Here is a 72,089-nt window from a genome sequence, read left to right on the forward strand (position 1 = left end):
ACACACAGAAACAAACTAAGCATTAGACAAGTTCCTATGAGAATAACACATATAACATGAATTTGGTATAGATAAGTACCGTGACACGTCTTATAATGTGAATTCACACTTAAAAATAAGAGAAAACAAACGACAAAACGGAAACACAACGTGTAATCCAGTTCACTGTTGTGCTTGAAGATTGTTCGTATAAACTAAACTTGGTGTGTTTTCAGTTGTTCTGATATGACGCTATCCACAGGAAATCTATTGCTTTGTCGTTTTAGTGAAGTTGTCCTAAATTTTCTACCAAAAAGTGTGTGTGTCGATGCTAGGGCTAAGTTCAGATGCTATAAATAAACCCATCATAGATAACAGGATTGAAATTTCATATATACGCCAGGAGTGCGTTTCGTCTACAAAGACTCACCAGTGACGCTCGAATAAAACAAGAATGTGTCCTCAGTACACGAATGCCCCACTCGCACTATCATTTTCTATGTTCAGTGGACCGTGAAATTCGGGTAAAATCTCTAATTTGGCATTACAATTAGAAAAAAAGATCATATCATAAGGAACATGTGTACCAAGTTTGAAGTCAATTTGACTGCAACTTCATCAAAAACTACCTTGACCAAAAACTTTAACCTGAAGCGGGACAGATGGACGGATGAACGAACGGACACACAGACCAGAAAACATAATGCCCCTCTACTATCGTAGGTGGGGCATAAAAATGTTAGAAAGGCTAAATAAAGTACAAAGAAGTTGAAGAGCATTGAGGACCAAAAGTTCCTAAATGTTTTGCCAAATACAGCCAAGGTAATCTATTCAAAATTTTGTTAACAGTTAATTTATAATTATGTCAACACAAACGTGCTGACTACCCGGCTGGTGATGAGAAAAGCTCACTTGGCCCTGTGGGCCAGGTGAGCTAAAAAAGGTACTTGAATAATGATCTCTTAAAATCCTCTTAATGTTCAAGCTTGTATATCTCCACTATTTGAATATTGGACATTTGAAGTTTGCATTGAAAAAAGAGTAACTAACGTTCTTTATTGTTTGTGTTTTCATATATAACAACCACCTAAATAATATTTGTTTCTGTAAAAAACATACACATATAAATAATATCTAACAATATAATACATTAAACAACAGAACCTAACATCAAAATAATTTGTTAAAGTAAACTGGTCAAAGATATTTTTATAAGTTGAGATAATACCTTCATTTTATCAACGTTTAATACAGATAAAAAATAATTAGGAGAACTTTAGACTATATCTTATCTCTGCTAAAAAAAACTACAATAATTACATATAAAAAATAATATTCCAGAAAAATTGACAATCTTTTATCTTTTTATTTGCTATTTATCCTGGCTTTGTTTTTATCATTTACATACAAAATAAAAATTATAGAGTTGAAGTAGGATTTTAACAGTGATAACTGTGATCTAAGGTTAAAGTCAATTTGATTTCAACAGCATAAGAGTTCTTGTAAGATTATGACAGTTGGTCACATGCTAAAAGTCCACTTAAAAAGGGTGTTTTTTCTGTAGATTTAAACAAGAAATTTCAGGCATACATTTATGTTGCTCATTCTCTTCAGGTTTTGGCAGATAATATAAGTCTGGACATAAAGGTTTTTTTTATTTACTTGCAATTGAAAGCATGAAAGGTTTGTCTTTCCAAGCATTAAAGCAAATTCAACAAAGAAAATATAAGTTTAAAAATGTTTGTAAAAGTAACAACATATTCATGCCTCAAAGCAATCACCAATTTATGTACATACCATAAAAAAACACCCCAAACTTTTGCTCTTTTTTTTAACTTATAGAGTGCAAAGTGTGATACATGGCAAATACAATTCAGCTCGTCTCTGCTTAACAAGCCTAAAAACTTTATATCATAAATAACTATTTTGACTAGAGTCATAATTCCAATATCCGTGTGACAATGTTATAATTTTTATTGACAGTTTTTCCTAAATTTATGAGTTATAGTGGTCCCTCAATCAGCAGTTTCTCAAATAAGTTGCATTCATAATTATCCTTCTCCCTATTAAAACGAAAGTTAGGAGAAGTTCTATCTTCCTTAATGTTTTTATAATCTATGTACTTACAATATCATTAGACAATCTTTAGGCAATTTATTTACAAAATCACACAAATTTAATTGTGCTAAATATTCAATGTTGGGATTTACTTGGGAGTCAAGCTTACAAAAGAACAAATATCAAACAATATGCTTAAAAAAATTTAATTATAAATAATGCACAGTCATATTCCTGACAATTAATGTACTTCTGTGACATTTTATACCCCAAAAGCATTGTTTGATTCTATGTTCTTTGTATTTACAGGGCATGTATTTAACATTGTAAGGGCTATTCAATTTAGACCTATAATACTAAATAGAGCTAATTTTTAAGCATTATTATTTCAACTTTATATCAGAAGTTGTATGAAGTTGCCTTACAAATCTATTAATGATTAATAATTGGTTATAACTAAAGATTAAACAAAAAAAATAGATTCAAAGACAAAAAGATTAAAACTCAAAATATTGTTTTAACAATTTTGAATATTCTTTTAAGCCCAGTCTTCTAAGAGGCTAAATCGTACATTTTTTTTCCATTACTAATATATCAAAAACTCTGACAAATTGAATATTGAATGTCTACATGTGGCATGTTAACACAATATTGGTTTACATCTTCTCAAGTTACATGACACGATATATTTTTTTAAACTTAGTAATGAATGGTCTAAATGAAAACAAAAATATGCTTATTCCCTTTGAAACCAATGATGCAATTTAAGCACTTGGCTAAATAATATAATGGTGCAAATATAAAAAGCTATAGCACAATTCAAGATTGTCATCTTATTTCAGTATATAGTACTGTGACTAGAAGTTAAGCAGTTTATCATCATTAAGTGGAAGTGCACATTTTTAAGACTAAAATATTTAAATTTCGAAAAAAGCCACAAAACATATAAAATCAGCTCATTATAATATCTTTGCCATTTCTTAGTCAATTTGTTAAGATTGTTGCTGTAATTTATTTAAAGCTATTTACTAGTCCCCTATAAATATAAATCACATTTGCTTTAGGTAAACAAGAGCTTATTAAAGTGACATAAGGGTTTAAATTCCTTTATATTTGGAGATAAATTAATACAGAACTAATTATGTTTATCTTTGTGTCACCACATATCAACAATTTTGGCATCATTAGACTGATCCTTTTGCAGTCGTTTTATTTTTACCCTTGAAGAGATAATATCCAAAGCAAAGAAAAAAAAGAGATAATATCCAAAAAGCAAAGAAAAAAAGCCTAATAAACAACTGCACTATTTTACATTTATAAAACATTTGGAGATAATACACTCACTTTACACAGTTCAAAAATGTGAAAGTCCATTCATATTATGCAATAGATTTGCAGATCACTTACAAAGAGAAGCATACATGTATATTCCTCCAATTTTATTTTAAAACTAACTACCACGAAAGGTTCTAGTGATATTTATTTTAATGCAAAAACTTAAACAAAGTAACTAATGCATAACATATATATATCAAATTCAACTTATTCTATAGTACATGTACAATAATATTTCAGTTGCAAAGAACAAGTATATGTGTACCTCATAAGGGGTATGCAAATAAAAGATCTTTTATTCCAAAAATGATAATTACTGTAAATGCCTAAATATATCAAGAATATTTCATACAGCTAGGTACATTTATCATACCCTATTTAAAGATCAGGGAAATGTCAGTAACATAAATTTCTTAGCAATGCACCTATACAATACAGTTTTGATCCCATGGTTAATTTCATAAGAAATTTGCATATAAGCTAATTCTTCGCTTAGTCAATTGTTATAGAAAAATATACCTTCATGTGTTACAGTTAGAGATAAATGGGGTTGAAATTTAGACATTTACTTAAAATTTTGGTTTCTTGACCATTTCTATCCTTTGGACAGACATACTAAACTTTTTTTTTATTTCAAAAGATAAAACATGCTTACTTATGTAAAAAAAAAAAGAGAAATAACCTCTTGACAAAATAATGCTTCTAATTTATGTAACTTTTCTTTGTTAATATATATCAATTTAGTTAAATTTCCCAAGATTGTAGGAGGAAAATACAGCTTTTTTTGTTTGTTTCATATTTACCTATTATAAAAAAATATGCATTGATGATTTTTTTCATAAAAATTGGAACAAATAATCTTAATACAGTTTCAAGTCAAATGTCAGTTTAAAAAGGGGTAAATGTGTTCTTCTGAAGAAGATTTTAAGAATCAGTTGAAAATGCATTTGTTCTAACGATATGTTGCAGTTAAACATCCATAAAAGTAACATTTTACATTAGCAACATCATTACCTCCCCTTGGCCAGTAACTGATAGTTTTTCTCTGTATCATATGCCCTTTAATAAAAATATGTAGTTGACAATGCCTCTAAATATTCCATAATACTGAATTAAATATAAGAGGTAATGAAATTATTTGAGAATAAAACCTAAACAAGATTTTTTTTTTATAAAAATCACTCAAGTATAACATGTATGTTCAATTATCCTTAGTTTAAAGCATATGTTTGGAACTGCATAATATGCTGAGATATCATTGGTATGTCATTGTGTGTTATTTAGAAATAGCTCATTAAGAAGACCCCAACAAAAGTGGAGGGACCTATGGATAAGGTTAACACTATTTCACTTCCAATTTTTGGATTTTTCTACATTATATTATTGTCAATGAGTTCCTATGTTTATCCTATATAAGATTGTTTTCCATTGATTAAAAAAAAATCCTATTAACCATTAGTTTTAGTTTTGTCTGTTTAAGTTCTTATAAAGTAGTCTCATTACTGATTATTCCACATATCTTTTAATCAATAAGATAGGTATTTCTTCTTTCATTATTGATCCGTGAAAGCACAGATTATTTTCAAATTACCAGTTCTAGATAGATTTTTAACTATCTATAAAAGACAAACTAAAATGTAGGATTCATATGACCATAAGCCACAAAAACTTCCACTGTACATATCATCATGTTCATCATCCTTGGTTTTTAATATTGATATATCTTCATGCAGTTTAAAATATTTATTTACTAAGACTTAGATATAAATACGGAAATGTCCACTTATACACTTTGTAGCACCCATAAGATAAAACTCCTATAAAAGTCAATCTGAAGCTCCAAACAAAAAGTTTTCCTACAATAGATCCTTTTGGTATGCTGAAAAAAAAGATAAAATTAAATTAAACTCACTTCCTAAATATCTTTTTGGCCGCAGGTAAATTATTGTTTCAACAATAAAAATAATATTTTATAACTATACATACTTTTCATTCAAATGTAACTCTTTGACTTATTAAAAATATTTTCCAAATTTTAAAATGAATTACAAAACTGAAAAATAAAAACATTCTCTCCTAGTGTTTCCAAAAAACAATTAAATACTGTAAATTCAGAAATTATTGCGATGTTTTTATTCTTGCAAAAAATGCAACAGGGTTATAATGGCAATAGTTTAAACTCGCATTTTCATTTTTTTTATATGAATCAAACAGGATTTTTCTGAATTTCGCAAAAATAAAGATCACATTTTAGTCTCAAATTACAAATTCGCAATAATAAATGCATTCAACAATTTCTGAATTTACAATACTTTTAATATTTTTTCCATATTTGGGATACACATTGAATGGTAAATATCTTTCTGGGTTTATGTTAGTGCTCAAATTTCACAATCAATGGCAATACTACAATACATACTACCACTAAATTTTATAATTTTACCTATAAAATCCTGACAAAACTCAAGAGCAGTTCAGTTAGGTTTGAATTACTCAGTTTTTAGCTTTCTTTGTTATGTTTTTTTATGTCTTTTGGAATTATTTTTGTATGCCATTATGTTGTCAATTTGTTTTGGATAGATGTCAAGTGTTGTAATAAAATTGAGAAAGGAAATGGGGAATGTGTCAAAGGGACAACAACCCAACCATAGAGCAGACAACAGCCGAAGGTCACCAATGGGTCTTCAATGTAGCGAGAATTCCTGTACCCGTAAGTGTCCTTCAGCTGGCCCCTAAATATAAAATATATCTTTGGAATTTGGCTCTCTTTTTCACTAAGCAAAAAGAATGGCAGACATTTATCTATAATATTAATACCTAGTAATTTCTCTAAGATCATGTTTTTCTTTCGGCCAGTTTTGGATAATACCAGGCATATGTCCTATTCCAACTACCCCTACAACTGTTGTTGGCTGTAACTCTGTAAAGTATAAAGAAAGAAAGATAACTCAATTTTAATTCAGAATTATTTAATATATATATGTATCATTTTAAAATGAAATAACCTTGAGCTTGATTGAAAATCACATGGCATACAGAATAAAGGTTCTGGTTCAAAATCATATTTAAAACAAGTTTAATTTAGAGCGTAAAAATTCTGAGAACCTGTATTTTTAGTGACGTCATGAATCAAACTCTCTGGAAACAAATTAACAACTTCAAAGAAAAGGTGATATACACAATGAATATATGGTCAATGCAATTTGACTGCACAAATAGCACAGCTGCAGTATGTCACTGTAAATAAAGAACTGAACAAATAGATTTTATTGATCTGTAACTATTAATTGATACTACAAATATCAGAATTCTTCATGTAATTATGTCTCAATAATGATAGCCTAGCATTTTTACACCATCTATGGTATTCTTTCTTACTGATAAACACGTATATGTCAATAGTTTTACAATCAAAAAGTTTTTGACTTATTTTGGCATGTACTGATTTAGAAAAAGAATAATTTGACAATTATATAAGAATAATCATACCAATTAATAATTTTTAAGGTTTAAAATTAAATGTAAAACAGAAACAGTTTCTTCAACAAGCATGTGTCCATAGTACATGTACATTGATGGCTCACTCACACTATCATTTCCTACATTTAGTGAACTGTGAAATTGTGATCAAAACTCTAATTTGGCTTTCAATTTAGAAAGATGATATTTTAGAGAACATGTGTATCTAGTTTCAAATTGATTTGACTTCAACTTAATCAAGAACAATCTTGACCAATAAATTAACCTGAAGCAGGACAGACAGATGGACCAACCAACATAGGGACACACAGACCAAAACATAATGCCTCTATATGAGGCATGAAAAGCAACATGAAATAGAATCATTGTTATTCTGATTTTGGCAATTTGTTTTCTGGAAATGAACCTTCACATGATAAAATAACCCATCTTTTTTAAGGTAAGAAAATTCAAAGACCCAAGTTAAAAGTAAAATTAAAAAATCAAACAAGAATGTGTCCCTAGTACATGGATGCCAAATCTGCACTATCATTTTCTATGTTTAATGGAATGTGTACATGGGGGATAATCTCTAATTTGGCATTAAGTTAGAAAGATCATATCATAGGGAACATGTGAACTAAGTTTCAAGTTGATTGGACTTCGACCTTATCAAAAACTACCCTGACCAAAAATTTAAACCTGAAGCGGATGGACACATGGACAAAGGAACGAACAGACAAACAGACGCACAGACCAGAAAACATAATGCCCATAAATGAGGCAATAAAAGGTACTGTGCTTCATTATTAATAGTATTCCTACTTACCATGTGGTTCTTCTGTAGATCTCAAAGGCAAAGCGGCATTTTTTAGAGAGTGGGTCAAAAATACATCTCTTTCTGAAACAAAAACTTCTGACAAGGCAGGGAATTCCCCTGTCATTTCTTTCAACATTTGTTCTAACAGATCTTTCTGCTTACATTTCTCTACTTCTTCTTTACTGAAATATAAATAATATAATGCTCTACAATAAATCAACTATAAAATCCACAAATGTTTTAGGATTTACGATTCTTTATTGTGCATGTAAAGTGGAAATATTAATTTTCATAAAAATTCAAATGTAACAGTTCTTTTTAAATGAGTCTTAAATATTGTGGTGTTTGATTTTGTTGTCTGCTCTAATCAAAACCATTCCAACAAGTTGTACATGAATTATTTCCCTTGAGAGACTGTACATATAATATTTCAAGAGTTCTCACAGGAATGTTAAAAGGAACCAGATGCTCCGCAGGGCGTAGCTTTATACTACCGCAGAGGTTGAACCCTGAACGGTTGGGGCAAGTATGGACACAACATTCAAGCTGGATTCCGCTCTAAATTTGGATTGTGATTAAATAGTTGACACAGCATAGGTTTCTGACACAGAATGAATGTATTCAAATGAACTTAAAATTTTTGTTTTCTCTTAGAGCAATTCACTATGCTGTTGAATATTAATCCTCTCAAAAAAATGTTTGAAGAAATTTTCTTTCAAATGAGAAAAATTGAACCCAATTTTTTAATCACATCCCCCTTTCCCTTATTCCAAAACTAATTTCAATTAAAATATTCTAATGGAGTTTGCAACAATTACTACTCATTTAAATACATCATAAAATATTAAGATGTAAAAAAACTGCTTGTTATCACTGAATGGTAAAGATTATTTAAATTTATCAGTTGGTAGTGAAAAGTGAATATACATTGTATATTGTATATAACAAAGATTTAAGTTGATTCTGGACAAAGAAAGATAACTCCAATTAAAAAAAATTCTTGCAGATATTTCTTGCTTACTATACTGGACAAAGAAAGATAACTCTTAATTAAAAAAAAAATTTGCTATTTCACAATATTGTGAAATTAGATATTTCTTGCCATTGCACAATACTGTGCAATTGAAAAGACTTGCTATTGCACAATACTTAATATAATAATTTTAGATCCTAATTTGGACCAACTTGAAAACTGGGCCCATAATCAAAAATCTAAGTACATGTTTAGATTCAGCATATCAAAGAGGCCCAAGAATTTAATTTTTGTTAAAATCAAACTTAGTTTAATTTTGGACCCTTTGCACTTTAATTTAGACCAATTTTAAAACTGGACCAAAAATTAAGAATCAACATACACAGTTAGATTTGGCATATCAAAGAACCCCAATTATTCAATTTTTGATGAAATCAAACAATGTTTAATTTTGGACCTCGATTTGGGCCAACTTGAAAACTGGGCCAATAATCAAAAATCTAAGTACATTTTTAGATTCAGCATATCAAAGAACCCAAAGGTTTCAATTTTTGTTAAAATCAAACTAAGTTTAATTTTGGACCCTTTGGACCTTAATGTAGACCAATTTGAAAACGGGACCAAAAATTAAGAATCTACATACACAGTTAGATTCGGCATATTAAAGAACCCCAATTATTCAATTTTGATGAAATCAAACAAAATTTAATTTTGGACCCTTTGGGCCCCTTTTTCCTTAACTGTTGGGACCAAAACTCCCAAAATCAATACCAACCTTCCTTTAATAGTCATAAACCTTGTGTATAAATTTCATAGATTTCTATTTACTTATACTAACGCTATGGTGCGAAAACCAAGAAAAATGCTTATTTGGGTCCCTTTTTGGCCCCTAATTCCTAAACTGTTGGGACCGAAACTCCCAAAATCAATACCAACCTTCCTTTTGTGGTCATAAACATTGTGTTTAAATTTCATTGATTTCTATTTACTTTAACTAAAGTTATTGTGCGAAAACCAAGAATAATGCTTATTTGGGCCCTTTTTTGGCCCCTTATTCCTAAACTGTTGAAACCAAAACTCCCAAAATCAATCCCAACCTTTCTTTTGTGGTCATAAACCTTGTGTCAAAATTTCATAGATTTCTATTAACTTAAACTAAAGTTATAGTGCGAAAACCAAGAAAATGCTTATTTGGGCCCTTTTTGGCCCCTAATTCCTAAAATGTTGGGACCAAAACTCCCAAAATCAATACCAGCCTTCCTTTTATGGTCATAAACCTTGTGTTAAAATTTCATAGATTTCTATTCACTTTTACTAAAGTTAGAGTGCGAAAACTAAAAGTATTCGGACGACGACGACGACGACGCCAACGTGATAGCAATATACGACGAAATTTTTTTCAAAATTTGCGGTCGTATAAAAAGGCGATAAATTTCATAAAAACTAATCATTTAATGTTTTGTGAATGAAATAAAATGAACATCATTAACATTGCCTGTCCCTGCATATATCATGAGAACTGTTTATAGAATCAGTCTATAGATAGATTTTAATGCAGTGGGATTTTCTTTAGCAAATAAATCTTATCATGGAAATGATTGTTATTTAAATATATGTATCAGTATTTTTCAAATCTTAACATTTATTCCCCCCATGTGAATATTAAACAGACCAAACAGACACGCCTGTTAAACAAGTAACAAGATGAACTATATGTATCAAGCATAGTTACTTAGAATTAATATTTTCTAAGTTGGCAAATTTTATTGCTGTCAACTGAATAAGCTAAATTCTTTATGAGAGTCTGTACATGTAGTCATCCAAAGACAGTTAAAATAAGTATATAAGTAATTATAGAGGATAGTCATCCACATACTAATGTTGTGTGTTGTCTTACATGTCTTACTTCATTGGTCAGGGCAACCCAAAATTGTTTACATGCATTTACCAATTTGATGATGTCATAAGAATGAATTCTTACACATGCAAAAAAATTTCCACTGGACCGAACAGATGACGATAGATAAAATGTACACTAAACGGACATGCAAATGATAAGGACGGACGTCTAACGGATAAGAACAAACGTCTAATGAACATGAACAGATTCAAAAAAAATATCTATTAGGCATCGGTTCCAGCTATCCGTTAAGGTGTGACCGAGGCTTAACAAACTTAACACAAAGCCAGTTTTCACATCAATAAACTTCTTGTCAATAACCTCAAGCACTAACTGATTTATAAATTCTATCATTTTTGTGTATACCTGATTGGATCTTTGGATGTGATAAGATACCATGCTAATCTCAATTTCTGCCACACTGATAGTGAAGCTAATGCCCTTTTAAGAGTAATCTGTATTGGTCTGTCTCCTAAATATAATCTACAACCTGGGATCAATTTAGCCTGAAGTCAATAAAACAATAACTATTAGTAACAAGCAAGTATTTCAATTTCTATTGACAATAACCTCTTCATTTGAAATTAAAGTAGAGATAAAAAAATCAAATTAAATCAGTAATTTTCTTACTCTAGATATTACAAGTCAAGTAAAGTTAACATTTTGTGTGCTGTAAGACTGACAATGTATTTTTTGGCCAAGTTTTCTTTTGTCAATCCTTTATTATCTAGAAGTTAGTTATGGCAAAATGCTATTGTGTAAACCTTAAACAGAAATATCAACTGTAAATAATAAATATCTTTACTAGAAATTTTAAAGCACTTAAAAGTAATCAAAGTTTATGATATCAAATTGTGTGAAAAAATATATTCCTAGACAAATGTTAAAGCATTTGTATACAATTTAATAACAAGTGGACAATTTTATCTTTTTATTTCTTAAACCTTATATATTTTAAATGAGTTAAGCATCTTCCACATTAAAAATTGAAAAAAATGTACACTACCACCTATATATACATTTTCTTTTGAAAAAGACCTAATTTATGTAAATGTTGATATTTTGAATTTTCATCAGAGACCATTCTTACTTTAATCTAAACTTACTTCATTAAAAGCTCTTCTAAATTCTCCACCAGGAGCCATTCCCAGTTCTTTGGTTAAATGAGCAGACATGCTTAGCAGTAACAAATGCATTACTCCTTGAACTAATCCACTCTACAATTTATCAAAATTCCAGTTTAACACATTTCTCAGTTAAAATCAAGAGTTATTTCCCTTAGACTATTAGTAACAACTGTCTCAAGATTGTTAAACTACAAGTATGTACCACAGATACTAGAAAAGATTGATGTCTATTACATGTAATTTTTTTATGAAATACCCTGCGTCTGAAAAAAATTAGGAATGTGGAAATGAAAGCTGGGACAATTTAAACCATCTAAATGTTCAAAAGTTATGTTATCCGAAAAATCATTGTGTTATAATCTTAATAAAATTGAGAATGGGAATGGGGAATGTGCCAAAGAGACAACAACCCAACCATAGAGCAGACAACAGCAGACGGTCACCAACAGGTCTTCAATGCAACGAGAAATTCCCGCACCCGGAGCTGTCCTTCAGCTGGCCCCTAAACAGATATATTCTAGTTCAGTGATAATGAACCCCATACTAAACTCCAAATTGTACAACTAAAAGTTAAAAAAATACCTGACTAACAAAGGCCAGAGACTTGGGACAGGTACAAAAAGGTGGCGGGGTTGACATTTTGTGAGATCTCAACCCTCCCCCTATACCTCTAGCCAATGCAGAAAAAAATGCATAACAATACGCACATTAAAATTCAGTTCAAGAGAATTTAATCCCTATAAAAACAAACAAATATGAGACAATTAAGATTTTCCTGTGTATCCTGTTTGATGAATTGAATGAAAAAGCCATTACATATCAAATGATACTGTTCAAAACAATAATGAAATAAAGATATTCCAGACGTTAATATGGTAATCGGTCTACAAGAAGTATGACAACCACTCCTCACCTGCTGTATGGATAATCTGATTTTTTCAAAGTTAATGTTTTTGGCTTCTTCTAACAAAGTTTCTTCATCTAAATGTAATATATTAACTCTACTGTTACATAATTCTACCATAACTACATTTGGTTGGACTCTCTGTATCACCTGAAAGAAAAGGAAAACAGATTTTAAACACATTTTGTAGGAGATATTTTTTTATTAAACTGGTTTTCAATTCAGCAAAGGATGGTTGGCTGTTCAAAGAGCAAAAAAAAGTAGTCCTTTAAATGTACTTTTCTTACAGTGGTGATACTAACAATTCTGTGGTTGGGCCTTGGTGGTTAACTTTTGAGCATTTATTGCCTGCAATATTTCAATTACTTTTTTTTCCTAATTGTTGTGTAAATAGACAACTTGTATAACGTAAAATAAAGAAAAACATATCTGTGCTTAAAATATTTTTTTTTCGTAAAGTCGAATTAAATTTCAATCAGTTCTTAAGTTTGTTTCAAATACTGGGGATTTATATTTGCAATCATATTAACCATTTTCAACTAATCAAGAACACATTATTTTTGTGGATAAATGATATCCTTGTTTTTACAATTTTGCATACAAAAAGCTATAAAAAGTTAATACTTCTTTGAACCCTTGAACTAGTGCTCTATCTGCACCCAATAAAATCGACACAAAAGATTAATAAATATTTTTTTAATGCATTTGTATTTTTTTAAATTTCAATGACTTTGGCTACATCATGATGACCAGTTTTTATAGGTGGAGGAAGACAGTGCACTTTTAGAATCCACCAACATTATGCAAGAAAAAATGGCAATCCATGTCAATTTAGATCAGGCTCAATCAAAACTCACCACCTTGTCATGATTTAACTTCAAACAAACCAAACTCAAAGCTGATAGGCTAGTGAATTGAGTCGAAGAACAACAGAGGCTCTATGAACAATAATGAATTTCAACTAAATTATCATTCATAAACATACTAACTTTTGATACATCATTTTGGCTTTCCTCACTAAAATGAGCAGTTCCTATAAGAAATACTTTACTGCCCCAACCAGTATCTAATACAGTGACTGTGGATGGAAGATCTGGGTCAGCCTTTTGGCACACTGTAAATTGTGGTTCTAAATTATCTTCAATGTCTGTTTCCTCTCCATCATTACTGCCATCTTCTCCATCATCATCTTCAAAATCATCACTGTAGTCATAGTTACCTGCTAAAAACAATTACATTTTATTCAAAAATAATAAGTCAATTTGGGATTGTGTCCATAGATAATTAATGATAAGATTCCATTTACATATCATAAAAGTTATAACAGGACATTACTGAAGAACAGTAAAAGTAACACCACCAAAATTAATCTGTTTTTGTGGTTAAAAGCATTTTGTATTAGTTTCATAACTTTTGGTAGAGGCAAACTAAAGTGAAGAGAACTGAAACCTACTTTAAAATGTATGGATGTTACATCAGACGGACAAGGATATAACTTAATACCCCCTCCTATGCAGTAGGGGGCATAAAAATACTGCCAACATAACAAAATTATATATATGGGACGGTAAGGTAAGTGGACAAATACATGTAGTGTATATTTGTGTCAATTCAACTTTTTCACATAGGAAAATAATAAATTTTAGGAAGTCCCAAATAACTTTTGCAAGATTACAACTATATATTTTAACAATTTTATAAGGTGGTATGACAAATTTTGAAATTGCAATTCACAAAAAAGAAAAAATATCTGTGTTACATTTTCTAATAGTCATGACAGTTAAACCCTTCAATTTCACCAAAATTTATTCATATTGCCGTTTAAATAACCAGATGCTCCGCAGGGCGCAGCTTTATACGACAGCAGAGGTCAAATCCTGTGCGGTTGGGGTAAGTATGGACACAGCATTCAAGCTGGATTCAGCTCTGAATTTGGATTGTGATTAAATAGTTGACACAGCATAGGTTTGGGACACAGAATGAATGTGGTCTAATGAACTTTAAAAAATGTTTTTGCTTTAGAGCAATTCACTATGCTGTTTAATATTAGTCCCAAGCTTCCTTTTGTAGTTATAAAAATTGTGATAAAAATTTATTGATTTCTATTTAGTTATACTAAATTTATTATGCTGAAACCATCCGTCTTTGGAAGAGGCCGACAGCAACGACGATGTGATACCAATATATGACCACAAAAATATAAAAACATTTTAAAAATTCCAGTTACTATTCATGGTGATCCCTGAAAATATGGTGTATATTTCACCTATCATAAAATTTCAATTCTAGTATCACACTTGTTTTGGATTGAAAAAAGACTCAAGTGATGCAAATTTGTCTTATGGGCAATCATAGCACATCTTATTTGTACAAGATGTTCACCAATATCTAAAACAGTCAACTAGAGACTGTAATAATTGACTAAAACTTGTGTTCTCTTTCATCTTGAAAAGGTAACTTCCAAAAATTTCTCAATAAACTGTCACAAAATAAGTCACTGGCAAGGAACGAAGTTTATTCAAATTGTTTTGTAACAGTTTACTATATAGAATATGGTGTAGTGAAGTCATATTAAGATATCTGAATTCTAGAGCTTCATTAACACCGTAGACAAATCTGATTAACCCAAAACTTCAGCATCACTGCACGCAGCTGCAAAGAAGGCTATCTTTTCACTTGCAAACAAAAGGTGCATGTGACTAAAAAGGATCTTGTACAACCATGGCGCGCAAATGCGAAAATAGTTATGTTACTGTGAGGAGGTTAATGTCACCATAAGCCTACATTTTGTACATGCAAGAATGTAATAGGCGATGATAATAAACTTTGGCATCAATATTTAATTTTAGCGTAGCCTTTAAATTAATATATTGTCAAGTAACCATCATTGTTTTTTTAGATAAAGTTTATTGCATTATTGAATCTTTTTTGAATGCATATTTGAAAAAAATACCTATATGGTCAAAATACTCCTATGGTCCGGCACATTAATAACTATATGAGTATACACATATGGTCATGACCATCACCTACAATGTATGGTCCAAACACTCATATATGGTCCGGAACATAACTATTAAACAGTCAATGCAAAAATCTTCAGAATAAAAAGCATAAAGGTATATTTTCAAAAACATATGTATTACATAATCCTATTGAAAATTTGGTTCAAACATTGTTTCACAGTTAAATGAATTCAGAAATACAGCTTGGCAGTTTGTACTTTATAAGCCTACCTTCATCATCAGACACATCAGGTCCTTCAATGATGACTGTACTTTCTGTTATGGCTGTGCTGTCTGTTAAACTATCAATGCCTGAAGGTTGTGGATCATTAACACTGTGATCTCCTGAACCATCTAATAGGCCTTCATTTTCAGTCATATCTCCTCCTAAAAAAAAAAAAACAGAATGTAAATTTATTCCACATTTAATCAAACTAACATGCTTTCATATTTAGCCATACATTGTATCTATCTCCAGCTTTAATGATCATGATTTTATGTATACAAAATGTTTATCAGTATAACATTTGTACAAGCAATGACATGCTACCTACCATTTTATATTTCTATCTCATGCACTGGATCAATAATATACATGTTAGTGTCTTCTGTAATTCAAAGGCAGTAAATACAGCTGTATTAGCTGAATTGGGAATGTACCCTATTGGTATACAGGCCCTTAAGTCTTCTATAGGATTTTGGTTACATATTTTAAAGTCAAATGAAAATGAGTCTTTATTATATAATGTTTATAAAGCTAACAAGCAGTTAAATGATGGATTTGCTTCAAAAGTTAAAATGCTACTTTCAAAATTAAATTTCACTCATGTTTGGGAAAATCAATGTACCTTCTCTAAAAAACGATTACTATTAGCCGTCGTGAAGAAGCTCAATGAAAATTACATTATATTTTGGAAAAATTGTCTCTTTAATGATGAAAATTCAATAAATGGAAATAAACTAAGAACCTACAGAAAATTTAAAGTTAAGTATGAACTAGAAAAGTACCTTTTATTGAATTTAGATAAAAATGTTACAAAAAATTATGCTAAAATAAGAATAAGTAATAGTATGTTGGCTGTTGAACGTGGAAGATACAACAAAACAGCTCTAGAAAATAGAATATGTCCTTTATGCCATAAAGAGTTGGAAGATGAATTTCATTTCATCATTACATGTTCAGAAATTAATAAAACTAGGATCAAAATGTTTAATGAAATTTCTAATATTGTCCCCTGTTTTAATTCCATGAGTGAAGAAAATAAATTTGATTTTATATTTTCCTGCGAAGAATGTGATATTTTACTTATCATTGTTAACTACATAAGTGAAATGTATAATGAGAGAAACAATTATAATGTCAATATATGAACTGTGTAATGTATATTATAACATATTTTTTGATACATAAGCATAATATTTTAATACATAACTTTAAAGAGGAGGCATGCTGTCAAAAATAGTATTATAATTAATACTATTGATCTATGTTTTTGTTTTTCTTTCAATGTAACTGTTTATTGACTATCGTTTTGTAATTTTAATATGCCTGTTTGTTTGTTTTTTTGTTGTGTATTTTAGTAACAATCCTATTGTTTGGATTTCAAACTAATAAAATTCTTATTCTTATTCTTATTCTTATTCTTATTCTTATTCTGTAATGTTATGCTAGATTTATTCAACTTTTTATCATTTTGGGTTTTAGATCTATGCAAGCTGACAAAAAAAAATAATAATGAATAACACATGAATAAAGTACAAACAAAAAAATCATTATTTTGATGGCATTATTCACCATTTTACACTGAACATGCATGACATGTAGGATAAAAATATGGTATTTCTTCTATTTCTTATTCTAATTTCAAATGGATTGCCAAATGTGTTTTTCTTTTATTGTGCTTCAGTGTATCATACAGAAGGAGGACTGCAATTTTATAGTTTTTTTTATAATATCTTGATCATGAAACATCTGGACAGGAGGTTGAAAAATCAAAATTGGATTGTTTTATTTCACGTCTTTCTGTAACATGTGTAATATCATAACACTGTTTTAGGCAGTGTTCTCCCCAGGCCATTTTAGCACAGTGCTTTTCAGCGCAATTGCAATTCCCCACTGTCCTATTGCACTGACCGCAGCGCTATCCAACACAACTGTGTTGCTATATTTTTATTCGCATTTTTCAAACTTTTCAAAATTTCCGCGGGACCAGTCTAATAAATTTTACAAAATGGCGTCTTTGACAGATCAAAATAAACAAAGATTTCAACATTGACATCTATTTTTTTTATTTAAAGAATAAAGAGGCATATATGAAGGGAATGAGATGAAATGAATTAACCGCATTTCCCGACGTCACTCACAAACTTGTTTTACTTACTTTGAACAAACGATGAATTTAAAAACGATCAAACACAGGGGTTTGTTACTAATTATTTGCCGGGTTTACTATCCAAACAAACCCCGAAAATGAGCAAGTCTTTTAAGAAATTAAGACTAAGTACTAATCATCCCCTATTATTATTGTACTTTTGGGGCTGGTGATACCCTCAAGGAATAAAAATTCAAACAGCAATGACATCAACCCAGTAGTTGACTTTGCATGAGAATTTACTGTTTTATGAAACGTTAAGCAGATTTCTCCTCAAGATTCTTCACTATTGGAGTAAATAATAATTTTCCACCAAACTGAATTCCAGATAATATAATACAAATATGCAAATATTCCAGAAATACATGTATCATGTGTATGGGTTCATCAAATTTTACTAAGTTTGGTGGAAACTTTATATTCTATATGTTCTATACTCAATAAAAGTAAAATCCGCTTAAACTTTTTAAAAAAGCAGTAGATTATTGCTTGCCTTAAGCTTGGATATAATTAGACCATAATTTGGTATTCGGCCTTTGGTTTCTTTTTGTATCCTTTTTTTATAAGTTCTAAAATTTTAACTTTTATTTTGTGGGTTGTGTTGGTGTTAGAATAGTATGAATGGAACAATTGAGTTTTTCGAGAAAAAATTAATACATTTTGATTCACCGTTTACGTGACATGAAACCAAACAGGAAACCAATCTTTATTTTCATTATTTTGCACAATATAATTCAAAAGGCATAAATAAACCCCATTACTAGTGTTACTTGCTTCATGTTAATATTTAAACTCTATTTTCAATGTTATATTAAAGTTTTTTTTAAACCTGACAGGAAACCATAAGAAACCGAAAGCATTTTTTTAGTTTTATTTTATTGCAAAATCTGCTTAAAATAATCTGAACAGTATACTTTTTCTTAAAATCCATCTTAAATGTAACAGTATTATAAAACTCCTAAATATGTGCTTGTTTTGAAAACAATTAGTACAATTTATTCAGAATTTTCCATATTTTTTCCATTGATACAGGATACCATAATCGTTGTATCTTGATGTTTAAGCAAAAAAAAATGTATTTATATTTGGTTTTGATATTCCAGTTATATACAATTTATTCCGAATCATTGGCAATGTAACATTCTTTAAATCCAGTAAAGAAAAAAACTTTTAACTTGGAATTAAAATCTTTAAAATAGGCACAATGTAATACTTGTGACCTGTACACCATCTACATGGTTTCCACATTTTAACCTACTTTAGTGGGCTAAAATCAATAAAGTACTTCCTTTCAAGTCATGCATGGTAAAAGTTTACTTCTCCTTTGACAAGTTTATTGCGTTTCTGATAAGTGTTTGCAGAACATGAATAAAAAATATTAATTAAAAACTGTGACAGGATTCTAACTTTGTACATTCTAAGTGTAACGGTATATTACATGTAACATGTATTTGTTATTAAATTATATTTATTCACCTAAAATATCAAGTAATATTTACTGCTGAAATTAAATCAATCCAACGAGCATTGGTAAAATGATAAGTGACGTAATTTCGATTGATTTTTCCAAGGACTCTTCACGTCATTATCGGGAAACGAAGTGTGTTCTAACGTCTGTCAAATATGAAATCGATTTTGTCAAGTCATTGGGCATTTATTTTCACACAGGATCGTATGTAACATTATGCACATAGAAAAAATAACAGACCACCGGCGCAATCTCTTTGACAATTGTATTTTCCTCTTTTAAACAAGACGAAACAAGTCTACAGATTATGTTTGCTAACATCCCGTTGGAAACAAAAACAATGTTTAGACCTAGTACTTCGTACATCCGGCCGTAATGGCGTTATCACATGTTAGTCACATGTTTCACGTATGACCGGAAATCATGGAAATGGTTAGAACTTAAGGACAAAAACAATTTTAATAAATAACTGGACTTCTGTTTCGTGTGAAATGTAACGCATAACGACAACGTAGTTTTCTTACTTAATTATTACGAAGATCAAAACAAGAATGTAAATCATCTCGGATTTACCTGTTTGAACATCTCGCGAGAGTTCATATTTGCATATTGTTTTTAAGAATTCTATTACAAGAAAGCAGATAACATCATCTAAAAATTGCGTTACGAAATCGGACACAAACATCACGCCACTGTTCTTACATCTGCTACATAAATACTTATAGTTCTCGGCATTTTCTTCTCACTATTCTTATTGGTCGATGTTCTTTGTTATTTGAAAGCAAAATTTACGAATTTGCCGGTGACGATTATCTATAAATCAGTCAGCGTTATGCTCTTCGGAAGCAATAAATAAGGCGAGAAACGACACAAAAATACGGTTGTAGAATCTTTGAAATTCGTATATTTTATTTTTTTTCTAGGGAAGAGTAGCATACACTTGTATGTTGATAAAAATAATGGCATCTTTAGATGAAGTTGCAACTTTTCTTACAGTAATTCACATTTTATCACTTTTCTATAGTTATAGGAAACGGAGCCAAATAGCAAATTATGGTCCAATTGTAACTTATTCTATCATTACAAATGTACTTTGGGATATTATTGACAAGTTTTGCTCAAGCTTTCTAGTCTTTAATGCAAATTTCATGGCCAAATAAAATCTGAAAGTTGAGAGAGAAATTCCGTCTCAAAGTCTAACACACAAAAATATGGTTCTTGTTTTATAAGGTAACAGGAAGGTGTAAAAACAAAAAAATTAAATAGTCACAATTATTTGGACAAATGACAAGCTATGCACTGGCTCAAATCAATGAAATTTTTATAACATGTATAATAATCTCAACCTGAAAGTTACGAATAACAGTGAAAATTCTGATGAAATGATGTTATTGGTAAAAATGTTTTTGAGTGTATGATGAGGGAGGGTAGGAGGGGTCCTGATCCCAGATTCCTGGGCTTAAAAACACAAAATCCCGAAATCCCGGACTTAAAAAAACACGAAATCCCAAGGTCCTGAAATTTAAAGAATGAATTCCCTAATCCCTAAAGCATCAATCCTAAAATCCCGAGCTTAAAAACACCCGATCCTGGAGTCCCCATAAAGGTCCTATCCCCCCTCTTTGATGAAAAAATGTACACTTTTTTTAGACGATAAAAAAAGTCAACTGGTTTTGACAATTCATGTTAAATTTTTTCCAAAAAACACAGTCACAACATTTATTGGTGATATCTGACGATTTGTGAAAAGGATATTTTGATGAATCATGGGAACATATTAAAAGGATGCTGATGACACAAAGCTTCAAAAGTACAGCAGTATGGTGATGTCTGAAGTGCTGTTTTCACCTTCAAATGATGGCAATCACACCAAATTTATGATAGAAGTTGATGTTACAGACATAACATCCAAGTTTATGAGAAAAAAACCGGAACCATCGTGTTGTTACCTTGCAACTTTAAGTTCTACATATTTTTTTTACAGTGCAGTAGCCAGTGCACGTATGGACACATTTAGTTACAAAATTATGCATGTTACAGTGCAATTCAATATTATCTTGGGTAGACATGTGTGCAAATAAAATTCTCAAAAATTTTCAATGTCGTGTCACTGCATTTCTAGCAGAATTTGCAATATTTATGGATATTTTACTTTTTCTTTGGAGGTCTTCTTCCATCACGTATACTTCCGGTTGTGTACGTCTAATTTATGACGTTTCACACAATTATAATAGTAATATCCCTGTCTATTTCGGATGCTTTTCCGTACTACGTGTGTATTGAAAACAAGAGGCTCTCAAGAGCCTGAATCGCTCACCTTAATTTTTTTGGTTAATTCTCTCATCAATGATTATTTTGGCTTTTCAATTTATTTAAATGTTCTTTGAATCGTCCTATTTTCTTCAAAAGCAAATAAAAAAAAATCATTTTCTCCTATGTTCTATTGTAGCCATAGGAGCTATGTTTACCTGTAAGATACCTGTAAGATCGTTGTGGGGCTCATATGGAAGGATCCTATCCTTTTTAGCCCACCATATTTTGGTACACTTTCAAAAACTGATACAATCATCAATCCTGCATGATTTGGTGCATTATTTCACACAATTAAAAGTTATATATAAAACTATTAATTTGTGTCCTCATCAATTTCCTAACTGATACATGACTGACTCCCAATGACGGTCTATACTAATTTTAAAGGCTTCCACAGTTATAGATGAAATAACTTCAACTGGTAGGTTATTCCAATCATTAATAATACGTTGTGAGAAATGTCTTAATCGAAAAGAAGTGTTACATCTAGGTTTTGCTAATTTCCAATTATGCCCACGGGTATTAGTACTGATGACAGTAAAAAATCTTTCATAAGATATATCTTCGATTCCTTTTAATATTTTGAACGCTTGTATCATATCACCTCTTCGCCTTCTGTGAGTTAGGGAGGGTAGTTTAAGTACTTTTAATCTGTCTTCATAGCTTAAATGTCGTATATCAGGAATTAATTTAGTTGCTCTCATCTGCACTTTTTCTACAGCATTAATATCTTTCTTTAAATGCGGATACCATATTGTATTTCCATATTCCACATGTGGTCGTACCAACGCAACGTATAGTCTTAAAAATGTATATTGATCTTTAAAGTTAAAAGTTCTGTTAATCAGCCCAAGCATACTATTGGCTTTATTTATTTTACTTGATATTTTTGTTTCTTGACACAAATGAGTTCTCAACTAAAATTTGTAATTCTCATATGCTAAAAGAGAATTTTTTGACAATTTTTGAACTTTTAAGGTAAAATTATGTTGTATTCTACTAAATATTACAATGTCCAGAGAAAATGTTACGGCCATGTTCCATATTTGGAATATTTCTACTATATTGCATTTGTTTTAGTATCAACATATGCTCATTTTACAAAAAAATCATACTGATTCATTCATTTCTAGGAATAGTAGATGCTGCATTATAGATTTTATTGGTTCTCAAAGATTATGGATGCTCTCTCGATTATATTAGAAGCTTTTGTAGTTGTGAAATTGTTTTGTATAAAAAGCACTTCTTATTTCTGTATATGGCATATTTAAGAAAAGTGTCTGCGGATAATGAAGAACAAAATTAAAATTGCATCTCCACCTTTGATAGATGCTGATGTAATTCTTTTAATCGCATATTGAAGTCTATTGAATACCTCAACGTTTGGATGCTGGCTTCCAATTATTTAAAGATTCTGGCATACCAACATATACGGAAACTGACATCCCAACATATCTGGATGCTGGCATCCCAAAATATTCGGAAGCTGGCATCCCAATATATCCGGATGCTGGCATCCCAAAATATTCGGATGCTGGCATCCCAATATATCTGGATGCTGGTATCCCAATATATCCGGATGATGGCATCCCAATTTATCTTGATGCTGGCATCTCAAAATATCCGGATGCTGGCATCCCAATTTATCTTGATGCTGGCATCTCAAAATATCCGGATGCTGGCATCCCAATATATCTGGATGCTGGCATCCCAAAATATTCGGAAGCTGGCATCCCAATATATCCGGATGTTGGCATCCCAAAATATTCGGATGCTGGCATCCCAATATATCTGGATGCTGGTATCCCAATATATCCGGATGCTGGCATCCCAATTTATCTTGATGCTGGCATCTCAAAATATCCGGATGCTGGCATCCCAATTTATCTTGATGCTGGCATCTCAAAATATCCGGATGCTGGCATCCCAATATATCTGGATGCTGGCATCCCAAAATATCCGGATGCTGGCATCCCAAAATATCCGGATGCTGGCATCCCAATTTATCTTGATGCTGGCATCTCAAAATATCCGGATGCTGGCATCCCAATTTATCTTGATGCTGGCATCCCAAAATATCCGGATGCTGGCATCCCAATATATCTGGATGCTGGCATCCCAAAATATCCGGATGCTGGCATCCCAATATATCTGGATGCTGGCATCCCAAAATCTCCGGATGCTGGCATCCCAAAATATCCGGATGCTGGCATCCCAATATATCTGCATGCTGGCATCCCAACATATCGGGATGCTGGCATCTCAACATATCGGGATGCTTGCATCCCAATATATCTGGATGCTGGCATCCCAAAATATAGGGATTTTGGCATCACAACCATGCAGACATGTACCATTTTTCATTATGAAATACGAATTTAAATGCTGCTTCTTAATCAATTGATTTTAGTATTAAGCCACCAATATAACACCCATAACATTTCCTAAGGTTTTGATGTGTGTTGAATGCATATTAAAACAATCAAGTAAACATAAAAAAAAAAGCTACTGATGAATGCCGGGAAGATTATATTTTTTGTCTTTGTTCATGTCCAGTAGCCAGTTTAATGCATATTGAGAATGTGACATCAAAGGTCAGAGTGTGAAATGTATACTTGACCAACAAACTGAGTCTGAGTTGTAAAGTGCTAGTTTACCATGTGAATGCCGATGTTTACAATTTGATATTTATAAGACTATTTCAATGTACTACCGGTAAGTTTCCAATAATAAGCCAATTTTAATGTTATTTTTCTGACTTTGAATACCATTATGAAAGACATGATGTATACATTTTATTGACTACATGTATAATGGTCTCGAGACAATACATTTATATATGACATCAGGACTACAATTTTCAAATCTGCTCATGTTTCGAATGTTCGTAGAATATTTTTTTTTAAAATAAGCTTAATGACGTCGCGTACGGTGTTGGTGATAATACAGGTTTTGCTTTCCAGTTCGCCTTAATTGCATTTGTTATAAGTTTCAGAATTGATAACTATATAAATGTATATATCAAAATGTGCGTAATTAAAAGTAGCAATGGAATATGCCTTAAAATCAATACTTTTATTAGTTTTGTTACTCGAATGATCCCTAATAACACTGATATTGAGCGTGTAGACAAGTAACACCGCGACATATGATCAGCGTTGCTTTGAAGTTATTTTTGTCATTTTTTAAACTTATTAAAAAAAAGTTGTACTCCTAGCAAGAGTAGTCTTTGGTGTTAATGGTGTATGTTTTATTTATGACGTCATCGTTAACTGGACGCGTCTGACCAGGACTAAAAGTTCACTTTGATTTGTGGTCAAGCCGAAAATAGAAAAAAAAATATGGATAGGAGTGAAGTAAAGAGTGATTTTAAAAGGTAATTCAAATAGATTATTCCGAAAATGATATATCTTTTTATTCCATATATATAATAAGGAAAAAAAATAAAAAAAAGTTTTGTTACAACAGTTTAAAAGATCGTGGCAGAATTAATGATTTTTTGAAATTTGTGTTTCTGTCACAAAACCCAAATCTCGCATATTTTTTGGAGCTCTTCAAAATTCGAACGAATACTGCAGATCAAAATCACAATTTACATATCCACCCTTCCTGTGTCAAAATTATACAATAAATATACAACTTTCTATGTCTTCAATTAGTAAGTATTGTTTAAATTATGTCCTAAATTGTTCATTTTATTAAATCCGTTAAAAGGTCACACTCGCCGTTTTCTGACGTTTTGGCGTATTTGTTAAGCGTCTTCTGAAAAGTAATAGGCAGTTGCAGTCTTTTCTACGATATGAAATTTTATTCAAACGTGAAAACTTTTTTTTTCAGTGTATGAAAAAAAATTGTGTCGAAGTTTTAAGAGAAAATATTGAAAAAATAATAAATGCGATCTTTTTGTTTTTGTCTAGTCAAAATGTCACAAAACGCCGTTTTTTCACATTTTTGTTACAAGTATGATAAGTCATATTATACAGTTTTGGAAGGGGAAAATATGAAATTATAATAGCACAAAAACTACTATATAACATTAAAATCTACTGTTCAGGGATTTTTTTTAACCCATTTTCGATCACATGTCGGAAGTATTAACGACACAGTCAGCGACTACTTTTGTCTAGTCATAATGTCACACCATGCTTTTTTACTTGTTTTGACGTAACGTTCTGTAAAACTTGACATGTAGTGCCTAACGTCGCAAATTACGGAAGCCTTTACCTGCTATGCTAATTAACTTTTTCCAATTTGATATAACGAATTATGAATTTGATATAACAAATTATGAATTTGATATAACAAATTATGAATTTGATATAACAAATTATGAATTTGATATAACAAATTATGAATTTGATATAACAAATTATGAATTTGATATAACAAATTATCAATTTGATATAACAGATTATCAATTTGGTATAACAAATTATCAATTTGATATAACAGATTATCAATTTCATATAACAAATTATCAATTAGAAATAACAAATTGTCAATTTGATATAAAAAATTGTGAATTTATCTACCAATAGTATGATTTAATTATAACAATGAGATTGATTGAAATATTGCGTAACCCAAATTGGAGCATTTTTTGTGTATTGATTCATTGTTTATCTGACGTCCAGCGACAAATATGTCATTGAATGCTTATTGAATGAATGCAAAACTTTCTTAACAGGTTTAATGTTTCTGAAACCCTCTCCCTTTCCTTTTATCTGTTATTTGAGACAGTTTGGGGGACTAGTTTGAACGTTCTCTATTCAGTACATGGAACCAGATGTCTTAGAACGAACGATTATAGTAGAAAAAGGATCAATTTATATTGAACATTTTCAAATCAGAAAGAATGTAAAGTGTGTTTCTAGGGACATAGGAACATGCAAGGATAAAAAATGCTTCCCCTTCCTCAAAATACTGGCATGCTTCTTTATCAATTTCGATGGGCACATACAAGGATTAATAAAACATCCTTAAGTTCATCCTTGCATTTTTCTTTATATATTTGGGCCTCAAAGACTTCTGTAGCAAATAAATTATCATGCAAAACCATAACTTTTTTTATAAGTTTTTTTTGGATACAATATCTTAACAGATTTTTATCGAATCTTATTAACATTAATATCTGTATCTTTTTCGGTGGGGGACATTTTAGCGCATTGATAAGACATTTTAGAGAAAAATATCTAACGTTTAAGCGCCAAAGAAAGCCCATTTTAGCCCAAGTTTTTTTTAAACCCAGTCGAGCAAAAATGGATATTATCAATGCCCATTTTAGAGCAATGCTTTAATCCATTTTATGATTAATGATTAATGATCAATATTTTTTTAAATAGAAGCAAGACAGCACAATTGAAAAAAATATCATATCCATTAAAATATAACACAAAAATTTTAAAATCAAATTTTAAAAGCCCGTTCTAGTCTGGAATTTATATTCTAGAGAACGTACGTAATGGGTTCTGGGTATACCCCCTGTACAATAATGTTTATAAAGTTGCAGCGGAACTGATTTTTCTCTTTATCTTGTCTAGATTGTGGTGCACATTCGTCTATACATTGTATTTTTATATCTGTTGTTGTTTGCAATTTGATGATAGTATCAAGAAAAACGTAAATAGCTGAGTGACAACTATAGATCCGAATTACTTTTATTTCCATGATGCACCAAAGTGAACATATATATATGTACATACAACTTTAATATTAAGCCAGCATAAATTAATGCTCGTGGTTTAAGTATTACTAGAACACACCCGCGAAATCGCGGGCATATACAGTTTGTAAACTGTTGTAGGATGATTTTTTACAAAAGATATTTTGACTGGAGAATTTCATATAAGGTATCAAAAAGCCCTCCGTTATGTGTTTCCTTTTCTGTTAAATTCGATTATTTTTTTGTGTTTTTGGCCTTATGCCACAATTATTCTTCCTCTTTGGTATAATGCATTTTTTGATAAAAGTCAAATTAAATTAAAAATTTGCACCGCTTCAATCATGAAACAAATTAAGCTGCTTACATACCATTATTATTAGATAATAAAATGTGCTTGTAGAACAACCCATCAGTGCTTTTCCATTTGAAAGCCCTATTAACATGCCAATGGTACGATTCGAATCTCGTATAAATGACTAACGCTCATTTGAGGGGTGGTCTGAGGGGCCCTTATTCTGAAATCCCGGGCTTAAAAACATGAAATCCCGAGATGCGTATTTTAACGAAATTCATATCCCGACATCCCGATATAAAAAAAAATATTCCCGCATCCCGTAAAAATCAGTTCCGAAATCCCGAGCTTAAAAGAACCAGATCCCGACGTTCCTAATAAGTCTTGCCTCCCGCTAATCTCTACCCTACTTTCATTTTGATCAAATCACTACTTTCACTTTCAACAATAAATTTGTATGCGTTCCTCCGTTCGTTTGTAAGTCCGTCCTTCTGTCCGGGTTCAGGTTAACGTTTTTACTTTCAACAATAAATTTTCATGCCCCATTTATGGGAATTATATTTTCTAGTTTGTTCTTCCGTCTGTCCCGCTTCAGGTTAAAGTTTTTGTCGAGGTAGTTTTTGATGAAGTTGAAGTTCAATCAAATCGAAACTTAGTAAATATGCTAGGATGAAATTTTAAAAAAATTAGGCAGGACAGGAGTTTTGAGTAAAAAAAAAGGCAGGATGAGACACTTGCAAAAAAAAAAAGTCAGGACGATAATTTAGGTAAAAAAAGTCAGGATAAAAAAAAAAAAAGGCAGGACCGAACAGAGTGAAAAATAAAAAGGCAGGACAGAGATTACAGCTAAAAAAAAATACAGGACAACATTTTTCATCCTAGCCACCCCCCCCCCCCCCATAAAAATCAAATGGTAGCTCCCTAATGTCAATTTACAAAACTTCTGGGAAAATAAACGGAAGAGGAAGTTGTCTATGAATAAAAGCCGGGGTGATGACGGACAAATATCCGGACTTCTTTTTTTCCGTTTTTCTCCCAAAATAACCGAAACTGAATAATCATAAGAATGGATGACGAATGCGACTATGCATGGTACCTATTGGACATACATTTACAATGATCAATTTACTGAGGAAGGAGGAGAAGCGACACCCAAAATGAGGTCTTCTCGTTTAATAGTATAGATTCAACTAGGAAAGTTTTCGCTAGAATGGGCTATCGAAAATACAGCTGAACGGATTAATCCTGCGCTAAAATGGGCTCTAATGTCTGCGCTAAAATGTCCCCTAGTAGTTTTTCGCTAAAATTATCTGCGCCCATCAGTTTTCTTGTTCATATTATAGTTGAAATTAAATTTCCTTTTGTTTATGAAATTGGCAAATTTGATTAGATTAATTTTATTGTGGTTAATTTTAAATTTGCTTTCAACTGTTGATTCTTTTAACATTTAATACAGGCGATGAAACAAACGATTCAACTAATAATTTTTTTATTCAGAAATTATCAAAAGCGGATAAAAGAATAAGCCCTTGACACCATTTGCGAGTATTGTTGCGAAAGTACGCAATTATAAAGACACTGGACTTTAATTTTGACATTGTGTATATAAAATTACATTGTTATTTTAATTATAGTAAATGAATCATACTAGAATATTCTAGATGGATAGTGAAAGTACTTGTATATATATTTATGTTTAAGAAAGCTTTGGCAATTTCCGGAATTTACCCTGTTACTAAAAATAGATTATTTCCCATTTCTCTAGTTAATTGTAGTTTGTTCAAGATTTAGAATGTTCTTATGATTTTAGTATATAAGATAATTAAGGGTTTTTATGGATAATGGTCATTGTTAAAATAGTAGTAATAGAAGTAAAGAAGTAATATCAGTTGAACTAGAAAGAAAAAGACGGATTATATCAATGTGGTATTTATTAACGTTTACAAACTGTACATACTGTAAATAACTGTTAGTTATTTGGATTAAAGATATAAAAGGATTCCGTGTTAGTCTGATTTCGCCACATTGTATGGTGCCGGAACCCGGGAATAACAGAAAAAGAAATTTATAAAGAACACGGAAAAGAAGTTACCACAGAAAAGATGGCAGTCTCATATTTGAAAGGACTCTGTACAAGGTACAATAATTTGTTAGCTAAAGAATTAGATAAAAGTGGAGATATAATAGCACAAGGGATTCAAGATAAAAGTGTGACAACACAATTAAGGCAAGTTTTATCAGCAGAGAGACGATTAGAGGATTTTGCAGCAAAACTTGAAGAAAGTATGAAAGAAATTTCACTTATATTAGAGGAGAGAGAAGATAACTTTATTTGAAAAGCACTTTACGCCCATATGGACCAATGGCTTAAAACATTATACATAATATACAGTTTACATAAAACAATGAAAATAAACAATGGACACACTTTGAACTATAATTTGTCTTTTTTTTTTTAAATCAATATATATATATATAAGAGATTCAAATTATATCAAGGACTCCCTGCCCTCAGTCTTAGTGACTTTTTTAAAAAGGAGCCTAATTTGCAAGTGTCCTGTTTTGTTTCAGGATTGAGAATATGTTTTAATTTATCTATATCATTTAAGTTATTATATTTATTTTCATTTAAAAATTCTTTTCTTAATTGCTCATTTATTTTACATTTAAAAAAGAAATGAAACTCATCATCTAGTACATCACAATGTGTACATATATATATAGTCTTAAATCTCTGGGAATTTTCCTGTATCTTCCAGTTTCTATTAATAAGCAGTGGTCACTTATTCGAAATTTAGAAATTAGTTGTCTATATTCAAAGTTTTGAGAAAGTAGGTATGGTTAAAAGTTATAGCTTTTCTTTATTTTTTTAAAAAGTTGGAGTTTGCTATTCTCTTGTAAATTTAATATTTTATCATTATATAAATTTTCATAGGAGTTTTCTAGATTTTGTTTGTATATTAGCCTATTATTTTTATCCTTATTTTGGTTAACAATTTCTAAATCATTTTGACTTCTGACATGATTTACATAGGAGTACCAAGAATAAATACCTGCATTATGTAAAGTTTTTGCCAAATTTAGTGTCTCTTTTAGTAAGGGACTAGTTTCTTCCCTTAATAGTCTATCATGAAAAAGAAGAGTTTGTCTTTTTATAAAGCAATCAATAGGGTAGCTGCCTAATTCAGATCGAGCAGCTATATTGCAAGAGCATTTTTTTACTCCTAAAGTTAACTTATTAAATTTATTTAGTACTTTATCAGGTGGACTTTTGTCAATGAAATTTAGAGTATCTACTTTTTTGTTATTTTTATCTCCTTTAATTGAAGCTTTATAAAAGGATGAGTATGCATCCATATACCATATTTCACTGTTATAAGTTAATATTGGTCTGACGAGAGAGTTAAATAAATGGTTTGACAAATTTACAGGAGTCTGATGAATCGAATTACAATATGTTTTTATAGAATACATTACTTTCATAGATTTTTTGGCTAATTCTTGTGCTGAATGAATAAGATTTCCATTCTGACTAATAATATTACCAAGAAATTTAAACTTTTCCATTTGCTCTAATTTATCACCATTATAATTAAAAGAATGGTTAAGATTTTTCCTATTGTTACTTGTGCTTAAAATCATAGTTTTAGTTTTTTTACAATTTACAGTTAACTGCCATTTATCACAGTATTGAGACAAATGGTTTAAACTTGACTGAAGACCCTCTTTAGTTTCAGACATTATCAAAATATCATCAGCAAATAGGAGGCTTCCAATATTTGTCTGTTCTATTTTCAAGGGATCACAGTCATCCTGTTTAAAAATTTGAGGTAGATCATTTATGAAAATATTGAATAGGGTGGGACTTAAAGAATCCCCTTGTCTTACCCCTCTAGTTACTTCAAACCAGTTAGTGAGTTTATTATTAATCTTTATTGAAGATTTAGTGGTTGAATACATATTTTTTATTACTTGATACATTTTACTGCCGATACCCTGGGACAAAATTTTATATAATAAAGCTGTTCTCCAAATGGAGTCAAATGCTTTACGTAAGTCAACAAAACAAATATATAATGGTTTCTTTTTTAAATTTAAATATTTATTAATCAAAGTTTTAAATACAAATAGACTATCTGTAGTTCTTAATTTAGGAAGAAATCCAAATTGTTCCTGGCTAAATTTGTTTTCCATATATTTAATTATTCTGTTATTTAAAATTGAGCTAAATATTTTGGCAATACCATTTATAAGAGATATTCCTCTGTAGTTATTTGGGTCTTTGGAATCTCCCGACTTAAATATTGGCACTAATAGAGAATATTGCCATGTTTCAGGGGAACATCCTGAATCAAGAACAAGGTTATATAATTTTGTGTAGCATTTAATAGTTACTGGACTACAATATTTAATCACCTCATTTACAATGGAGTCTGGTCCAGGGGATTTTTTCATTTTAAGGGATTTTATAACTTTATTTACTTCTGATATAGTTATTGGGCTATCAGTTATTTCATTAAATCTATTTTCACTCTCTTTGTTTTTCAAAAAAAGGTTTATCTCATCTTCTGCTTTCTCGCAAGGTTTGTTCCAAAGACCTTGCTTTTGAAAATGGTTTGTTAGGTTATCTGATTTCATATTAATTTCTGTGGTATTCATATTATTTCTTAGAGATTTAAGTAGTTTCCAAAATTGTTGAGGGTCTTTAGTTTGAAGATTTGATAGTTTTTCAATCATTTGTTGTTGATATTGGATTTTTTTCTTTTTACTTGCTTTTTTTAAATATTTTGCAGTTTCAAAAAATTGCTGTTTTAAATTTCTATCAAATGGTTTATGTTTTAGTTTTTTACCTAAATTATTGATTTTACTTTTTAAATCTTTTAATTCATTGTCTGACCAAGGGTTCTTTTTTATTTTACTTTTCTTTTGCTTTATTGGAACTTTTATTATACATGTTTTAGAGGCTACATTATCTAGAATTTCTGTTAATGATTTTGAAGCTTCATTTATGCCTTTTTCATTTCTTACAAAGTGGGTGATTTCAAAATTTAAAATCTTATTTTTCACTTCATCAGAGTTTAATGCTTCATACATCTTACCATGTGACACATCAGTCCATCTGTATGTTGTGAATTTTTTCATATTATTATTATTAAAGTCCTTTTTATTTATATATTGTTTTATATCACATTTTAGTTTAAATGAGATCTGTACATGGTCCGATAAAAAATTCAGATCAGAGGTACAAAAATATTCTACTGAGGGCAGGAGATCCTTGCTCAATATTGCATAGTCAACTGTGCTACAGCCATTTTTAGAAAAATATGTGTGATAACCCAACGAATCTCCTAAATATCTACCATTTAAGATCCTAAGTCTTGAGGATAAACACATGTTCAGTAAATTATTACCTTGTTGGTTTAAAATATCTAAATTATTTCTTTTAATAGGAGAATCTAGATCATAGTCTTGGGGTAACATATCCTGTAAAAATTGGATACTATTATTTTCATTTTCAATGTAGTCAGCTTGTTCCCCAGTTCTGGCATTAAAGTCCCCAATTAGGGCTATATCCCCATATTTTGAATAATTTGCTATCTCAGCCTCTAAATTAAGTAAATCATCTGCAGTGTGTGTTGAATTTAATGGGGGGATGTACACCGCACAGAGATAGATATGTGTTCCTGTCCCAAAAAATGTTTTATTCAGTTTAAGCCACATTCTATTTGGTGACTGAGAGCCATCCTTTAGATATTCTATTCCTGGATATATTTGTTTTTTTATATAAACTATAATGCCCCCGCTATGTCTCTTAGACCTTTTATTTTTTTTCCTAGATTTTGAGATTGATACAAATCCATTTATTTGTGTATCTGCACTTTCTCCTTTCCATGTTTCAAGAATTACATTTATATCAGATTTAATATTTTCAATAAAACTAGGGTCCATGTATTTATCCCCAAGACCATGAATATTCCAAGACGCTACTGATAAATGCTTTTGTTGAAAAGTCATAATTACAAAAAAAGTGAAACAAGTTTTAAATTCTGGTGGGATAGTTCCAAGAGTTTTACTAAAGTATAACAGTTATCTCCCTTTGTACATGATGTGAATATATTACACGCTTAATGTTATTCAATAGTATACATACAAGTGAAAAATATTTTCATTTAAATATATATGTCAATTATATATAAATATTCTTAAAGTTTCAGAAAAAATTTCAAGCTGTAACTATTTTCAATTAAAACTTTCTAGATGTACTTGTACATTCAAATGTATTATTTAAATTTTAGTGTAAATATTGTTCTCTAAGTGCTTAGCTTATATATATCTATGTAAACCGAACAATGTAAATAAATTCTTATAAAATACAGCAAATGTATTTCTTTGTCCTTATGAACCATAAAATATGAATAATTTGAAAGGGATCATATTGATCCTATATACATGTAGATGAAGGAATTACTACTATTAGCTACCAATATCAAGATAATACAAATGTATTGTCTTTGTTTTCTTTTTGTTTCAACAAACATATAAGCATAGGTCAAGCAAAACATATTGTACTTCCTGTACTACTAAAATAAACAATTCAAAAATAATTAAATCTTATGTTTTCTTTCTTTCTTTTTTTTTTTTTTTTTTCTGTAAAGAAAGTTAAAATATTAGAAGCCTTCAGCACCTCATCGAATCTTTCGACATCAAGTTATCATTAATTCTGAACAAAAATTTAAACAGTACCTTTCAAAATTTGATAAACTGTACATGATAAATACAAAACAATAAATTGTTACAAAGCAAATTTAATTTTCAGAGTTATTCATGTTGTTTATGATTTTGCAAAAATATCTAATTAAAAGACAATTTTCTTAATAGTTGTTTCATCAGTATTTCCATGTTGTCATTTTCATGATTCACATTGTTTCTCTCCTCTGATTGGTACGGGTAGTTTTGATCCGTTTGAATGTGTCTATTTTGGTATTCCCTCTCATTTGGGTATCTTTGATATTCTTGTCTCAGATGTTCCCTCTCATTTTGGTAACTTGGGTATTCCCTCCCATTTTGATATTGGTTATCATTATAGTTTGCATATTGGTGTCCATTAGAGTATGACTGATGACGGTTTTGTATTCCATATTGGTGATTATATCCTCGGTTGTACTGGACTCTTTCTCTCCTTTGTTGATTGTTCCCGGAACTGATTCCTAATATTGGGTTCAAAATTTCCTTTAAATTTCTGACATACGTAGGGACCCCCTTTTCCAATGACAGATGTATTCCATCCCTGAAGTCATTTCGTGTCATGTTTTTCTGTCTAATGATTGTAAATCCATATTCTTCAGTGTGATTTTCAAGGATTTTATTAAATAACGAAGGTGACATCGCAAAATTTACAAAGGCGAGTGAAACATATTTTGAATTGCTTGACGGTGTAACACAGCGCTTAGACGAATTAAAAATATTCGAGGAAGAAATTCAGGATAAAATAACAGATATTAAGAAAACAGAATCAGCCACGGACCACAAGGTGGAGCATTTAATACAATTACAGACACAAATGCAAGAACAGATAGTACAGTTTCAACAGTTACAACTCCAAGAATTACAGAGGAAAAGTCAACCTTCAACAGTAAGTGCAGTTAAACTTCCTAAATTAGACCTAGTTTCGTACAATGGAGAAAAGTTAAAATGGACAGAATTTTGGGATTCATTTGAAGCTGCAGTGCACACAAATCAAAGCTTGACAAAAATAGAGAAATTGAATTACTTGAAAAGCAAACTTTTTGGAACAGCTAATTCTGCTATATCTGGCTTACCGCTCTCCCATGAAAATTACGATGTAGCAATTTCAATACTAAAGGAAAGATTTGGAAATGTTCAATCTGTTGTCAACAAGCACTATTCAGATTTAATAAACCTTCAGTCAGCTTCAAATCAAACTACACATCTACGTAGACTTTATGATGACTTGGAACGACACTTACGTAGTTTGGACGCAATGCATCAAGATGTAACCCAAGATGTATTCATCTCGATGATAACATCTAAGCTACCAAAGGAAGTTCTTATTCAACTTGAAATACAGAAAGGTAACAGTGAAAGATGGACTGTAGGGAAGTTGAGACAGTTTCTCAATACTTACATAACTGCCAGGGAAGCTGCAGAAAGTCAGTCTAAGGAAACACATACTGGTCCCAGTTCTGAAGAAAAACAGCAGTCTAAAATCCAGTAAACAACAGTAATTTTCAACCAAGAAAACACTTATCTGCAGAAGCTCTGATGACAATAAAGCCATTTGGAAAAAACTCAGGCAGTGGAAATTCAATGGTATGCAGATATTGTGATGGACACCACTGGAGTGATGAGTGCAGAAAGCTCAGTACAATTGAAGACAGAAAGCAGAAAATCAAGGATAGTTGCTATACCTGCCTGAAGCCAGGACATGTTAGTAGAGACTGTAAATTTGAAAAGGCATGCTATCATTGCAAACAGAAAAAGGGACACAATAGAAGTCTATGCCCGAAGAAAATTCCCTCTCAACATAAAGAAGTTTCACATCTAGCTGATGAAATGTGTGAAATAGCTTCACGTGAAGAGAACGTACCAGAGAATAGCTTGTTGTCCTCCGGGGATATAGTTTTGATGCAGACAGCTCAAACAACTGTGTCAAATATAGAAGTTAATGAAACAGAAGTAGTAAGACTATTAATGGACTCCGGATCTCAGCGAACATATATAACAGAAAATTTGGCCAAGAGATTAAACTTGAAGAAGAAGGCTACAGAGGAGATAACTCTTGTAACATTTGGTGCAGATAAGCCAAAAACATTAAGAACACAAAAGGTGTCATTAAAGATCAGACTAAAAGATGGAGTTTGTATGCTTATTGATGCTAATGTTGTTCCTAAGATAACAGGATCAATACTAAGAAGACCTCTACAAATGGATGTATGTGAAAATGTGAAATACTTATGTAACAATCTGCAACTTGCTGACACACTGCCTAGTAGCTTAGAAAGTTCAACAATAGAGATTCTTATCGGAAATGATTATTATTTAGATATCATATTGCCACAGAAAATAGAAATTCAACAAGGGCTTTATCTACTTGGCTCTAAGCTAGGATGGATCCTTACAGGAAGGTCACAATTAAGTGATGAAGAAAGTGAGAACAAAATGTCCATGACAGTAAATGGCTTATTAACTTTAACAGAATGCTGTCTTCACTCTACAATTGACACATGTCTTCAAATCAAGCCTCCCATTGAAGATTTCTGGAAATTGGAAACTATTGGAATACAAGATTGTCCATATGCATCAGACTCAATACTTTGAGTAACTTTGTCACCTCACTCAAAATGGAAAATGGAAGATATCAAGTAGCCTGGCCATGGAAAGAAAAATTACCGGAACTTCCTGAAAATAGGGAACTCGCATACGGAAGACTAAAGTCACTTTTTCAGAAAATGAAGAACAATCCTGACCTATTAAACAATGAGATTATTCAAGACCAGTGCAAAAAGGGCATCATAGAAAAAGTGTCTAACCAATGTAGTAAGGATACCGGAATCAAACATTACATACCACATCATGCTGTAGTTGACCCAACCAAACCTACAACTAAAGTAAGGATAGTTTATGATGCATCTGCCAAATCAAAACCTGAGAATAAAAGTTTGAATGATTGCCTGCACAGAGGACCAGTAATGTTACAAGATTTATGTGGACTCTTGTTGCGTTTTCGAATGAACAAAATTGCAGTAGTTGCTGATATTGAAAAGGCATTTCTCCAAATTGAACTACAAAAAAATGACAGAGATGCAACCAGATTTTTTTGGCTAAGAAACATTAATCATCCAACTGTAGAAAATAATGTACAAGTTTACAGATTTTGCAGAGTGCCATTTGGAGTTATATCAAGTCCTTTCCTACTTGCAGCAACTTTGGACTATCACCTTGACACATACAAAAATGCAACAGCAGCAAATATTAGAGAAAACATTAATGTGGATAATGTAATTACTGGAGTAGATTCGACAGAGAATGCAGTTACATTATATAAAGAGGCAAAACAAATATTCAGTGATGCATCAATGAACTTAAGAGAATGGGCATCAAATTCACAGCAATTTTTAAAATGCATTCCCAAGGAAGACCAGGCAAATAGAGAAAAATTAAAGGTTCTTGGATTAACTTGGACAATAAAAGATGATACATTGACGGTGAACAGTGCAAGAAATGATAACATGTTTCCAATCACCAAAAGAGAAGTATTACAGAGAGTGGCTTCTGTGTTTGATCCACTTGGATTTTTTACACCAGTGACTTTAAGAACCAAGCTTTTCCTCCAAATGTTGTGGAACAAGAAAATGGAATGGGATGAACAACTGACAGAGGAAGATATTCAGCAATGGAAAGAAATCTCTTTTGATTAAGATGAGATTCAGGAATATCATATTCCTAGAGCTATTGGGCTACCAGGTACAGTTACGTTCAGATTACTATGCTTTTGCGATGCTTCAACCAAAGCATATGCTTCTGCTGTTTATCTACATCAACTCAGGGAAGACAACTTATGTAAAATTGATTTACTGTTTTCCAAGACACGCCTGGTTCCAAATAAGAAAATAACTTTACCACGACTTGAGTTATTAGCAGTTGTCATTGGTGTCCGTTGCATTGACTTTGTTAAGAAGCAATTACAACTTCCTATCTGTGAGACGATTTTGTGGACAGATTCTCAATGTGTTTTACACTGGATAGGATCGAAAAAACCTCTAGCAACATTTGTTGATAATAGAATAAAGGAGATTAGGCAGCAACAAGACATTCAATTTCAGTACGTCTATACGAAGGAAAATCCAGCTGATATTGCAAGCAGAGGCACAACAGTATCACTGTTAAAAGAAAACAGCCAATGGTGGCATGGTCCCTCTTGGTTAACAAAACACAGAACTGAGTGGCCTAGATGGGATCCTCACAATATAAGTGTTGACAATCAAAATTCGATTGAAGCAGAATACAAGGTATCTAAAGTATTACATGAAGCAAAATTGCTTGCTGGAGAGGGTCCTAACGGAGAAACAAACAGTGTTAGAAATTCGAAATCTAGTGTTGGGTATCTGTTAGACATTGATTGTAGCAGATTTTCCTCATTTATCCGCTTGATCAGAGTATCAGCTTGGGTATTGAGATTTATTAAACGGTTAAATAAAGAGACGATATCTGGTCCTCTAACAGCTGCAGAGCTAGAACACGCAAAGTTATTGTGGATACAATCTGTTCAAAAACAATGTTTTGGTGAAGTGATGCTAGCAATTAAAGAAAATAAAAGACACAACTTAGTAAGTCAGTTAGGACTCATTTTAGACCAGGAAAATGTGATCAGGTGTATTGGTAGATTAGGAGCTGTTCAACTGTCAGAAGGGGCAAAACACCAATATTACTTCCAAAGAAAAACAAAGTTACTGAACTGTTAATTGAAAGCATGCACAGAAAAAACTTTCATGTTGGTGTCTCACAAACTTTATCAGCGATGCGTCAAACATACTGGATTCCACAAGGACGTTCAGAAGTAAAAAGAGTTTTGAGAAAATGTACAATCTGCAAACGGTGTGAAGGCGGACCATATAAAATGCCATTAATGCCTCCACTTCCAAAGAAACGAGTAAACGAGTCAGCCCATTTTACATATACAGGAGTAGACTATTTTGGACCAATTTTTGTGAAATCAGACACTGGAAGCAAAAAAGTATGGGTTTGCTTATATACATGTCTAGTGGTTAGAGCCATACATATGGAATTAATGCAAGACATGTCAGCAGAGGAGTTCTTACTAGGCTTTCGAAGGTTCATTGCTCGCTGGGGTAACCCAAAACAAATTATTTCAGATAACGGATCCCAGTTCAAGTTAGCTAGCAATACCTTAGAAGAAGCATGGAATGGTGTAACAGTGAATTCAGATGTGCAAACATACATGGCAAATGAAGGAATTCAGTGGCAATTCATTGTTGAGTTAGCACCTTGGATGGGTGGATTTTATGAAAGATTAATTGGTATTGTAAAAAGATGTTTACGGAAAACAATTGGAAAGTTATGTCTAACAAATGAACAATTTAGAACTCTCTTAGCTGAATCTGAAGCAGTGGTGAATTCAAGACCACTGGTATATATTGGAGATGACATAAATTCTAATATTATTCTTACACCAGCACACTTTCTAACTCTGAACCCTAAAACAGGATTTCCAGATCAAAACGAAGAAGATTCTACAGATCCAGAATACTTACCGCAAATCAGTAGTGCTAAAAAAATTGCTATTGACATGGAAGAAAGGACAGAAACATCTAAATATGTTTTGGAAAACATGGAGAGATGAGTATCTCCTTAGTCTACGTGAAAGAACTGCCAACAAACTAAGGAGTGGAAGAATTCAGAGCAAAACTCCAGCTAACTTAAAGGTTGGTGATATAGTGTTAATTAAGGAAAACCTTCCACGAGGAAGTTGGAAAATTGGCCGTATATGTCAATTAGTAGTCAGTCGAGATGGACAAATAAGATCTGGAAAAGTTATGCTACCTAATAAAAAGACATTAAACAGAGCTCTGAATATGCTTTATCCTATAGAATGTGAAGAGTTAGATGAGGGCTTAAAAAACTCAGTTACGGAAAAGGATACTGAGTTGATAAATGACAAAACTAAAACTACACGAGAAAGAACACAAAGACAAGCAGCCCGAACAGCAATGAAGAAGATACAAGAACAGTTGGAATCATGATAAACTTTCTTTGGCCTCTGGAGTGTTGCGAAAGTACGCAATTATAAAGACACTGGACTTTAATTTTGACATTGTGTATATAAAATTACATTGTTATTTTAATTATAGTAAATGAATCATACTAGCATATTCTAGATGGATAGTGAAAGTACTTGTATATATTTATGTTTAAGAAAGCTTTGGCAATTTCCGGAATTTACCCTGTTACTAAAAATAGATTATTTCCCATTTCTCTAGTTAACTGTAGTTTGTTCAAGATTTAGAATGTTCTTATGATTTTAGTATATAAGATAAGGGTTTTTATGGATAATGGTCATTGTTAAAATAGTAGTAATAGAAGTAAAGAAGTAATATCAGTTGAACTAGAAAGAAAAAGACGGATTATATCAATGTGGTATTTATTAACGTTTACAAACTGTACATACTGTAAATAACTGTTAGTTATTTGGATTAAAGATATAAAAGGATTCCGTGTTAGTCTGATTTCGCCACAAGTATGATGGTCTTGTGAAACAATGATAGTCCGTCGGAAGGGGGCGATAAATGACTGACCCGTGCTAAGAGAGAGCAATATCTCTTGCACGTAAAAGTCACCCTTTTAGATTTCGAAAAGAGCAGGCTAAGGCTACAAGGAAGCACTCACACCCTCAAAGTGGAAACGGATTAATAATCCACTATAAATAAATATGTTTAAACTAAAAGAAAAAGCAGCAGAAAAGACTGGTTTAAACTTTTTTTAAAGTATCCTGTTTCAATCAAAAGAAAGAGAAAATAGCTATGCTCCAAGGGGATACTAAATGTTTTAATTTAACTGTAATTAAAAATTTGTGCCGCTTTTGCATTTCGGTTCTATACGTAGCAAGTAAAGCAAACCGCTCATACAAATTATGCTGTATGATTGAGCTGCACGAAATGAAAAAAAGTACGACGTTATTTATACAATGCATGAAAAATAACGTCAAACTAACGTTACCAAAACTGACACCAACACCGTACGCGACGTCAATGCAGTTGCCTAATGACCATCAACCTTTGGAATGTCTGATTAACAAAGTCATCCAGGACATACACTCTAAAAAACAGATTAGAGACTGTACCTTTATGAAGATGATAAATATGAGGTGCATTTAATGTATGAAGTAAGGATATTTGTTTTCCGCACTATTGTCTGTATACCATAAAACATGTACCACAATGCAATATTTAAAAAAAATCTATTATCGATACTGGTTGGTGCAGTGCCTTTGATCTGTACGAACTTGATATTTTCAGTATATCTGGACTTGTTGTATACATCTTCCAATGTGTCAGTACATTATGTCAGCATCTTTTAGTACTGGAGTCTTTCATTTCATTAACAAAACTTTTTTTTTTATTACAATCATTATTAAACTTGTATCTTTTTTTCTGTATTTTGATATTTCAATATTTGTTAATCATTTAATCAAATCAGTTACACGAACTGGAACTTTCAAACTTTCTATTATCATGTATTGCTAGTAATCTGAAATCAGCTGGAATCACAAATGATCTGGTGCTGTTAAGATGATTCGTCGTCTGAGTTTAACCTATCCAATAACTATAAAGTGTTGCGATACATTAATACACAACACATGAATAGTAACCAGAAAGGTGAAGCCACTTCTTTACTCTTTATAAATGCTGAAAAGAGAAATAATAATTATATGAAAGATTATCAAAAATAATTTTTCGTTGTAACATCACAACACTAGGTAACAGAAAGTAAATATTCATGTATGATGTCATAATGATGTAGAATTAAATTTAAAGATTGCTTTTTCACTCGTGGTTGATATTAAAAATAAAATACTTGCACACCCCCTTCCCTACGAGAAAACGCATTATTATTCGAAGAAAATCTTCATTTAAACTTCTTTTAAATTAAGTTTCCACACCAATATATGCCTGTTGTTTCTGCATAGTCGTTAAAACCTATTCAAAACACATATGAACCACTATATTTCAATTGAAATTTTATGGAACAACATCCAGGTCTATACTGTACATTATGAAAGGGAGAAAAGTGTTCAATTTCATCGAAGTTTTTACATGTATTTAGTGACTTTCGTGAAAAAAAATTTCCCATCTAAGATAGTATTTGGTTAACACATTAATTTGTGTGGTTTTTTTTTAATTTTAGCCTAGTCTTTGAACACAAAACTCTTGTAGCGATATTTACATTTTGTTCATTGTTGGAGACCATATGCTGACATTAAAATTGTTAACTGCTTAGTCATGTTAGTGCTATATCATTTGGTCTCAGTCCGGTGGAGAGTTGTCTCATTAGCAATCATACCATTACTCAGATATTGCTCACACTTCAAACGGCTGTTTTGCAAGACAAGCTAGGCCCATGAGCGTAGGAAGTCAAGACTCAAAGTAATCTCGGACGGGCACAAGATAATTAGTTTTAGACCCTTGCAAAAAAGAGGCAAACAACACATTCAATTTTCTAGATCGAAAATCAATCTTAATTAAGTTTTTCATACTTTATTTTTCTTGAACTCATACTCTTACCAGTGATGCCTTTGAATGGTTTTCCTATAGGTTGTCTAGGGGTAAACAAATCAATTTTGCAGACCCAATATTTTTACTGGCCATGGCCATATACACCTTATCGCTATTAGCCTACTCGGCCGGCCGACCCGGCCGCTTGACCTTTTGACGCATACAACAACCACTTTTCCATTGTGCCGTCAGATATTGTTTTATGACATCAAAATTTTACGGGAACCTGTGTGATATCCAGTAATAGCGGACAAATATCGATAAGATGTATTGATGGTGGTTAATCGTCTCAGTGGGGTTTATGTCGATCATATTTTTGTCAAAACTATTCATAACTTCATGAAAAAGGACATACTTCAATAAGGAAAAATAAAAAGAATATAAAATTATGTGTATTCCCTATGTTTGTCTAGGAGGCTCATCGCTACCATAGGCGGATCCATCCCTCCTCCTTTTTCGTGTGAAAAAGAATGGTTTATTATACAGGTAGACATTAAAAGAAGACTTTAGCGGGGCCCTCTGTTATCGCAGTCAGTGACCCCCCAAATCCAATTTATAGAAAGTGCATCCCTCCCCAACGACATCGCCATCGGAGAATCTGGCGACTGACATTCATGAATCATTGTTGCCTAACCATTTGTGCCTGTAATTTTCCCTCTGGAAGTAATCAGAATTATATTATCCGGCTGGCGTATCAAGTCACTGAAATGCGTCCGAGATTACTCGGACTTCAAACAGCTGTTTTGCATCACAAGCTAGGCCCATGAGCGTAGGACGTCAGAGACAGAGACAGAGTAATCTCGGACGGGCACAGGTCAAATCGTCTCCTTTAGAAAAATTCGACATCTCTTCTTCTTCTTCCTTATAATCTGATAATGTCGATAATATATACATATGAAACCATTACAGACATACATGATACAGTTGTCGAGTTGAGTAGAACATTCCTTATGCCATGAATGAGGGGGGGGGGGGGGGGGGGGTGTTCATGAATGGCCAAATCTGAGAAATCTCGGACTACGAAGTGCATGTAAAATATAAGCAAATCTACTTACCTGTATGAATAGCGTTCTATTGCGAAAATGTTATTGTTATATCAAAATGATGATAAATTGCGGCATACTGGCCAAAGAAGTGTTTTCGTCCTTCCCCTTGCAACCATGTCCACTTCGCCGATTTTAAACATTCTTTTTACATGACGTCATGCGGGTGGGATTTACCGCAATTAGCGTAAAAAAATAGTGCAAGCGCTTTCAGTATTAAACATAAGAAAAACTAATATATAAGAGAATATTAAAAGGGTTATCTGTTTTAATTACTTTTCAAAAAATATTTATATCGGTATAAGTGATTCTTGAGAATTGATTTCTTTTCATGTTTACTGTGTCGGCACGAATCTCTACGCATGATGGTAAACCACCTATTACGTCATAATATCCCTGACGTCATTAGATAAAGTGTTGGGAAGAAACAACAACATGCAAAAGGATTTTTGTTGTTGTTTTATTTTTTGCATTACACAAAATTATGCATTGGAGTACATCTATAGAAATTCGGCCAACGGTATATCAAACAGAACTTGAAGGATTACTGCATTTTGGATATTTTGCGATATCTGCACTCCTACAGTTTCGGGATGCCAGCATCTCAATAAAACGGGATGCGAGCATTCCAAAAAAAAAGGATGCCAGGATCCCAATAAAACGGGATGCCAGCATCCCAATAAAACGGGATGCCAGCATCCCAATATAACGGGATGCCAGCATCCCAATATAACGGGATGCCAGCATCCCAATATAACGGGATGCCAGCATCCCAATATAACGGGATGCCGGCCAGCATCCCAATATAACGGGATGCCAGCATCCCAATATAACGGGATGCCAGCATCCCAAAATAACGGGATGCCAGCATCTAAATAAAACGGGATGCCAGCATCCCAAAAAAAACGGGATGCCAGCATCCCAATATAACGGGATGCCATCCCAATATAACGGGATGCCAGCATCCCAATATAACGGGATGCCAGCATCCCAAAATAACGGGATGCCAGCATCTCAATAAAACGGGATGCCAGCATCCCAAAAAAAAAACGGGATGCCAGCATCCCAATATGACTGGATGCCAGCATTTCAATATATAGGAAATCCAGCATCCCAAAAAAATAAAAAAAATAGTTTTACAAAATATATGCAAAACTAGCATCCCAGTAATAGTAAGATGCGCCAGTACATTATTATTTTAACAACAGCATCTACATCAAATTTTAATGCCAGAAGCATATAAAATAAAACACACAGCATACGTACTATAAAAAGATGCTACCTTATGCAAAATATGAAAGCAATTAAAAAATTGAGAAATACTTAGAAAAATTATTCAAAATTAGCATCTTTTCATTGAAATATGCTATCTCCTAATTATTTCACGGAATATATGAAAAAAACTGTACATGAGAATTTGAAATTTTAGTTGAGAACTCATTCACACAAGGAAATAAAATATAAAATTCATACTGGATACTCTGAAACTTATTTAGCCTAAGTTTGGCTGAAATTGATACTGCAGTTTCAAAGGAGAAGATTTTTCAAAGAAAGTCAACATGATGAACAAATTGTGAGAAAAAAAAATCTTTAAAGGGCAATAACTCCTTAAGGGATCAATTGACAATTTCGGTCAAATGGACTTATTTGTAGATCTTACTTTGTTTAACATTTTTGCTGTTCACAGTTTATCTGTATCTATAATAATATTCAAGATAATGACCAAAAACTGCAAAATTTCCTTAAAATTACCAATTAAGCGGCAGCAACCCAACAATGGATTGTTTGATTCATCTGAAAATTTCAGGGCTGATATATTTTGACCTAAGGAACATTTTTACCACGTGTCAGATTTGCTCTAAATGCTTTCGTTTTTGAGATACAAGCCAAAAACTGCATTTGACCCCTATGTTCTATTTTTAGCAATGGCGACCATGTTCGTTGATAGATCAAAACTTCGGTTACAATTTATAAACTAGATACCCCAAGGAACATTCAGTTAAAGTTTGGAAGTATTTGGTTTAGTAGTTTCAGAGGAAAAGATTCTTGAAATAGTTTACGACGACGACGACAGACGACGGACGACGACGGACGCCAAGTGATGGCATAAGCTCACTTGGCCCTTCGGGCCAGGTGAGCTAAAAAAGGGTAGAAAAGAAAGTATTATATGCTACCTTTGTCGGCTCTGATTAAAATCATTTTTAAGCCGGAAAAAAAGTAAAAAATGGTTATTTCAAAGGAATAAAATCATTGTCTAAAAAAAAAATATGTCCCGCTCCCGAGATTTAAGTTTTTACAGTTTTGACACTTTCCCCCTAATATACCTTTATATGTGTTATTGTAAGGCTAGCCTTGGGTCCTGGCTAATGATTAGCTCCGCTACATGTTCGACGCAGTATGATTTGGTCAGGCTTTCCAGGCTATTGTAAGGCAAAAGTCTCATGCTGGAAATTTAAAAAAAAACTTTTATAAATATTGAATTGTTTTTACGGCGAGAGTCTAGACTTTTGCTTCTTTATTGTGCTACTTAATGACTATAGTCTAAATGCTAGTTTTGAAATTTAAATTTAATTTTTAGATGATGATCAGATCTAGTAATTTTCTTTTTAACTTGAGTTTTCTTATACTGAACTGAGACTAGTACTATCTCAGTACTGATGAAGGACCTCCGTCTCATTTTAAAAACTACATTAAATTGTAATAATTTAATATCTTAAACCAACTCTGATTCGCTGTTATAAATATAAATCAATCAACCATTCTTACTGTCTAATGCTTCACTTTGATCATTGTATATGACAGATTACAATGGTGATGATATTGATTTTTAACAATATTTATTTATACATGTTATAGTAGATTGGTGTCCTTGGGGAAACAAGTCTTGGCAACTTTAATATATTAATCCCTTTCCAATGTATGGGTAATATTTGTTAATAAATGTGATATAAGACAATAATTACCGGGGCTTGAGCAGGTCCAGATTTTAATATTTTATCTCCTTGCAAATTTTTTAAAACGGTTTGAAAGCAGCAAAGAGTTTTTGAAGATGTAATTGCAAAATTGGCTGAAGACTGGTTCTTTGAAAAGAAAAGAAGTCAATGGGCTCAATGGTAAGTATAGGAGTGCCACACCGGCCTGTTCGAATTTATCCTCATTTTCCAGTGGCAGTCCAAATTCATCCGACAATCATCCCAACATCCCTAACGGCCATTATTATGGCAAGACCTACCTATTGTATTTATTGTTAACTTGTTCTCGTCATGAATATGCATAACATATTTGCCACTGGACGTTAAGCAATCAATAATACAATCATTCAATCCCTCGGTTCCTATAATTTGAATAAATCAACAACCTCCATCAATTTCTAGTGAACAAAATAAAATTGGTTATTCTGCATTAGTTTTTGAAATTAACGGGTGTCGGCAGTACAAAACGTTGTTTCTACGCATTTATTTAAAAATAAACCAATCTAGAGAATATTTTAGAACAAGCATTTCTGATATACCGCCCAATTTTCACCTGGCCCAATATCCCTTTGTACTATCATTTAGTGACGACGAAAACCTTGATTTATAGAAACTTGACGCTTGCTTGTGTAAGCATCGCATTGATAATAAACAAGAATGTGCCCATAGTACACGGATGCCCCACTCGCACTATCATTTTCTATGTTTATTTGACCATGAAATTGGGGTCAAAACTTTACTAAGTGTACTAAGTTTCAAGTTAATGTAACTTTAACTTCACCAAAAACTACCTTGACCAAAAACTTTAACCTGAACTTCGCGCGATCATTTTTCTATGTTCAGTGGACCATGAAATTGGGGTCAAAACTATAATTTGGCATTAAAATTAGAAAGATCATATCATTGGGAACATGTGTACTAAGTTTCAAGTTGATTGGACTTCAACTTCTTCAAAAACTACCTTGACCAAAAACTTTAACCTGAAGCGAACGGACGCACAGACGGACGAACGAACGAACGGAGGCACAGACCAGAAAACATAATGCTCCTCTACTATCGTAGGTAGGGCATACAAATAATCGAAACACCATAGTCGGAATTGCCAGTAATGACAGTACTTACAGGTGTTTGAATAAAAAAGTGGGTTTTATGTCAAAGAGAAAACAAGGCAAATACTTTGGTTGTTGTCGTTTTATAAAATTATAACACAGGGCCGAATTGGGCGTATATAGACTAATGAAATTTCAAAAATGGACGGGGTGTGAATTAATAAAAAATCTTGATCCGCCGTGCCTGCTCATATCTTAGTTGAGTCAGAGATGCATTTCTTCTTTTAGCGCATATGGTATGATAACATACCGCATACACACGTCTCAATCACACTACATTTATTCTATCTAGGCATAACTCATATAGAATTTTTTTTATGTGCAGGAAAGGTTTTTTTTTTTCTTTTGCAGATTCATCGACTCCTTCCCAAAAAATGTGGCATTGGGAACAATTCAGTATCCAACCCCTGGTCCACCAACATCTGATTTTTCCCCCAGGAATCGACCGAAATTAGTCTAAGTAACACTTATTTGGTAAAATGGACTGTGACAAATGAAAATAAATCGTCAGATTCTATGACGAATTGAAGTTAGTCGTCTGGTTCTCTTGACCCAACACATTTTAAGCATAAATTTACTGACAGATGCAGATAAACTAGTCTTCCTTTCTTCTAAAACTGATACAAAACCTGTGAAATACTATCATCAAAAAGGAGGGAGACGCTATTTACCTTCACGGGAGTCTAAATATACTTGGCTCCGATACTCAGAATCGGAAGATGCCGAATATTGTGAATTTGGCATGGCATTTTCTGATAATGCTTCGTTATCTGCTAAGAAAGGATTCAGTGATTGGAAGAACGCAGGAGGCGTAAAACGCTCTTCTCTGAAAGGTCACGAGGAAAGTGATGCTCACATGTATGCCGCCGAAGCAGCAAAAGCTTTCATTGCAATTTGTCAGGGAAGTAAACCGGACTTTTACTCTTCGTTCAGCAAAAGTTATGAAAATAGGGTTGCTAAAAATAGGGCGATATTGATTTCTATCATAGACACAATTGTTGTTCTTTGCCAACGAAATATTGCTTTACGGGGAAATTGGGACAAGGAATTGAAAGAAGAGGACGGAAATTTCCAATTTTTTAATGACTTGAAATCAACATATGATCTTACTCTGAAAGAGCATCTTGAGACGCCAAGTAAATCATTGCGTTATTTATCACCCAACGTACAAAATAAACTTATTCAATGCTGTGAGGTAGAAATTAGAGAACGCATGATAGATTATTGCAAGAAAAGTAAATTATTCGCGGTGTGTGCTGATGAAACAACAGACGTATCCGTTAAAGAGCAATTATCAATATGCGTGCGGTACGTAGATTCCGACACTAAGGATATACGTGAAGACTTCTAAGGCTTTGTTGAGGTCAAGTTAGTGCTGAACATATATCTAAAGCAAATTTTGAGAATTAACATAATTGGGGATTAACCTGGGTTAATCTTCGTGGACACGGTTAACGACGGTGCTAGTGTAATGAGTGGCATGAATGGTGTAGTTTCGGGTGTTCAACAACGTATAAAAGAGCAGTGTCCGAACGCTATGTTCACTGTAAATCGCATAATTTAAATTTAGTAGTCACATAGAGCTGAAAAAATGTCAACAGGTCCGAAATCTAATGGCATCTGTTGGCCAAATGACTTGGTTTCGATGTGCATCTTACAAACGGAAAGAAATTCGAAAGTCTTTTACTGGAGATAAAGATTAATCAAATAAGCTCCTCGAAGGTGTAGACTATGCATGATGGTGATGATATAGATGTATCACTACTGAAAAAAGATGGAGATTCAACTGTTGCCAAACTTTGTGAAACCAGATGGCCCGCCAGAGTTGATGCCGTATCTTCACTAATGACACAGTATCAGTCGGTGCATTCAGCCATAAGCAAAGTTGAAACCGTGAGTACGGCAGATGCCAGAACTAATGCAGCTGGATTCAGGAGACTTATTGGAAGATTGTTTACAGCAATAGTTGTTGCTCAGTTTGTTTTGAGCCTTCTTAAACCTTTAACACGTTTCTTTGCAGAAAACTGACTGCAGTATGGTTATCGCTTTCGGTGAGGCTAACAGTTTAATAAAAAATACTTTAGGAAAACTCAATGATGATCAATTTAATCAGTTGTTCAGTAGAGCTGAAAAAAATTGCTGATAGGCTAGAGGTAGATTTAAGACCGAAGCAACGTGTTGGGCGTCAGGTTCATCGAGAAAATGCAGCTTTATCCAGTTACCCAACATCTCATTGACGCATTAACCTTTTCTTTCCTTTCATTGACCATGTCACATCGGAATTAAAACGAAGATTTCCAAACGATTTAAAAATTCAGATGATGAGATAATATCTTATACCAAAGCATCTGCACAAGCTTGACCCCTGATATCATTACAACAATTTGCAGGTTTGTCAAACAAGAACGATTTCATTGCTTGAATTATCATTCTCTCGAGGAAATGTCTCAGCCCAAAGAAGTAAAACTTTCTGATACATAAATAAATGCAATGAGAGAATGGAAAGTAGAAAATGGACAGTGTGTTCGCCAGTTAACGGTAAAAAACATGAGCACCAAAGACCACCCAGGAACTCTTCCTTTGGATTGTTATTTAAGGAAATTCCAGATATTAACGAGCTAGATTTTTCAAAATTAAAAGTAGATGTACAAGAAACAGTTAATATCCAGGATTAAACCAACAATGTAATTTATTGCAAAGGATCAACAGTATGTGTTTTTAAACGTGGTATCAAAGGTCTATCATATATTCCTTTTTACATTGTCATCGTATTGCTATAAAATGCCTAATGACGCCAAATTTGTTTCGTTAAAGTGGTTTGCTCAGGAAAAAATCAACCCTTTTGATTTCGTTGAGTGTACACCAGAACCACCAGAAGCATTTATAGTAGAGAGTACGTGTTCATGTAACTTTACTATTAGATCACTTTCAAGCTAGAGACAATGTGATAGTAATTTCTGAAGATCCCCATTATAACTGCATGGCAAAAGTGTGTAAAGCTTTGAATATAGGTAGCATTGGCACAAATATCGATTTTGTCATCAGCAAAATCATCAGCAAGTCGGGAATGACAGTTCTTGTCCATTCGTTTACGATGCGTTTTGATATTTGATTTTGCCATGTGATTATGGACTTTCCTAAATGATTTTCCTCTAAGTTTAGTATTTTTGTGATTTTTATTTTTAAAACATAACTAAATTTGTATTCTTTTCAAACGGTTTTTGGGATGTATAAATACACATTCACGTTAATTTTTAATATAGACATTACTCTATCTATATATAATATTATACATATTTAACAAAAGGTTAACTCCCAACTATCCTTCTGCCTGTCGATACTTTTATTTTGGCTTTGCACAAGTCATGTCTTCTTTGACTGTACTTGACGTTAAAACGCTAAATCCCTGGGATGTGTTTTAGTTGATTTGTCTCTGATGCCTGATTTTTTATTATTATTTTTGTGTGGCTTTAACTAGCTTTCAGTAACTGTGTGTACTCACAAATCATACTTTCGCTTTAATTTGACTTGTTGGTACAATTTGTAATGCATTTTTGTTATATAATGTTAACTCAATAGTGTTATATCTCGTCTCACAATTAAGATATTATACCACCTTGAAAAGTGTTCAGAATGACGATAAATTTTCACCTCTAGTATCGTACTATGAACAAAAAAATTATTTATTTTGTAAAAAAAAATATGTCCGTAGTCCATGTATACCTTTACTTATTTCTGATATTGTTTTACATCTAACACCCTTGTTTTTCTTAATTTTGATTTTACATTGTGTCATAGATAAAATTTATTCGTTCAATGCATGTTCACTTGTTTTTGTTAATATATTTTTTGATTGAGTTAGGCCATTTCAATTGATATCGTATAGTGTGTCTTTCTATGCTGTGATTATACACAAGTGTTTCAGGGTAGGGTGAAAGTTTGCGGCTGTGAAAACGTTTAAACCCGCTGCACTTGTTTGCACCTATCCTAAGCCAGGAACGTGGTGATTAGAGGCTGTCGTCATTTTGGGGCTCTTTATAGCTTGCTGTTCGGTGTGTCATTGGCACTCATACCACATCTTATATCTATAAAGAACCAAATATGCATGATGTCGTATTACTACAAGAAGAGGTAGAGATGGATTTAGAGAAGGAATTTGCAACCAACGTTGCCCGTTTACCCACGATAGTAAAAAGAGGAAGCGAAAACCTCATTCATACACTGACTTCATGTTTTAGTGAGTTAGTGGTTTCGTGGTAATTACTTTTAAATAACATGCTTATCACTACAGTAATTTTTTATTTATCCACTGACGTTACAAACGCTTAATTATATATTGGTTATTCCAAAGACATGTAGATTAAAATTTAAAGGTCTCTGGTTAATTCTGAATTTCTCTGTGAAAAAGCCAACATCCTTACTACAACGCATACAACATGTATTTACAAATATTGTATACAACAAGAATGTGTCCAAAATACATGGATGCCACTCTCGCATAATCATTTTCCATGATCAATGGACCGTTAAATTGGATAAAAAATCTTGTTTGGCTGTAATATTAGAAAGATCGTATTATAAGGAACATGTGTACTCAGTTTCAAGTGGATTTGACTTCAGCTTCATCAAAAAATACCTTGACTAAAAACTTTAACCTGAAACTCGCACTTTTATTTACTTTAATCAGTGGACCGTGAAATTGGGGTCAGAAGTCTAGTATGGCTTGAAAATTAGAAAGATCATATCACAAGGAACATGTGTATTAAGTTTCAAGTTGATTGGACTTCAGCTTCATTAAAAACTACCTTGACCAAAAACTTTAACCTGAAACTTGTACTATCATTTCCTATGTTCAGTGGACCGTAAAATTGGGGTCAAAAGTCTAATTTGGCTTTAAAATTAGAAATATTATATCATAAGGAACATGTGTATTAAGTTTCAAGTTGACTGGACTTCAGCTTCATCAAAAACTTTAACCTGCAACTCGCACTTTCATTTTAATTGTTCAGTGGATTGTGAAATTGGGGTCAACAGTCTAGTTTGGCTTTAAAATTAGAAAGATCATGTCATAAGGAACATGTGTACCAAGTTTCACGTTGATTGGACTTCAGTTTCATTAAAAACTATCTTGACCAAAAACTTTAACCTGAAGCTGGACGAACGGACAGACCAGAAAACATAATGCCCCTCTACTGTTGTAGGTTGTGCATAAAAAAATTGGGTTTGGGAATGAATTAATGATTTTTTGGGGATATTTCAAGTTTTTAATAGTTTTAGGGATACGGGATATTTGTAAAACATATTTAATAGGATATAAGGGTAAAAGTAATAAGGATATGGGATATCGGAACAAAAACTTAATGGGATATCGGATATTGCCCCCACCCCCCCCCCCCCCCCCCCCCCCCCCCAAAAAAAAAAAACACAACCCTAAACAAGCCTCAGTCCAATCAACTTGAAACTTTGCTAGCCTATAATATGATCTTTCTAATTCTAATGCCAAATCAGAGTTTTGACCCCAGTTTTATGGTATACTAAACATAGAAAATGATAGTGCGAGTAGGGTATCCGTGTACTATAGACACATTCAAATATTCCGCATATTAAAAGCAATTATAACAAATTAGGTCAGGCCTCAACAATCGAACATACAGTCGGGTTGTTAGCTTAGACCTGTCATTTTTATTATTAAAAATTCGATTTATCAATAATAAACAAGAATGAAACAGTACACGGATGCCCCACTCGCACTATCATTTTCTATGTTTACTGGACCGTGAAATTGGAATAAATTCTCTAATTTGGCATTAAAATTAGAATGATTTTATCAAAGGGAACATGTATACTAAGTTTCAAGTTGATTTGACTTCAACTTCATCAAAAACTACCTTGACCATCAACTTTAACCTGAAGTGTAACAGACGGACGCACAGACCAGAAAACATAATGCCCCTCTACTATTGTAGGTTGGGCATAAAACTGTTTTTGGAATGATTAAAACAAATTTTTTTACTGTTATTATTGCTAGTGATCGGCTCGAAACAGGTGTAATAGCTCGCTAAAAGCTCGCATACACCTTGTTTCATAGCCTTGTACAAATACAGCTGATATTTAAAGACACTAAACACGCCTCCGGGTGCGGGAATTTCTCGCTACATTGAAGACCTGTTGGTGACCTTCTGCTGTTTTATTTGGTCGGGTTGTTGTCTCTTTGACACATTCCCCATTTCCATTCTCAATTTTATTGTCTATGTACTCGGACTGAATGATATTCAAAACTGCTAATATTTTTATTCTGTAAACTCTTTCATCCACAATGACTCCTAAAGATGCCCCCTCCCCTCACCCCATATTAACGCATTTTGACGTCTGTGTTTGCTAACTCATTTATAGAAACGCTTTGCTCTCGAGTAATCAGTGTCAAGCTTTGTTAAATTTGTATCAACAATAAAAAGCATGAACTATGCTAGTGAAAATTCGTTAATTTTCTTGATGAAACAATTGTTTATCATCTTGAATTCTTATTTACAACATTTTTGTTTTGTTTTGTTATTTAACACCATTCGGTCTAACTTTAATACTAAAATGACGGAACACCAAATCGATTTTATTTCCCAACTAAAACTAGGAATAAATTGAGATAAAGTAAACACTTGAATTAAAATAGGATGCTAATTAACACATATCAGATATCCAATAAAGAATTGAAACAGAATGGCTGCTAACAGTGAATTATAATTTTACTATATCATTTTTATAAATGATTTAACAACAACAAAAAAGATTTTTTTTTATATCTCGAAGCTAATGCTTATAACAGTTCATTCCAGTTCTTAACCTACATAACGTTATCTTATCTTTTAAGGTAATAAGTCTAAATATTCTTCAAATTCAAAATACTTTAAAAAGTTAAAACATAATGCTTTGAGAGAATTTTCCATTTTTGATTTCCATGTCTGCTGAAGTTGGTCAAAAATTATCTGTATAATGCTCAACTTAAACCATTTTGGATTAAAACTAAAGTTACTCTGATTTAACCAAATATTTGAAAGACCTTATTTATTAAAGATATTTTTTATACAAATCTAGTTAGTATTACACAGCTAAAACAATGTTATATTACGGTCAGGTGATCAAAAGTTATGGTTGTTTTAGCAGTCAGTAAATAGGTGTAAAAATTCATTTTAAAATTAGTAATTACTGGTAATAACTGGGCCGTTTCAGGAATTACTTGTATTTACTAAGTGCATCGGGAATTACCTGTAATTCCTAAATTTTAGTAATTACATGTACTTCCTAATTTCACCTATTTACTGTAACATATATATATATAGTCGATGCCATACCATTTTGTTTACTCACATTTTTGACAAGAAATGTAAAACGAAAATTCTTGGGAAATTAAATCTCTTTCCAGACTTCTGCTGAATACGCATCAAATAGTCATAAAGTGGATGGGAACTGAGAACCCTTATTAAATAAATAAATTTGGTGTATTTACTGTTTTCTGATGGGTTAAAAGTATTAGTTTTATTTTCAATATTCATACGTCAAAACATGTACGTTGTTATTGTTAATAAAAATAATATAAAATGTTCCTTGAGCCTTTTTTTTTTGGATAGAAATGAATGGCAATAATTTATTTTGAATTTATGAAAACATAAAAAATATTTTTTGACTCCTCACATTTTGAGCGGATTATGTGAAATGTGAAGAGTCAATTTTTTTTTATGGTTTCCATAAATTTAAAATAAATAAAAGCCATGCATAAGTATAATAAAAAAAAACTTGTATCGCAATTTATAAGTGATATATTTACGAAAATTGTGGATTAAACCTGGTTCTATAGCGCTGACCCTCTCACTTTTATGACAGTCTCGGCAAATTCCTTTATATTTACATTGATGCGTTAAATAAACAAACACAATAAATAAAATAGTCGAAATATGGGTACATCAGTCATCGTCGTATAACAATTTTAAAAGGAACAATTTAACAGAACACAAAAACATCTATCTACGAACACATTGATTAATTTGAGTGTCTGACGTCAGAATATTTTTTATACGTCACATAAATTTGTCGTTCAATGTGCATACAAACAATATTAAAATTTACATAGGCAATGTCAGCATACAGGGTTAAAAAAAATTAAAGTACGTAAGAATAATCTTCAGAAATAACCCGAGATTTAAACTAGTCCAAAAATTATATAGAATTTATAAGAATCCAAAAATAGTTAATTCCAATACGCGATTGAATGATTTTGACGTTTGTAGTTCAACGTATATAGTAATTCACAATAGAAATATATCATAATGAACAATATCATACTGACGGGATCTATTAAAGTACAGAGTCAAGTTATAAGAACAAAAGAAATACAAAAAGTCGCATATACAAAACAAACCACCAACACATGAAAGCCAATACCAATACATTGACGAGATGTATAAGTACCGAGCCACGTCAAACGGATATAACATACAACCATTCAACAGTAAAAGTAATATTAATAATAGAACAAAGATAAATGAAAGAACAATAAAACACGTTGTTAAGATGATAAACAACATCAGTACGCAGAATCTATACATCAAGACCATCGTGTATTATTTGAGAAGTTGATACGGAATATTTATCAACAAGTTCTTGGTACCTTCCGATGGACTTTTCTTTAGAAAAAGGACGAGACGTTCTTTGACATACCCCTTGTTCATCAACTTTCTACTCGGACACTGATGACGTTTTACATAGTCTGAGTAGGAGCTGCAAGCTCTTGGATATCGAGTTGGGAAATATATATCCCATATGCAGGTGGAGTTGATGAAGTTGGTATATTGCTACTAAGGTGGAAGAAATTTATAATTTCAAAATTAAAATCGTCTCGTTTGTCATAGATTCTGGTACTGAGATGACTAAGTTTCGAGATATAAGTCTAAAAATGAGGCGGAGGAAGCCGTGTCTGTTGTTTCTTTAATATCTAGTTCTGGGGGATATATTAATGGAACCCAATCAGAAAAGTTCGGATTGTTTATGGAAAGAACATCATCAATATATCTGAAAGTGAAATTAAATTATCTGGCTTCTTTGATCCTCTTGTTTTTGACAAGTGTATTGAGGAACTCTGATTCATATGAAAATAATAAAAGGTCGGCAAGAAGAGGCGCAGTTTGTTCCCATAGGAATGCCGACAATTTGTTGGGAAAAGTCTACCTCCAAACTCAACAAATATGTTGTCGATAAGAAACTCTAGCATACTGACCACTTGTTCTTCTGTATAGCATGTTTTACCTTATTGTTTGTCACTATTAACGAAATATGACTTATGAAATCCCAAAGTAATAAATTTATAGCATATGCTACAATTTTTATGTTGAAAGGCATTGTGGATTATTTCTTTTAGGCGATTTTTCAATTTCACATAGGGAATGGTGGTATACATGGTTGAAAAATCAAGTTTTGATGGAACTAATTTCAGAAAAAGACCAAGATTTAAAATTGTCTAGAAGTTCTCTAGAATTTTAAAGAATCCACATATGGTTAATACCACTACGCGAGTAAACAGTTTCACAGTATTTCTGAAGACCCTCTTTCATTTAGTCCTGGTATCTATGATGAGTTTATTATGTAGACGAAACGCGCGTCTGGCGTACTAAATTATAATCCTGGTACCTTTGATAACTATTTGAAAACCAACATGCTAACAGAACTTCAATATGATATAATTGCAATACTTTTTATTCACGCCGCGGCCATTAAAAATATAAAACGAGGCTAGGGATACACACAATGGCGGCCTCCGATGGCTCGTCAGCAGTGTGGACACTAAGTTTACGTCATGTTTCTCCCTTCACTCAAGCAGAGGTCGACAAATGGGCTAACGATAGCGCCAAAGTCCCCCGCACCAAAATGCAAAAGGTATACAGTAATTTCATCGAAGGATATGTTCATGATATCAAAGGTTAGGGTCGAAAATCAAAATGCCTGTCAACTTGTCAGACAACGGTCACTCCTGTTCGGTTTCACACTCTTCGGCTTCGCCACTCCATAGCACACTTGTTCAGACACGAACTCCCTTCTAATCGATGATTGAATACTACGATTTAACAGCATTTCCTGCAAAATATCTTCAAGATTCGCCCAGTTTGAAGTGCAACCCCCTTTTCAAAGAATGTCATTTCTGTTTCAGAGTTGCAGGGGTTTTCACTGACAGAACTCTGAAAAGCCCCATGTAAATTCATTCATTTATTGCTGATCAGTAATAAAGTAACTGGATTGACCAAAGTTGATTTTAAATGTTCTTGTTATAAAAAATCATCTAGCGTCACTGATGAATCTTATGTAGACGAAACGCGCGTCTGGCGTATAAAATTTTAATCCTGGTACTTTTGATAACTATTTACACCACTGGGTCGATGCCACTGCTGGTGGACGTTTCGTCCCCGAGGGTATCACCAGCCCAGTAGTCAGCACTTCGGTGTTGACATGAATATCAATTATATGGTCATTTTTATAAATTTTCAGTTTACAAAACTTTGAATTTTTCGAAAAACTAAGGATTTTCTTACCCCAGGAGTAGATTACCTTAGCCATATTTGGCACAACTTTTTGGAATTTTGGATCCTCAATGCTCTTCAACTTTGTATTTATTTGGGTTTTAACTATTTTGATCTGAGCGTCACTGGTGAGTCTTATGTAGACGAAACGCGCGTCTGGCGTATAAAATTATAATCCTGGTACTTTTGATAACTATTTACACCACTGGGTCGATGCCACTGCTGGTGGACGTTTCGTCCCCGAGGGTATCACCAGCCCAGTAGTCAGCACTTCAGTGTAGACATGAATATCAATTATATGGTCATTTTATAAATTTTCTGTTTACAAAACTTTGAATTTTTCGAAAAACTAAGGACTTTCTTACCCCAGGAGTAGATTACCTTAGCCATATTTGGCACAACTTTTTGGAATTTTGGATCCTCAATGCTCTTCAACTTTGTATTTATTTGGGTTTTTAACTATTTTGATCTGAGCGTCACTGATGAGTCTTATGTAGACGAAACGCGCGTCTGGCGTATAAAATTATAATCATGGTACTTTTGATAACTATTTACACCACTGGGTCGATGCCACTGCTGGTGGACGTTTCGTCCCCGAGGGTATCACCAGCCCAGTAGTCAGCACTTCGGTGTAGACATGAATATCAATTATATGGTCATTTTATAAATTTTCTGTTTACAAAACTTTGAATTTTTCGAAAAACTAAGGATTTTCTTACCCCAGGAGTAGATTACCTTAGCCATATTTGGCACAACTTTTTGGAATTTTGGATCCTCAATGCTCTTCAACTTTGTATTTATTTGCGTTTTAACTATTTTGATCTGAGCGTCACTGGTGAGTCTTATGTAGACGAAACGCGCGTCTGGCGTATAAAATTATAATCCTGGTACTTTTGATAACTATTTACACCACTGGGTCGATGCCACTGCTGGTGGACGTTTCGTCCCCGAGGGTATCACCAGCCCAGTAGTCAGCACTTCGGTGTAGACATGAATATCAATTATATGGTCATTTTATAAATTTTCTGTTTACAAAACTTTGAATTTTTCGAAAAACTAAGGATTTTCTTACCCCAGGAGTAGATTACCTTAGCCATATTTGGCACAACTTTTTGGAATTTTGGATCCTCAATGCTCTTCAACTTTGTATTTATTTGGGTTTTTAACTATTTTGATCTGAGCGTCACTGATGAGTCTTATGTAGACGAAACGCGCGTCTGGCGTATAAAATTATAATCCTGGTACTTTTGATAACTATATTCAGTCTTACTGTTGATGAGTTTAGAAAAATGTGTTCATTCAAAAAGGCAGAAAAAAAGCTTGGAAGAATGTTACACATCAGAAAAGATGTAACTGTAATAACATAACCATAATTTTAATTTGTAAGGTTACTTACTACTGATGAAACCAGAAACCCAACAATGGGGAAATATAAAGTAAATAAAAAGTTATATTTTCAATTTGCCAAAAAATGCCAGGCAATTTGTTATTTGTATCCACTTAAATACAATTCAACACTACATGCCATGTAAATTTGGTATTTGTTCAATCCTTCTTTTACATTTGATGTCTGAATGTCTTTTTATCTTCTTTTTCATTACTTAAATTTTGACTTTGATTTTGAATTTCTCTTTAGTATCTTTCGCCAAGCCTTAACTTGTAATTAATTTTGTTATTTAAGTTTTGCTGTTATAGGTTATATAAACGAACAATTGAACATCATTAATGGCTATTACTTTCTATTTGAAACTACATCACAAAATGCATGAAAACGAATTCATGATCTTGACAGAACAAAACCCAATAGAAATAGAATGTGAAATTACTTAACATAATTAAATTTGTCTAGGAACACCAAACTTAAGAAGCATAAAAATTTGGATGCGATCTGACTCTACATCCATACACTGTTACATATTTTAAGTAAACATGGGGAAGACTAATCCAAAAAAAGGTCATAAACATGGGGGAAGTGGTGAAACTGTAATGAAAAGGACACTATGGACAGGTAATAACTGTTAAAAACAGTAAAAAATCTAATTGTATATCAGTTATAGATGATATAAAAAGATGTGGTATGATTGCCAATGAGACAACTATCCACAAAAGACCAAAATGACAAAAACATTAACAACTATAGGTCACCGTACGGCCTTCAACAATGAGCAAAGCCCATACCGCATAGTCAGCTATAAAAGGCCCCAATAAGACAATGTAAAACAATTCAAACGAGAGAACTAACGTCCTTGTTTATGTAAAAGAATGAAAGAAAAACAAATATGTAACACATAAACAAACGACAACCACTGAATTATAGGCAGCTGACACATAAACAAACGACAACCACTGAATTACAGGCTCCTGTATGCTTATTTTAAAGTTTTTCTTGTCGTAGAACACACCGTGGGGTGTCAGGATTTATCAATACTAAATGGAAAATATTTGATAGTAAATAAAAATTGAAAAAAAAACGGGCTTAATATGGTCTCTTGTGGAGAGTTGTCTTCTTGGCCATCATACTTCATCTTTTGTATATCACAAAAAGTACCAAAATATTTGAATAAATAAGTAGTTGAAATAGAGTTTATTAATAACAAATCTCTTTACTTATAGTTGATATAATTGAAGTTTTATAAACATAGAATCTATTTTACAACGATGAATCAAGGTTGTGTCGGGGAACGTTCGTCCTTTTTCTAAAAAAAATTGGTTCGTTGAATGAAACTCAAGACCTTTTGGATGCATATTCACAAATTAAACATGATGGCGTTGTTTATCATTTTATAAACGTGTTATTATGTTCTTTTGTTTGTCTTTGTTTCATTTCATTTATGGTTATAGCCCTTTGACGTGACTCGGTACTTCTACATCCCCGTCATTGTGTCATCGGAATATATTTCTATGTAGGTTAATATTCTGCTTAGTCCTTTTTAGGGGGGTTATATTCTTAAAACAACAAATACAAGTACAGATTGTGGGTACTGACGTAGGTTATCATATTAATACGTGTAATTGAGGTCTTTTACTAAAAAAAATGTACTTTTCTTTGTAAATTATTAAGTCATTTTTGGTGTGGCTTGGTACTTAAACATCCCGTCAGTGAGCTACGGCTAATTAGGGTATCCTTATCTGTCATTTATGCTATGTCCACATGCTATTTTGTTTTTTTGGTAAAAAATGTAATTGTTTTTCCTTTTGTGTGATGTGTTTGAGCTCTTGACTACAATTTGATAAGGAACTCCTAAATAAACTCATCACAGATACCAGGACTTAATTTAGTAAATACGCCAGACGCGCGTTTCGTCTACAAAAGACTCATAAGTGACGCTCGAATTCAATAAAGTTAAAAATATCAATTAAAGAACGAGGTTGAAGAGCATTTAGAACCAAAATTCCTAAAAGTTTTGCCAAATACAAAGAAAAGCCTTGGTATTTCAAAAAATTCAAAAATGTGTCAACAGTAAATTTATAAATATTTGGTTTTTTCTTGGAGTTCGTTATTTTTGTTAATTTACTTTTTACATTAGTGCCACTTTTGAATAGGGACGAAATATATCAGAGGAACAGTCAAACTTGTAAATAGAAAAAAAATGACAACGCCTGGCTGAAAATGAAAGAAGACAAACAACAGAACACATAACACAACATAGAAAACCAAAGAATAAGCAACACGAACTTCCTTAAAACAAGGGTAGATCTCATGTGCTCCGGAAGGGTAAGCAGATCCTGCTTCACATGTGGCACCCGTCGTGTTGCTTATGTTATAACAAATCCGGTAAATAGTCTAATTCGGCAGGTATTATATATGAAAGGGAAGGGGAAGTAAGGAACTCGTGATTTCGTCCGTAAAATTTGAGCTGTTTTGAAAGGAATCAGGTTTTGGTAAAAGTTTGACTCGGGGGAGGTATTGCCAGCCAGAATTGCAATTTAGTAGCTACTGTAAGACAATATAAGAAAGTAAGTAATTAGAAATTAATATGTAAATTGTGAGGTAACATAACAGGAAAACCTTACAATAAAACAAATATTTATAAATGAAGAATTCAATTTTAATCATACTTTTTTAACAGATGTCATAAGTATGGGAGTTTTAATTTATAAATATTTTATTTGTGTAATCTAAGAAAAAAATAATTTGACAGATACGATTTAAAAAAATATATATTTGTACGCTTTCTTGCTCAATATTGAAGTTTTCGATGTCATTCAAACAAGCAGAACAACAATTAAGAATCGCTAAAACAATTAACAAACTTTTCTTCAGGTAATACCGTATATTGCCCGTCTACTAACTTCAATCAAACAGACGAAAGCTCCACATCTGGAAGACGCAAAAAGGACATACATGTAACACCATGTTGAAGGTTATCATAATTACATGGAGGGTGTAGACAAAAACAATAAGCTTCTTGCTAAAGTACTTGTAGGCAGACCAGCAAAGATATGGTGGAAATATTTGGTTTTTTTTTTACTTTATAAATTTATGAATGCCTGTATCCATCCCTAATGCATTTATTGTTATAAATGAATCTGTTGGTAATCAAAGAAGGAAAAACACTTATAGTTTTTAGATTTCCGCTTTGACATTGTCAAGTAACTGATTTGGGAATTTCACCAAACAGATATCATCATAAGGAGGACAGGGTAGCGTGTAGATGGTGTCCATATGAAGTTTCATCTAATGCAACGTACAGGATAAAGCAACATGAGAAGATTGTGCATTGGTACAAATTGAAGAAGAACAAACCGGCAGACACCATAGAGGATTACATAGTTGATGAAAAAGCCATTGGGCGGCATGGTAAAATAAAAGATCAGATGATGGTAACTCAGACAGCAACCATCTAGCTGCATGACTATGCAAATTAATTTGTAGAGAAACAACCTGATAAGACAAAACTGCACATGCCTCCTTGTCTTACAAACGCAGCTCTATGAAATGTACAAGAATAATATGGAAGAACATTCAGCGCAGACGATATCCCTTTTCCATTTCTATTGAATGTGGAGAAATTGTGTTTAATAGCTATGTTAGAATTTCTGCAGTAAGAAACATTACTACTACTGGGTCGATGCCTCTGCTGGTGGTATGTTATTCCCCGAGGGTACCGCCAGCCCAGTAGCTAGTACATCGGTACTGGAATGAAAATCCTGATTTTTTTTTTGGTGTTTTTAAAATTTGCTGTTACAAAATATTAGAAATTATTATAAATTAAGAAATGTATCTCCCTCATGCAAAGCTCTGATCCCTCCACGGATTTGCCTATACTTTTTGGACCCTTTGGGTTATAGCTCTTCATCTTTTATTTAAGCTTTGGATTTCAAATATATTGGCCACGAGCATCACCAGATTTTATAATTGAATGACTAACAAGTTTATTCTTTGACACTAGAATTTGTTTATATAATGTAGGTTGTAAAAATGTGCTGAACAGATCAATATACTATATTATTTAGAGATGTGATTTTTAAACTAGAACACTCATTTCAGTTTTAATTATTGCTTGCAGACAGAATGAATCTCCTGGAGAATTTGAATCAAAACCAGATGTTAATAGTGATGGATTGGGCCATGAAATTTGTACCATCACTACACAGAGAAAAACAGTCAGACTTCTATGAACAGAAAGGGTTCAGTGTGCATTTTCCAGGACACCAATGGGAAACTAAAGGTAGTTTATCCTTGATAGACTTTATTATTATAACAGTATTGAATGTAAACTAAAGCAAAGAAATTTAATGTGCTGACAACAGTTTTCAATTTGGCAACATTCGTGCCCCAAATTGTGTATCCAGGGTCTCTTTAGTTTTTATGTTGTCCATCAACAATTTTAATTTTTTGTAAGTTTACGTCCAAAGTTCATATCCCAGCAACTATACATGGGATATATACAGATGCATCAGGTATAAAAGGTCAGTCTCCATGCAACATTGATCAATGTGACCTACATTTGCAACTTGTTTGTAAAATTATGAACTTCCCGTCTTGATTTTGTAGTTTTGTTATTTTACTTTCTCTTACACTTTTTCTTGAATGAATTTGTTTTTTACGGTCATAGTTTAGAGTAAAAACGATATATAGATACATTTTGATACAAAATCAGATGTCGGTAACTCAGACAGCAACCATCTAGCTGCATGATTATGCCAATAAATTTGTAGAGAAACAAACTGATAAGACAAAACTGCACATGCATCACTGTATGAAATGAACAAGGATGATATGGAAAAAACATGCAGCGCAGACGATATCCCTTTTCCATTTCTACTGGATGTGGAGAAATGGTGCTTAATAGCTATGTTGGAATTTCTGCAGTAAAAATCTTTACTACCACTGGATCGATGCTTCTGCTGGTGGACTGTTAGTCCCCGAGGGAGCTCAGTATCCAGTACATCGGTACTGGTACTGGCATAAAAATACTGATTTTTTTTTGTATTCTTAAAATGTTGCTGTTACAGAATGTTAGAAATTATTAGAAAAATAAAGGCAACAGTAGTATACCGCTGTTCAAAACTCATAAATCCATGGACAAAAAACAAAATCTAGGTAACAAACCAAAACCGAGCGAAACGCATTAAATATAAGAGGAGAACAACGACACAACACCGAAACGCAACACACACAGAAACAGACCAATCATCAGACAAAACACCACGAGAATAACAAATGTAACATGAAAACCAAATACATGAATTTGGGATAGACAAGTACCGTGCCACGTCTTATCTCAATATCTCAAAAATAAGAGAAAACACAAACGACTAAACGTTAAAATGCAACACAAAGAGAAACGAACAATATTATAACAATGACCATCTTCCTGACTTGGTACAGGACACTTTTAAAGGGGAATAAACGTGGTGGGTTGAACCTGGTTTTAAGGCATGCCAAACCTCGTACTTTAATGGCAAAGTTAAATATAACAAAATAGAAATGTATCATGATACACATCCATACCCATATAGGAAAGTCAAGAGATGTTCCGAAAAGTGTAAATATTACCTTTTTGCACCTAGCCTTATCACTCTTTCCATATCACAATTAGTTGAAATAAAACATCCAAAAGTTTATTTCAGCTCTCTTTCATTTCCATCCACGGAAAAAACCTAAGAAATGAATGAGAACAGGTGAGGAAAAAAAAAGAAACAAAACATACACTTTAATTAAAGAGAACTCTATTCGTAATATTCGGACAACAAAAATCAGATTTGAAAAAAACCCACAGAGAAGGTATACAATGTAAAGAAAGTGACTAGTAAATAAAGTCTAGTACGGCAGTCAATGTCCACCACTGCGAGAGCCATCACTGATGAATGTTGAATTTGAAGTAGGTATCTTCAGTCGTAAAGAAAGTGAAAAAAAGAATAGAGCACCACAGTCGATGAATCACCAATAATAGCCATATGGGAATGTCCGCCATTAAGAGATCCACTACCAATGACTGTCGAGTTTGAAAAATCCTTTCCCACAATTAACGTATTAAGATTATAATATTAGGATAAACTGTTTTATTCTTTTTTTTGGAAAATTTAACCCTATCTGTACATGCGCATTTGAGAAAAAAAAATAACAGGAGAAATAGAATCAGAGGGAATGCTTATAGCTGTTTGCCTTTGTATTTTTAGTGAACAATGTAAATAAATGGGAAATTCTTACAGAATATTCCCATCGGCGGAAATTACTTGGACAAAGAATAGTCTGAGCGGTCAATAAATGTGTAGCAATCCATAGACATACACAAATTGTATGGGAAAGTTTTACAAGTTTTAACAGGTGATATGCAGATCAGACGATATTCCTTTCACATTTCTATTGAATGTGGAGAAATTGTGTTAATTTGTTTGACCCTGGGTTGAAATGTTTGTTTGTTTCAATTCTAGTTGTTTCCGAATTTAGTCGCATATTATAACACGTCATTTCGTGACGTCAATCATGAGTTATTAAACAAGTGTTAAGATTTCCAACATAGGAAGTAAAATAAAAACAACCCATCACCCATCATGATGAGGATTTAAAATGTTGCTCCTGTGTTCAAATTTTTCAGGTTTTGGTGTGAACGGTGCAGTTATGATCAGTTATGCAGATGAATTGTACAATGGATATACTGCCACTAGAACTAACAGCCCCGCTTAAAAAGAACTTGCATATTGTCAATGAATACACCTTATTGCTCAAACACCATACAGTCTTATTGTTCGGGTCATGCTTCCCTATCTCTCCAAACACTGCCATTTGCCCTTCGGATGTTTTTCGATTATTTTCTGCGGGTTAGACAGGAACTACCTTTTCCTTGGCAGCAACAGTGTCAAAATGACTGCTTTTCACTTTGTGGTCCTAAATTTTCACAATTCAACAATAATTTTTCTTCTTTTTTAAATTCTAACCAGTTACTGCAGAAAACTATCAACATACCATCAACTAATTTATGCTGTGGTTGTTTTCAGAAAATACAAAATTTTATTTCATTCCGACAAGAAGCAGTAACAAATTTGTTAAAAGTTCGAAAATGGATACTAACATTCTAAAAAGAAAATGTCTTACTTCTTTTCGCGTTTAGAGTAAGGGGACGACCATTTGATATTCTGGGGGGGGCCAGGAGGATTTTGAAAATAAATAACTCAGCCTTGATTATCACAAAAATAAATGGTTTGTTCTGTGGTAGTTTGAAAATAAATAACCTGACTTGCAATGCATTGAAAATAAATAACTCAGCAGGGTTATGGCTTATTGGGCCTTCAGCGGTTCCAAAACCCTTCAAAAAAATTTTTGCCTCGCTCCGCTCGGCTAAATATGTTTGAAAATACTTTGGAAAGAGGCTAGGAAAAACCAAACTAAATTAACTTCAATACTATGTATGTATGCATTATGTGTATATTGCTTGGGAATATATATGATTCATTTCGTTAAGAAAATTATTAAATACTTAATCTAATTATACCAAATGTCTTTTATAATATACTTATTACTATGTATTTTGTCCTGTCTCGCTATGTATTATCTTAAAATGTTTGTATATACTGTCCTCTTGTACACAAGTATGTGTCTGACTGAGGTTATGAATGACATCTTGAATCTTAATATTTCTGAAGGGGATAATGATCTACTAGTATTCTGATTAAATGGTACACAATAACTTGACTATACATGTATTAATGGTTTATCTTTTTTCTAAATGGTTATTTGGCCAGAGAGTTGTCTCATTGGCACTCACACCACATCTTCCTATATCTAATTATTCAAAATTAACAAATATTCAAAAATAAAAATGGATGTTTTCGAATATCATAAATATAGTGGTAAAAAATGAATAATCAGTCCCTTGCTTTAATGAAAATGAAAAATCTTGCTTCAATAGTACAGAAAATGAATAATCTGTCCTCTCAGTTTACAAAAATAAATAACCGATCAAAAACAAATACTCCTGGCCCCCCCAGAATATCAAATGGTCGTCCCCTAAGAACCAAATCAATTAGGTTGATATGACACGGAGTGAAACATTGACATCTTGTGATTTTGAAGGGAGTGGTGTAAAGAAGCGTATCCATATGTCACCAGTATTTCGGAGTTTGCTTATCGCTATTCGTCCGCCATTACTGGAAATCACACAGGTGCCCGTAAAATTTTGACGTCATAAAACAAAATATCTGACGCCACAATTGAAAAGAAATTGTTGTATGCGTCTACATTCAAGCGGCCGGGTCAGCCGTGATTAGCGATAAGGTGTATGAGACACTTATTAATCGATTCGATGTACTTTCAAGATTATTGACATTTCATAATTTATTATTTCAATTTTGGTCCTAGTTTGGAACTAATGGTGTTCTCTTTGAAATTTATAATTAATAAGCTACAATGGGAATCAATTTCTTTGGTGGAATATTTGTTACGTACCAGGGATCAGTTTTCATACGATATCTCTATTTAGTATTTGACATAGGGGATTGTAACTTTCATTGCCTACATGTGAAACACAGGGTTGCCAAAAATAATAGTTCGGCGGTTTGTACGTTCATCTTGAAGAAGGATGCGATAAGTCGTATGGTATGTTGAATTCCCTGACTAGCCACTGGATGCCGTAAATCCCAGGCTGTCGGTATGGAACATCAGGTGTCCAAGTTTTGATTATACCCGAGACTACTAATAAAGACATGCAGTATCGGAAACACAAACAGGAATTAAGGCCAAACAGACAAAGAAGTGGAATGTGACGTTATTGCATATCGTTTTTATTAAGTTTTGTTCGTGTGACCGAAACAACTAGTATATTTCAGAAATTCTTTCATCTTTTTATGGACATTCAACTCAGTATAAAACACTAAATGCAAAAAAGTTGTGAAATAATTGCAAATGAGACAACTCTCCACAAGAGACCAAAATGGCACTGAAATTAACAATTATACCAAGTCAAGTAAGAGTAAGGATCAGTAAGGTAAATAATATAATCAAGCTTTCAATCTGTAAAATTAGGTGGGCAATTAGCTGATTTACATATTCTTTAAACGAAATAATCATCGGAAAATAGAAAAAGTGGGTGAAAGATACCAGAGGAATAAACAAACTCCTAGTTTAGTCTTAGGTCATGATTTTTTTAATTAGTTGTTGGTGGCTTTGAACTGACCGTCAGATAACTGCAAGTACTCTCAGATCTGTCCATTGTGTCTTTTAGTGTCGGGATGTATAAGTACCTGGCCACGTCCACATGTATTTTTGTCCATCTGAACTGGGTTGCTCAAAACGTTGGATAGTGTTAACCAGTGGTTAATTAAACGTCTTATCAACTGGCTTACTTTTAACCAATGGATAACTTCTATTGCTTTAAATTTATCCCGTGGCTTGAACGTTCTATCCGCTGGATAAATATAGCCGGTCCTTTTTGACTGGTTAAGTTTTAGCCATTAGATAAAAAATGGCTTTGTGTTGATTTACAATGTTGGCAGACGACAGAAAAAGAGCGAGTGTATCGACAACCAGAATATGATGATAAAAGAGTTTATGGACAGATTTATATTTTCTAAGAATAGTTTGCAGTTTATTACTGATTTAATTGAACCAAACTTATGCAGACCAACTTTGAGGTCATATGCTAGACCAGCTTTCACTCAAGTTCAACTAGCACTTAGATATTTTGCTAGTGGAAGCCCAATGAGCGTAAAGGGGGACACAATGGGGTACCACATAGCCAGTGTATCAAGAGCTGTAAGGGACGTATCCAGTGCATTATGTAATGTATCACAAAATTTCATTCAGTGTCCAGTAACGCAACAACAAAAGAACAAAATTAAAGTTTCTACGATGCAGCACACTTTCTTGATGTTGTTGGGACAATTGACGGGACACCTGTCAGGATACAGTCGCCTTCTGGAGATAATGAGTACGCCTTAATGAAAAAAATAGGTTTCCACTCAACAACGTGCAAGGAGTGTGCGATCACACAGGTAATTTAAGTATTCACATTTTATAGGGACAAAATATCAATACAAATCTTTTGTTTTTTAAATCTTCTAAAACAGTAATTTCAATCCATTTTTTTCATTATCATTCTTTATTTGTCATGGAATTTTTATCTATTCTTTATATATTTTGGCTCGATAGTTTCTATATGTAAATATATTCTTAATATTTTAGCATCCATTATTTTCTTTTCTTTATTTTTTGGGTCCATATGGTTCTCTTTTCTCTAAACCCTCAAATAATGTTTTATCCCGTATTTTACACCCAGCTTTTAAAGTAATAGTCTTTTAAATTCAAATTACTGTCTCTGGGTTTTTTTCCACAAGAAATGTACAGAATTTAAAAGTAGGAAAAGGGAACTGTTACCTGAAAAGAAATATTCAAATTAACGTTAGCTGGATGTGATATCGTAGTGTGCCTGAAAACATTTTTTCAAGAACTCCAACATCTAAACCGCCTGCTATCCCAAAGAAATGGAGAGCATCTTCATGTAAAACGATTATCTTGTTGGTCGTGTCGCCAAAGTCCTCAACATGGGGTCCCCGCCGGTCTTATTGCGTACTCTTTTGATATTTTTTGCTTCCAGTTTTGCTTTGGAATACGATTTTCTCCATTTCTCTTTTATTTGACCAACTGTCCATTTTGGACCCCCGGCCCTGGTATTGACAGAATTGGTTATATTTAACCAGACCTGAATTTCTTTGCTTGGATTTTATAATATCATAGTTTTACTCAACTAGATCAACAAGATATGATAGGGAAGCCTTTGGGAAGTTTTCACTTCTTTTACGTTTTAAATTTGTCTTCTGCTCCATATCGCCAGGAAATTAATGCATTACGGGTCATCAGAAGCATTTAACCATTGGTTAAGTAACTTATTCAGTGGCTTACTTACCAGACTCCCATGGGGCAATGGAAAAATAGCCAGCGGATAGTAAGCCACTGGATAACATAATTAGCCGCTGGATAAGCTAACCAATGGTTAAATTTAGCCATAGATTTGAGCAACCCAATCCTGATGAGTTGAGCCTTTTTCAACTGATTTTATAGTTCGTACTTATGCTTTACTGTTATACCACTGTCCCGGGTTGGGATCCCGCTAACATGTTTAACCCCCGTCACATTATTTATGTATGTGCCTGTCCCAAGTTTGGATCCTTTAATTCGGTGATTGTTGTTTGTTTATGTGTTATATATTGTTTTTCGTTCATTTTTTTACATAAATAAGGCCGTTAGTTTTCTCGTTTGAATTGTTTTACAGTCTTATCGGGGCCTTGTATAGCTGACTATGTGGTATGGGCTTTGCTCATTGTTGAAGGCCTTACGGTGACCTATAGCTGTTAATGCCTGTCATTTGGGTCTTTTGTGGATAGTTGTCTCATTGGCAATCATACCACATCTTTTTTATATATCATAGATCGAAAACAAACGGACAAATAATAGTACACCAGGCACAACATAGAAAACCAAAGACTAAGCAACACGAACCTGACAAAAAAAAACGGGGGAATTTCAGGTTCTCTGGAAGGGTACGCCGATCCTGCACCACATGTGGCACCCGTTGTGGTGATCATGTTATAACAAAGCCGATAAATAGTTAAGACTGGGACAATGTGGGATCCCGCTATATATCATTTCCTCGTTCTGATATATAAAATATGTACTATGAACATTTATCTAGACAGACTAACCAGTCTAGTTAATAGTCCAATTCGGTAGGTCACCGTCGTGAAAATGGATCAACATTGGGCACATATGCGATATTGTCTGTGCAACGAATATTCCATAGCGGTCAACCAGTTTGTGATGGAGTCCGTAACATTAACCAAGCGTTCACCATTTGGAACAAAAAATGGAAAGGTCACAATTTGGAAGCTTAAATCATCTCTTTTTGTTGTAAAGTTTTGTTTCAACCGACCATTATTATAAGTTTCTAGATGCGAGTCGGGGCAGATTTAGCTGTAAATCGAAAAGTT

The 72,089-nt window shown here is 32.8% G+C and overlaps 5 protein-coding genes across 6 annotated transcripts; 4 read left to right on the forward strand and 1 right to left on the reverse strand.

Moving 5' to 3' along the window:
• Positions 1-1,553: 1,553 nt before the first annotated feature.
• Positions 1,554-21,606, reverse strand: LOC134724480 (traB domain-containing protein-like). Of its 2 annotated transcripts, none has more exons than XM_063587527.1 (9): positions 21,553-21,606; positions 15,792-15,947; positions 13,545-13,774; positions 12,565-12,705; positions 11,631-11,741; positions 10,891-11,030; positions 7,661-7,833; positions 6,190-6,292; positions 1,554-5,251 (listed from the first exon to the last, which is right to left on the reverse strand). In XM_063587527.1, exons 1-9 carry the CDS (start codon positions 21,575-21,577, stop codon positions 5,116-5,118), a joined length of 1,215 nt encoding a protein of 404 aa, XP_063443597.1. In that variant the 5' UTR covers positions 21,578-21,606; the 3' UTR covers positions 1,554-5,115. The 2 variants fall into 2 exon arrangements, with proteins under 2 accessions (XP_063443597.1, XP_063443588.1); XM_063587518.1 differs by having other exon boundaries at positions 13,545-13,777.
• A 13,622-nt stretch (positions 21,607-35,228) lies between these two features.
• LOC134716605 (uncharacterized) lies at positions 35,229-35,903 on the forward strand. Its single transcript, XM_063579647.1, has one exon. It carries the CDS (start codon positions 35,229-35,231, stop codon positions 35,901-35,903), a length of 675 nt encoding a protein of 224 aa, XP_063435717.1.
• A 47-nt stretch (positions 35,904-35,950) lies between these two features.
• Positions 35,951-37,006, forward strand: LOC134716699 (uncharacterized). Its single transcript, XM_063579737.1, has one exon. The coding sequence runs from the start codon at positions 35,951-35,953 to the stop codon at positions 37,004-37,006; it is 1,056 nt and encodes a 351-aa protein (XP_063435807.1).
• Positions 37,007-37,029: 23 nt separating this feature from the next.
• LOC134716797 (uncharacterized) lies at positions 37,030-38,106 on the forward strand. The gene has a single exon (XM_063579835.1). The coding sequence runs from the start codon at positions 37,030-37,032 to the stop codon at positions 38,104-38,106; it is 1,077 nt and encodes a 358-aa protein (XP_063435905.1).
• Positions 38,107-39,206: 1,100 nt separating this feature from the next.
• On the forward strand, positions 39,207-40,049 carry LOC134716887 (uncharacterized). The gene has a single exon (XM_063579935.1). The coding sequence runs from the start codon at positions 39,207-39,209 to the stop codon at positions 40,047-40,049; it is 843 nt and encodes a 280-aa protein (XP_063436005.1).
• Positions 40,050-72,089: the final 32,040 nt, after the last annotated feature.

This window comes from Mytilus trossulus, chromosome 1 (assembly GCF_036588685.1).
Source record: "Mytilus trossulus isolate FHL-02 chromosome 1, PNRI_Mtr1.1.1.hap1, whole genome shotgun sequence".
NCBI classification, from domain to species: Eukaryota; Metazoa; Mollusca; class Bivalvia; order Mytilida; family Mytilidae; genus Mytilus; species Mytilus trossulus.

Coding starts and splice junctions, on each gene's coding strand:
- LOC134724480 (XM_063587518.1), bottom strand. CDS start 21,577: ATGGAAGAAGACCTCCAAAGAAAAA. Junction 12,706..13,544: donor GCCAAAATGATGTATCAAAA/GTTAGTATGTTT, acceptor CTTTTCTTTCAG/GTGATACAGAGAGTCCAACC. Junction 5,252..6,189: donor GATCTTAGAGAAATTACTAG/GTATTAATATTA, acceptor CTTTTTTTTCAG/CATACCAAAAGGATCTATTG.
- LOC134716605 (XM_063579647.1), top strand. CDS start 35,229: ATGCAAGAACAGATAGTACAGTTTCAACAGTTACAACTCCAAGAATTA.
- LOC134716699 (XM_063579737.1), top strand. CDS start 35,951: ATGACAATAAAGCCATTTGGAAAAAACTCAGGCAGTGGAAATTCAATG.
- LOC134716797 (XM_063579835.1), top strand. CDS start 37,030: ATGGAAAATGGAAGATATCAAGTAGCCTGGCCATGGAAAGAAAAATTA.
- LOC134716887 (XM_063579935.1), top strand. CDS start 39,207: ATGCGTCAAACATACTGGATTCCACAAGGACGTTCAGAAGTAAAAAGA.